Consider the following 72,089-nt stretch of genomic DNA (forward strand, 5'->3'; position numbering starts at 1 on the left):
GGAATAAATCCACCCATCTACAATACCCTATAATGACAAAGTGAAAACATGTTTTCAGATTTATTTTCAGATTTATTGAAAATGAAATACAGGAATACGTATATACACTGCTCAAAAAAATAAAGGGAACACTAAAATAACACATCCTTGATCTGAATGAATGAAATATTTTCTTTTTAAATACTTTTTTCTTTACATAGTTGAATTTGCTGACAACAAAATCACTCAAAAATGATCAATGGAAATCAAATTTATCAACCCATGGAGGTCTGGATTTGGAGTCACACTAAATTAAAGTGGAAAACCACACTACAGGCTGATCCAATTTTGATGTAATGTCCTTAAAACAAGTCAAAAAGAGGCTCAGTAGCGTGTGTGGCCTCCACGTGCCTGTATGACCTCCCTACAATGCCTGGGCATGCTCCTGATGAGGTGGCGGATGGTCTCCTGAGGGATCTCCTCCCAGACCTGGACTAAAGCATCTGCCAACTCCTGGACAGTCTGTGGTGTAACGTGGTGGATGGAGCGAGACATGATGTCCCAGATGTGCTTAATTGGATTCAGGTCTGGGGAACGGGCGGGCCAGTCCATAGCATCAATGCCTTCCTCTTGCAGGAACTGCTGACACACTCCAGCCACATGAGGTCTAGCATTGTCTTGCATTAGGAGGAACCCAGGGCCAACCGCACCAGCATATGGTCTCACAAGGGGTCTGAGGATCTCATCTCGGTAACTAATGGCAGTCAGGCTACCTCTGGCGAGCACATGGAGGGCTGTGCGGCCCCCCAAAGAAATGCCACCCCACACCATGACTGACCCACCGCCAAACCGGTCATGCTGGAGGATGTTGCAGGCAGCAGAACGTTCTCTACGGCGTCGCCAGACTGTCACGTCTGTCACATGTGCTCAGTGTGAACCTGCTTTCATCTATGAAGAGCACAGGGCGCCAGTGGCAAATTTTCCAATCTTGGTGTTCTCTGGCAAATGCCAAACGTCCTGCACAGTGTTGGGCTGTAAGCACAACCCCCACCTGTGGATGTCGAGCCCTCATACCACCCTCATGGAGTCTGTTTCTGACCGTTTGAGCAGACACATGCACATTTGTGGCCTGCTGGAGGTCATTTTGCAAGGCTCTGGCAGTGCTCCTCCTACTCCTCCTTGCACAAAGGCGGAGGTAGCGGTCCTGCTGCTGGGTTGTTGCCCTCCTACGGCCTCCTCCATGTCTACTGGCCTGTCTCCTGGTAGCGCCTCCATGCTCTGGACACTACGCTGACAGACACAGCAAACCTTCTTGCCACAGCTCGCATTGATGTCCCATCCTGGATGAGCTGCACTACCTGAGCCACTTGTGTGGGTTGTAGACTCCGTCTCATGCTACCACTAGGGTAAAAGCACCGCATTCAAAAGTGACCAAAACATCAGCCAGGAAGCATAGGAACTGAGAAGTGGCCTGTGGTTATCACCTGCAGAACCACTCCTTTATTGGGGGTGTCTTGCTAATTGCCTATAATTTCCACCTGTTGTCTATTCCATTTGCACAACAGCATGTGAAATGTATTGTCAATCAGTGTTGCTTCCTAAGTGGACAGTTTGATTTCACAGAAGTGTGATTGACTTGGAGTTACATTGTGTTGTTTAAGTGTTCCCTTTATTTTTTGAGCAGTGTATTTAAGCATTCACTCCCCTGAATCAATACATGTTAGAAACACCTTTGGCAGCGATTAAAGCTGTGAGTCTTTCTGGGTAAGTCTATAAGAGCTTTGAACACCTGGATTGTACAATATTTGAACATTTTCTTTTGAAATTCTTCAAGCTCTGTCAAGTTGGTTGTTGATCATTGCTAGACAGCCATTTTCAAGTCTTGCCATACATTTTCAAGACGATTTAAGTCAAAACTGTAAGTTGGCCCCTCAGCAACATTCTATGTAATCTTGGTTATTAACTCTGGTGTATTTTCGGACTTGTGTTTTAGGTTATTGTCCTGCTGAAAGGTGAATTCATATCCCAGTTTATGTTGGAAAGCAGACTGAACCAGATCTTCCTCCAGGATTTTGGCTGTGCTTAGCTCTATTACGTTTCTTTTTAACCTAAAAAACTCCCTAGTATACCGGGCTCCTCAGTGGTGCAGTGGTCTAAGGCACTGCATCTCAGTGCAAGAAATGGTGCCATAGGGCAACACACAATTGGCCCAGTGTTGTCTGGGGTAGACTGTCATTGTAAATAAGACTTTGTTCTTAACTGACTTGCCTAGTCAAATAAATATACCCCAAACATGATGAAGCCACCACCATGCTTGAAAATATAAAGAGTGGTACTCATAGTGATGTGTTGCATTTACTGCAAATGTCACACTTTGTATTCAGGACATAATGTTCATTTTTTCTTCAACATTTAAAAATCATGTTGAAAAACTATTATTGCACACAGAGTGAGTACATGCAACTTATTATGTGACTTGTTAAGCACATTTTTACTCCTGAACTTATTTAGGCTTCTAACTATGGATTGATCTCAGTATAAATATTGCCCTTACATCCCACTGTAGAGGTCACAGTGCTAGTGACAGAAGAGTACACGATATTTTTACTAGTTTATTACCACAGACTGTAGCTTTAATGTGGAAAGACAGTATTTGCATACGTACAGCTTGGCATATGAGTAATACAAAAATAGAAGAAGCAAGTGTAGAGAAAAATAACATGTTTGCTCGCTGTTAGCTTCTCACATATGTGGTCACTAACCCGTGTTAACACAAGCCATCATTAGGAAGATATGGTTTTACATCAGTGACTGCCTGATGCAGATTACCTCGATTAAAAGGTTGTTTGTGTGTCACTGAAAGCACAGTGAGTGGACAAGTATGTTGAAGGTTACCTTTTGCACAGGGTGCCAATAACAGTCATGCAAATGTTTTGGATCATAAAAGCTTGTTAGTTCAGAGCCACAGTAAATATATGTTTATTTATCAGAGAACTTTGGCTGTTCGAATCTACTTCATCTAGGATTGCGAACTCGGAGCAAGCTCGTTATGGGACAAATCATGAAAAGCATTTAACACTATTAACATTTCCATGATTCATTTCAGTCAGGTCGACCTCCTGTAAAATCCCCTGTGCCCGGATTCATAAAACATCTCAGAGAAGGAGTGTTCTGTAATGTCTGCTTCCAACTCACACCCTCAAACACTTAGATCCCCTTGACGCAGCTCACTCTCCAGATCCCAATCACCTAAATTCGAATCACCTGTTCACACACCTGTATGTCACTATTACACACTATTTAGTTCACTTTTTGCACACAATCAATGTGAGATATTGTTTGTTTTGTGACACACATCTTTCAGAGCTCTGGTTTTCCCGTGATTTACTCCTCTCGTGTATGATTGTTTTTGCCTGCCTCACCAACGACGCCTTTTGCCTATTCCTTGCCTGTACTTTAGCCTATCGAATGTCCTGTTAACTACCGATTGCCTGATCTTCCGGACTATGTTGCTAGCCTTTTCCCTGCCTATACTGTTGCCCTTTTGGAACTCCTGTGTTTGACCTTCTACCTGCCCCTGGACACAGTTACCTGCCACCTCCTGTGGTCCTTTATAATAAACACCTGCTGCGCCCTGCGCTTGAAACCAGCTGTCTGTCTCCCCCCGTGTTCATTACAACAATATCAAATAAAACTGTATTTTAAGTGCTTTTAAAATAGCAACACGCTTAAAACAATAAAATGCAAAACAGCAAGGCAATTTTTTTAACTAGGTACGTCAGTTAAGAACAAATTCTTATTTACAATGACAGCCTTCCCCCACCAAACCTGGATGATGCTGGGCCAATTGTGCATCGCCCTATGTGACTCCCAATCATGGCCAGATGTGATACAGCATGGATTCAAACCAGGGACTGTAGTGACGCCTCTTGCACTGAGATGCTGTGCCACTTATACCCTGTGCCACTCGGGAGCCCCTAAAATAAAAGATTTGGCAATAAAAGACATCAAAGAACATCAAACACAAAGGCGTCATTGATTAAAGGCCAAGCTAAAAAAGGCTGGTTGACAAATGGGATTTTAACACCTAAAGCAGTTTGACAGTACAATGCAAAGTTCAATATAAAAACAGATAATAAAACAAACAAAGTATGATACACATTATAAAATAAGCATAAATAATGAACAATCATTTTTTTTTACCTATACAATTTAATTAAGAAAACAATAGCTTTGCTCTCAATTTCCAAATGCTCAGCCCCTTGATTTCACAGTTTCACCTGCAAGTATCCTAATGCCTAAAAATCAGCCCTGCTTGAAACTGGTGCTACCACAGTTAGTCTCTGTAGTCCTGGCAAACTGCACTTTATAGCGGCAATGTGCACGACTCTTCATAATTCTCTGAACTAGAATAAACTGTGCCTCTGATACAGATTCCAATGCCTTTCCCCAAACCTCAAGAGGGGGCTTGAAATGAAATTGATTCCTAGAGCTGTCCGCCCGGCCAAACTGAGCAATCGGAGGCTTGGCCAGGGAGGTTGAACAAGAACCCGATGGTCACTCTGACAGAGCTCCAGAGTTCCTCTGTGGGGATGGGATAACCTTACAGAATTACAACAATCTCTGCAGCACTCCAACAATCAGGTATTTTTAAGGTAAAGTGGCCAGACTAAAACCACTCCTCAGTAAAAGGCACATGACCGCCCGCTTGGAGTTTGTCAAAAGGCACCTAAAGGAATCTCAGACCATGAGAAACAAGATTCTCTGGTCTGATGAAACCAGGATTGAGTTATTTGGCCTGAATGCCAAGAGTCACGTCTGGAGGTAACCTGGCACCATCCCTACGTTGAAGCATTGTGCTGGCAGCATCATACTTTGGGGATGTGTTTCAGCGGCAGGGACTGGGGCACTAGTCAGGATCGAGGAAAAGATGAACGGAGCAAAGTACAGAGAGATGCTTGGTGAAAGCCTGCTTCAGAGCACTCAGGATCCCAGACTGATGCGAAGGCTCACCTTTCAACAAGACAACGACCTGAAGCACACAGCCAAGACAATGCAGAAGTGGTTTCGGTGACCAGTCTCTGAACATCCTTGAGTGGCCTAACCAGAGCCCGGACTTGAACCTGATCGAACATCTCTGGAGATACCTGAAAATACTGTAGCTGTGCAGCTACGCTCCCCATCCAATCGGACAGAGTTTGAGAGGATCTGCAGAGAAGAATGGGAGAAATTCCACAAATATAGGTGTGCCAAGCTTGTAGCATCATACCCAAGAAGACTTGAGGCTGTAATTGTTACCAAAGGTGCTTCAATAAGTACTGAGTTAAAGGTCTGACTAATTATGTAAATGTATTATTTCAGTTTTCTTTTTATTTGCCAAAAAAATGTCAAACCTGTTTTTGCTTTGTCATTATGGTGTATTGTGTGAAGATTAATGAGGGGAAAAAACTATTTAAGCAATTTTAGAATAAGGCTGTAAAGTTATTTTTGAATACTTTCCAAATACACTGTATATAAACATTTAAGTATAATTTTTAGAGACTACTAATGTTACTGTCCCCACTACAACAACAAAATATTTAAATACATATAATTTTGTGTTGAAACATTTAATTCAAATATTGGTCCTGTGTGGTTCACATGCTAGAGCATGGTGCTTTTAACACAAATGTTTTGGCTTTGATTTCCATGGAGGACCAATATGAAAATGTATCTACTCAAGTTGCTCTGGAGAAGAGCATCTGCTAAATGACTAAAATGTAAAATGTCTGTCAAATTTGATTCATTCCTTTGGAGGACTGTTCCTACTGGGAAGTGCCAATACAGCCGAGTGGTGATTTAAAAGACTCAATGGCCAATACATAGCATCATCAACCCAGGGTTTATATACATTATTGGTTGCAACCTGTGTGAGTGTGACCTGCCTGGATCTTGGTTGTTGAACAGATAAAAAGATGGTGGTGAAATCCCAAGTAGGCTACATGAAAGTAAAAAACAAAACACTGACAAAAATGTTTCTGATAGCATGACATTGAAAATTCACAGGGACCCCCGTGCTTCACTGTTGGGATGGTGTTCTTCAGCTTGCAAGCACCCCCCTTTTCCCTCCCTCATTATGGCCAAACAGTTCTATTTTTGTTTCATCAGACTAGAGGACATTTCTCCAAAAAGTACGATCTTTGTCACCATGTGCAGTTGCAAACCGTAGTCTGGCTTTTTTTATGGCAGTTTTGGAGCAGTGGCTTCTTCCTTGCTGAGCGGCCTTTCAGGTTATGTCGATATAGGACTCATTTTACTGTGGATATAGATACTTTTTTACCTGTTTCCTCCAGCATCTTCACAAGGTCCTTTGCTGTTGTTCTGGGATTGATTTGCACTTTTTGCACCAAAGTACATTCATCTCAAGTAGACAGAACGAGTCTCTTTCTTGAGCGGCATGACGGCTGCATGGTCCCATGGTGTTTATACTTGCGTACTATTGTCTGTAGAGATGAACGTGGTATCTTCAGGTGTTTCGAAATTGCTCCCAAGGATGAACCAGAAATCAGGTCTACAATTTTTTTCGGAGGTGTTGGCTGATTTCTTTTGATTTTCCCATGATGTCAAGCAAAGAGGCACTGAGTTTGAAGGCAGGCCTTGAAATACATCTACAGGTACACCTCCAATTGACTCAAATGATGTCAATTAGCCTATCAGAAGCTTCTGAAGCCATGACATAATTTTCTGGAATTTTCCAAGCTGTTTAAAGGCACAGTCAACTTAGTGTATGTAAACTTCTGACCCACTGGAATTGTGATACAGTGAGATAAGTAAAATAATCTGTCTGTAAACAATTGTTGGAAAAAATAATTTTGTGTCATGCACAAAGTAGATGTCCTAACCGACTTGCCAAAACTATAGTTTGTAACAAGACATTTGTGGAGTTGTTGAAAAGCAAGTTTTAATGACTAAAACCGAAGTGTATGTAAACTTCCCACTTCATCTGAAAGAACGTTTTCTTAATTAACTTCTTGGTGACAAGAGTAGCTTGGATGAATAAGGTGTCCACAGTAAACTACCTGCTACTCGGTCCCAGATGCTAGTATATGCATATTATTAGTAGTCTTGGATAGAAAACACTCTGATGTTTCTAAAACTGTTTGAATGATGTCCGTGAGTATAACAGAACTCATATGGCAGGTGAAAACCTGAGAAAAATCCAACCAGGAAGGGGGAAATCTGAGATTTGTAGTTTCTCAACTCTTTGCCATTCCTATATACAGTGTAAATGGAGTCATATTGCACTTCCTAAGGCTTCCACTAGATGTCAACATTCTTTAGAATGTTGTTTCATGCTTCTACTGTGAAGTGGGGGCGAATGAGAGCTGTTTGAGCCAGGTGTCTGGCAGAGTGCCACAGGATCTGAGGTGCGGTCACGAGAGAGTTAGCTCTCATTCCATTGTTTTTCTACAGACATAGGAATTCTCCGGTTGGAACATTATTGAACATTTATAATAAAAACATCCTAAAAGATTGATTCTATACTTAGTTTGACAAGTTCCTACGGGCTGTAATATACATTTTTGAACTTTTCGCCCGAAGTTCGGCTGGACCTGAACGCGCGTTTGTATTTTATTACCAAACCTTCTAACAAAAGAAGCTATTTGGACATAAATGATGGACATTATCGAACAAATCAAACGTTTATCGTGGAACTGGGATTCCTGGGAGTGCATTCTGATGAAGATCATCAAAGGTAAGTGAATATTTATAATGCTATTTCTGACTAGTGTTGACTGCGCAACATGGCGGATATTTATTTTGGCTGCTTTGTTGTCTGAACGCTGTACTCAGATTATTGCAAGGTTTGCTTTTTCCGTAAAGTTAAAAAAAAATCTGACACAGCGGTTGCATTAACTTCTTGATGCAGCCATCCCGTTAGCGGGATCATTTTCGTCAACATCCGCTGAATTGCAGAATATTTAATTTTCATGAAATCACAAGTGCAATATAGCAAACACATCTTAGCTTGTTGTTAATCCACCTTAACTTCTTGTGTCGCGCAAACCCGTATCCGGGAGCGTAATCATAGCCTCAAGCTCATTACCATAACGCAACGTTCACTATTCATGAAAATCCAAAAAGTTTTGTTCATCACGTTTGGCTAAGAAAAAAACCAGAAAATTCAGTCATTACAACGCCAAACTTTTTTCCAAATTAACCCCATAATATCGACAGAAACATGGCAAACGTTGTTTAGAATCAATCCTCAAGGTGTTTTCACATATCTATTCGATGATAAATCATTTGTGGCAGTTGGGTTTCTCCTCGGAAGCAAACAGAAAAATACATGCAGCTGGAGATTACGCAATAATTGCGACAGAGGACACCAAGTGACCACCTGGTATATGTAGTGTAAAATGGTCAATCTTCCAATGATATGCCTACAAATACGTCACAATGCTGTCGACACTATGGGGAAACGACAGAAAGTCTAAACTCATTCGTGACCCATACACAGCCATATAAGGACTCATTGAAACACAGCGCCTTCAAAATCTGGGGGTACTTCCTGTTTGAAATTTCATCTTGGTTTCGCCTGTAGCATCAGTTCTGTGGCACTCACAGACAATATCTTTGCAGATTTGGAAACGTCAGTGTTTTCTTTCCAAAGCTGTCAATTATATGCATAGTCAAGCATCTTTTCGTGACAAAATATATTGTTTAAAACGGGAACGTTTTTTTATCCTCTCTTTGGTTGGAAAAATGGTTCTGTTTTTCTGTGAGGTGGTGGTGATCTAACATAATCGTTTGTGCTGCTTTCGCTGTAAAGCATTTTTGAAATCAGACACTGGGGCTGGATTAACGAGAACTTTGTCTTTAAAATGGTGTAAAATACTTGTATGCTTGAGGAATTTTAATATGAGATTCTTGTTGTTTTGAATTTGGCGCCCTGCACTGTCACTGGCTGTTGGCGAGGTGGGACGCTACCGTCCCACATATTCCAGAGAGGTTAAACCTCCTCACCTTATTAACAATTTCTTAGTTATAGTGCTTTTCACCTTTCTAAATCCAGTTTTGAAAAAACGCAAAATTACCTACAATCCTTGATTAAAGGATCATTGTCCCTATATGGAGGATCAGAACCCCATTTCTCAGTTTTAAAAACCTAATTCTGACATTTAGTCAAATCATATAACATTTTATTGGTCACATACACATATTTAGCATATGTTATTGCGGGTGTAGCGAAAGTGTCACGTCTGCTCCTACTCCTTTCCTCCAGCATACGAGGTCGCCAGAGTACTAAGCACTGGTCCTGGGATTCATCATTACGCACACCCGTGAATCATTATGATTCACAACTGGACTCCATTACCTTCATAATTTCCTCACATGTATTTGTCACTCTCCCATGTTCACTCACAAGTTGGTATTGTTCTTGTGTATTGGCGTATTGCCTTATGTTAGTATCATTTTCTTGCCTTATTAAAATGTTTCACCTGCTTCCGACTCACCACCCATCATTACAGAATACCAACTCAAAATATGAAAGCAGAAAGGACAACCAGACTTCTCCCAGACAATCAATGAACAAGGTGGCAATCTTCGTCAACACTGTGATCTGCTGGCTCAACTGGGGACGGCCATGGAAGATGTTCTCCTCATTCTACGATGTCTAAACAGCGGAGGTTATTCTAGAGCCAGTGTACCCAATGAGTCAGCACACCAGTCCATTCAGCAACCCGCTCAGGTCTGCGATGCCCGTCTATCCCTCCTGGAGAAATATGACGGGACACCAGCCAAATGCCTTGGCTTTCTCCTTCAGTGCTCCCTCTATTTCACACATCAGCTGGGAACTCTCACCACCGAGAGGACTAATGTTGCCATGGTTATTTCTGCTGATTGGGCGAGCATTGGAATGGGCTATTGCCATCGGAGAGAGAAGAGGAGCTCGAGTCTTATGAGGGGTTCATGGCTTTGTTTTAAATGTATTTTCGATCATCCCGTGGAGGGCAGAGAGGGAGGTGAGTGTCTGCTTCAGCTCCAGCAGGAGAATCAGACGGCTGCTGAGTATGCGCTTACCTTCCGGACAGTGGCAGCTTTCAGTGGATGGAATGAGCCGGTGCTCATCACGTTATTTAGAAGAGGTCTACGCGAGGAGGTCCAGATGGAACTGGCCTGCCGAGATGACAACCTCACCCTGGATGCACTCATTGCGATGGCCATCCATCTGGATAACCTCCTCCGGGAGCATCGGCATCTTCATCGTTTCTCTCTCTCTTTCGGGCCAGTGTTCGGGATCAGAGCCTGAACCCATGGAGGTAGGGGTCACACGCCTTTCCGCGGTGGAACGATGCAGACGGATACAGCTGGGGCTCTGTCTGCACTGTGGCCAGGGAGGGCACAAGCGCCAGCGGTGTCCGTTACTTCAGAATCTGGGATCTTCTAGAGCAGAGGGGTGGTCATGTGATGTTACATCCCCTAGACCAGGAGTGAGTATTCCATCTACTGCTCTGCCTGTTAGACTCTTTTTAGGATCATCACTCTGGCTGTCTGTCCCTCATGCCCTTTGTCTACAGCTTTAGTGGATTCCGGCACCGCGGGGAACTTTATGGATCAGATCCTTGCCTACTCTCTCAATATTACTACCTACCTGCTCTCCTCTCCTTTTCTGGTTCAAGGTCTCGACTGTCATCCTCTAGGATCCGGAACCATCACACACATCACCCAACCACTCACCGTCATCGTGGAGGACAACATCCCCTTCATCAGTGCACCAGTTCACAAGATCATCCTCGGCCTACCTTGGCTTCAGCGCCACAACCCTACCATCTTATGGTCGAGGATGAGAATCACCAACTGGTCACCTGAATACCGGAAGACCTGCTTTCCTGTCCCCTGTGGTTCCATGTCGGTTGAGAGTCCTGTGGTTGCCCTCCAGCCCAACGTCCCGGAGGAATATCAGGATCTAAGGGAGGTATTCTCCAAGACCCGTGCTACCCGTCTCCCTCATCACCCCTGGGACTGTGCCATTGACCTGTTTTCCGGTGCTACACCTCCGTGCAGACGCATCTACCATCTGTCGGTGGCTGAGACCCAGGCCATGGAGGAGTACATTCAAGAGACGCCCCAACAGGGTTTTGTCTGCAGGTCCACATTCCCTGCGTCGGCTGGTTTCTTCTTCGTGGCCAATAAGGAGGCAGGATTACGCCCTTGTGTCGATTACCATGGACTCAATGACATCACCACAAAGTATCGGTACCCTCTCCCGCTTGTGCCATCAGCCATCGAGCAGCTCTAAGGGGTCCGGTTCCTCACCAAACTGAGTGCCTACAATCTCATTTACATCCAGGAGGCGGATGAGTGCAAGATGATGTTCAGCATCATGTCTAATCACTACGAATACTTGGTTATTCCCTTTGGCATAGCCAATGCTCCATCAGTGTTCCAGGCATTCGTCAACAAAGTGTTCAGGGACATGCTCGGATGTCAGGTGATTGTGTACATCGATGAAACCTGGATATTCTCGACCAACCTGGAAGATGACATAACTCACGTTTGTGAAGTCCTGGAACGCCTCTTGGCTAACCATCTGTTTGTCAAGGTGGAGAAGTGCCAATTCCACCAGAGGGCTGTCTCCTTCTTGGGCTTCCAAATCAGCCCGCATGGAGTGAGAATGGAGGACAAGAAGGTAAATGCGGTAAGGTCATGGCCAGTCCCAACCATCATCAAGGGGTTACAACGTTTTTTGGGGTTTGCCAACTTTTACCACCGCTTTATCAGGAACTTCCGCGCTGTCGCTGCCTCTCTCACTTCCCTCCTCAAGGGTGGGCCTCGTAGGTTGGTTTGGTCTCCAGCAGCCGACGAGGCCTCCTCAAGGGGCATTTCACCTCCGACCTCTTGCTAAAACACCCAGATCCCACTCTACCTTTTGTGGATTAGGTAGACGCATTGGTGGTGGTGGTAGGAGCGGTTGTCACAAAGATGGGGATGCACTAAAATTGTATCCTTGCGCTTTCTTCTCCAAGAAACTGTCCCCTGCAGATAGGAATTACGTCTGCGATCAGGAGCTCTTGGCGGTGAAGTTGGAATGAGTGGAGACACTGGCTGGACGGTGCCAAGGAACCATTCGTCACCCTCACCGACCATCGGAACCTTGAGTACATACGGCCAGTGAGGAGATTGAATCCGCGCCAAGCCAGGTGGCCCCTCTTCACCAGGTTCGACTTCACACGGATCTATCGGCCAGGTTCTAAGAACATGGCCTATGCCCTGTCCCGTATCTATGATTCTGGAGAGGCTCCTATCCAGAAGGCAACCATAATCCCGAGTCGTGGGTCCAGTGGTTTGGGACGTAGATGTGGACATCTGCCAGGCTCTGGAGAGGTAGTCCACACCCCGGAATTGTCCTCCCGCACGCATCTACATTCCCACAAGGATAAGGGATTGGCTACTGACCTGGGCACACACAGCTGTTGTCACTGGACATCCAGGTAATTCTCGCACCATCCATTCCATCACTGAAAAATACTGGTGGCCCGCCTTGGTGCAGGATGTTATGCGGTATGTCAACTCGTGTTCTGTGTATGCTCAAACCAATGGTTTGATGAGGTGACATGCAGGTTACAATTACCCAGTCACTACCGTATCTCACTCCTTTCTCAGGCCGGTGGTTCCTGGTCCCCTAGCTAATGCTGTCCCCCATGACGCCCACCCCCCCTCCCCCCTCAGACGTCGAGGGGAGCCCAAAGTAAGCTGTCAGATCCCTACTGGACTCCGGACGTCGTAGGGGTCGGCTCCAGTATGTGGGGGACTCGGCGGGGTATGGCCCAGAGGACTGGTGTTGGGTTCCGGTGGAGGACAATCTGGACCCCAACATCATCTGTGATTTCCACCTTTGCCCGGACTGACCCGCTCCTCGGGGTTGTCCCCCTGGTCAGCGTTGTCCTATGACTGAAGCCGCACGTCAGGGGGGGGTGCTGTCATGGCTGCTCCTGCTCCTCGCGTATGACGTCGCCAGAGTACTAACCACCGGTCCTGGGATTCATCATTATGCACAACTGTGAATCATGATTCACACGTGGACTCCATTACCTTCATATTTCCTCCCCTTAATGTCACTCTCCCATGTTCACTCACCATTTGGTATTGTTCTTGTGTATCGGTGTACTGCCTTATGTTAGTGTCATGTTCTTGGTTTTACACCTGCTTCCGACTCACCGCCCCATCATTACAGAAATGCTTGTGTTCCTAGCTCCAACAGTACAGTAGTATCTAACAATACGCACATCTAAAGGTAAAATAATGGAATTAAGAAATAAAAATATTAGGATGAGCAATGTCTGCGTGGCATTGACTAAAATATAATACAGTATATGACATGAGTAAAGCAGTATGTAAACATGTATTAAAGTAACTAATGTTGCATTATTAATGTGACCAGTGATTCCATGTCTATTATATAGGGCAGCAGGGTTGAGTAACGGGGTGGTAGCCGGCTAGTTCCCTTACCATGAGACCACAAAATGTGTTCCAGACTGTAGACATTTATTGGCCTGCTAGTTGTACCCGTTTAGTTTGTCAGACAGTGAAAAGGATAGATATGGTAATGTATAATTGCTATGTATACATAAAATACAAAGCGCCTCCTGTTACATTCCTGATCATGTCTCTGGAACACGATCATAGTGAAAACTGGTTAGTTGGTGCTCTGACAGTATCTGTGTTTCTGATGTCAAAGAAGCAGACTCCATTTAGAAACCACTCGGGTGACTCATGGTCTGGATGGACTGAATCTGATTAGGGAGAAAAGCAGTTGATTGGAGAGGTCTGGTTTCCACAGGAGATTATGATTATGATCCACACACACATTAATTGGTCACCAGATCTGAACAGAAAAGATTCAACCCTTGTCCTGTCAACCCTGTTAACCATTCTAGCTGTGTGCCTACCTGCCTATCAGGTCTGCATTCATTGATCCAGATACAGTAACCTCAACATTAGCACACTAACACACTATAACAAGTCTCTGACGCATCACCAAGCCCACACAGACTCTCTAACCCACAAAAAAAAAAAAAATTGCATATATCAAGGTGCCAGATTACATTTAAACCAACTACTTTTCTGCATATCTAAGCATTCCTCTTGAGCTGTCTGTATCTTCCTGACTGATGGTTCTTAACAAAATAAATCTGTGTAAAAGTTTGAAAGGAATGTGAGTCTTATTCAGTACATTTAGTAATTGCTTGTTTTTCTAAAGTCTAGCGACCTTGCCAGCAGGCATGCTAGCTAAGATAGTTAGACAAGCTACTGTAAATGGATTGATAGCCTGAAATGGCTTGGTAGCTACAGTAGTTATGAGGTTGAGAGAGGGACCTACAGTTGGCTAGCTAAAGTCAATTTCATAAAATTACTAGGTGGCTAGTATTACAGGGAAACAACAAAACACGTTTGTTTTATTTATTAATCAATAAGTAATCAATAGGCTACATAGCTGGGTCAAATTAATTTACAAACATACCTCCTGTGAGTCCTGCCCATCACCGACAGCTGAAATCAAATCATACACTGTCACTCTACACTCTCTCTCCTCCACCATTGACGATACTATCTGTACGCACTACTAGAGTATCTAGCATCCTGCCTAGCATATCTTTGCTCCGTGGTGCACCTTGGAAGGAATCACTTACTAGGGAGAATGGGGCAGGGGGCTACTCTTTGCCTGGTCCAGTCAGTGGGCCCTTTCCGCAAAATACTTTTTATAAATAATTATGATAAAACGTGGGCTTAAAAACTAAGTTTAGTAAATAATTTAACATCTGAAAAAATAAAAACATGGGGATGACATCTCTGGTACCGAACTCTTCCTCTCATTGGAAAAGAACAAAAACTGACAATTTCAATGCTGGAGAATATATTTGTCTTAAATCATTAGGATAATTTCACCATTGCTGGTGATGTTTGTTTTTAGTGGATGGGTGGGGTGTTTATATGTGTTTGTGATATTCGTTAGTGGATGCATCAATAATGAGGATGTGTGACAGAGTAGCAGAGTGCTTTGTGGGGCTTTGGATGCATGGATAATCTCTATAACCTGTTTTATCTCTTATGTTTCCTCTCTCTCCTTCTGCTCCTCTGTTCTCTTCCTCTGTTCTCTTTCTCTCTTCTCTCTATCCCCCTGATTCCTCTCCTCTCTGTGTCTTTGCAGCTGCAGAAAGGACAGGAGCCATGCAGGCCTGGTCATTAAGGAGTAATGTTACTAATGTCATCACACTCAGTCCCCTAGGCTGTAGCCCTGCATCTCTGGAGCTCTGGAGTCCTGCAGCTCTGGATCCCTGCTCTGGGAGGAGAGGAACTGCAGTTCCATTGAAACATCTCATACTGATTGTGTTTCAGATGACTATTTTTAGATTATAATAAAGTTTACACAATTTGATTGGGAAGCATTTGTGCGTCTGTATATGTATATGATTGTTTTTTGTTGTGTTTTGTGTGGACAGGCGGAAGTGTAGTTCTTGCCAATATGGATCTGAACAAACCGGTATGAAGTTCAAATGTACTGTTTGTTCTGTCTTTCATCTGTCACAAATTATTTATTTTTACTGTCAGTGTTTAAACTAAAACTTTTTTTCTGAGCATTCATGAGAAAGTTCTAGAGTCACAGCGTTATCTGGTATTAATGGCCTTCATGTGCATGTTTGTGTGTGTTACAGCCTATGTCTGTGACAGGGACAGAATATTCCAGGAGCCAAGGGAGTAAGAATCTGGGTAATTCCACAGTAACAGAGACTCAGAAGTTTAACAAACCATACTCTATGCAAAATTATTTTTTATTTCCACTGAGAACAATTTACAGAAACACATTTACTGGAAGAACTGTGCGGATGCAAAGTTTGGTAACAGAATTCCAGCTATGACATGACACCTTGACATGACACCTTATTGAACTACAGTAAGTGTAGTGGATTTACATCCGGTAACAGAATTATGGTAACAGAATTATATCATGGGTCTCTGATCTGTACTATACAGAAATGCATAATTATTGATATTAATATTATTCTCTTAATTGTGATGTAGAATAATATCCATACATCACATACAAATGGACTATTACTCAAATGAGCTCCGCTCCCAAACAAGACAATATTTGGTTGGTCCGGACCAGGATTTCCATTAGGAAAATGTGGCTCCTTACATTGTGACTGGGAAGACTTAAACTTACCGGCCATTTGAGAAATTTACCAGACCCATATGCATTGGGTGCATAACCATTAGGGTTGTCACGACTTCCGCCGAAGTCGGTCCCTCTCCTTGTTCGGGTGGCTTTCGGCGGTCGACGTCACCGGCCTTCTAGCCATCGCCGGTCCACCTTTCTTTTCCATTTGTTATGTCTTACACACCTGGTTTCAATTCCCCAATTACATGTTCATAATTTAACCCTCTGTTTTCCACATGGTTTTTGTGCGTAATTGTTTTATGTATGTTCGGCCCGTTATTGTGGGCTCGGTATTGCCGACATGTTATTGGAATATTTGTGTAAAGTTACTTGTGTTACTCATCTCTGCTGTCCTGCGCCTGACTCCTCTGCACCAGCTACACCCAGACCATTACAAGGGTGTTCACCTAAGGTGATCAGAATGACAGAAAGCTATGGTAATGCATCTTAACAGGACATGCAACTCATGTAATGAAGCAGCCAATAAAACGAAATGCCATTTGTGGGAAAACACCATTCTAAATAGCGGTCTCATATGTGACAGAGATGGAAAGAGGGGGATTCTAAAGATGCAACTAGAATGGGTTGCTACTGTAATTTGACTAGGCTTGTGCCTTTGGCTTCTGGAAAATGAAAGAAAGTTGTTATAAAAACCAATGGAACAGGAGAGAAATGTCATAGTGGTAGGTCCAATAAGGAAGTAAATGGAAATCAATTTGCCAAAATTATATAATTACTTCCGTCTATAGCAAAATAAAATAATTCAAAATTCTTCACTAGAAAGCATGACTTAGCCACTGAGGAATCCAGGATCATTAGCTTCTTTAAAATGTTTTGCTGTGGATTGTTTCAAATCACAAGCTCGTAGGTCTATGCCTATTTGGGAAGCCCGCAATTTGGGCAGCGTGTGTGCCAATAGGTCTAGTGGATTATTGATGTAACATGTACATTAATAATCGGGAAGCAATTACAGGGAGTGAATTTAATAAATAAACCAACATAGACAAAACAAGAAACACGAGTAGTGTACAGACATGAAACAGAAACAATAACGCCTGAGGAAAGAACCAAAGGGAGTGACAGATATAGGGGAGATCATCAGGAAGGTGATGGAGTCCAGGTGAGTCTCATGAGGTGTAGGTGCACATTACGATGGTGACAGATGTAATAATGAGTCAACTGGCGACAACGAGCGCCAGAGAGGAGGAGCGGGAGTAGACGTGACAATTGAGCACTGGCTGTCAGTGGAGATCATCTATCTATATGTGTGAAAATAATGTGTTTTGAGTATAATTTAAAATGTTGAGACAAGAAGAAGGGGAGGGGTATGTGGCAAAGATATAGGTGAGTCTATCTCCAGAATGGCTCAGCTGTATCCTGCCAATTCTTGTGCATTCATCGTATTATTGTGGGAATTGTTTGCCCTTTGATTTTTTTAAATCAATTCCCCATTTCATATGTCACCAGTAGTAAATGTGCCGTTAATTTGGTCCCTTTCTATTAATGCATGCAGTAACTACAGTAATTTACCGTTCTCATTCTCGGGGTGGAAACGTTGTTCACCACCTGCTACACTTGTGAGAAACAAGTTTTGATTTATTTCATAACCATCATGAAATTTGTCCATTTTTACATTGGTGTTTTGTTTAGAGTGCTCCATGTTCCTCTTTCCTGATAATGTTGAGCGAGTGCGTGTACTTGAGCATGCGTAGTAGCACCTGGACTGCTGCGCAGAAATGTAGGAAAGTGTTTTTTAACATCCATTGTGAATGATATGTTAAACTATCGTTCCTCACAGTAAACTATTTGAAAAATATTTCTAAAAATCTCTCCCTCAATAATCTTCAATCCTCAGTGTTGTTGTGACTTTGGCTATGGCTATTCAAGATCATTTATTGATTAATTACTCAAATAATGAATTCATCTAATTTATTTATCCTATCGAAATGAATAATGTAGGGTCACCATTAAGGGTTTTGATATAAAGAGGCCCATTGAATTAACTAGCAATAGTTATCATTAACCGCTATACCATTAATACATACTGTATATCATCAGTAGTCTCAATCAAGTCATTTTCCTCTATTTTCATTCTGAAAGGTTGTCGAGGTCTCAGACTTCAAGAATCCAATCACTCATTTAAGAACTTCAATGCAACAAAGGTTTCATCGGCAGATATGACAACAGGACTTTGAAGAGTTCAAAATTCTTATTTGTGGAAACAGGAGGAGTGAAGCAAAGGCTACATCAGTACGCTTTTACAGCCGTGAAACTCTAGGCTCATCCAGTGGCTAGGCTATCCATTCACATCAGAATGTAGACAATGCAATGACAGTATTAATCATGATATGTAACAAGGACAAACATCCTTACAATAATAAGTTACTGCCACCACTATTACACAGAAACAGTATCACATAAATGGGAAATTCAATGCAACAAGGTATTTACTTGAATCTGAGTGTAGTCTGGTTCAGTTGAGTTTTCGTGATGAAGGTGTAAAGTTCGTCACTACAGGTAGACCAAGGCACAGCTTGATTTTGGTTCATCATACTTTATTTAAATGTGAACCAGCAAACAAAAAAATAAACAACGAACGAAAAGCTTCGTCATGCAAAATACATGCAACCAAACAAAGACAAGATCCCACAACAGAAGGTGGGAAAAAGGGCTGCCTAAGTATGATCCCTAATCAGAGACAACGATAGACAGCTGCCTCTGATTGGGAACCATACTAGGCCAACAAAGAAAAAGAAAACATAGATATACAAAAACTAGAGTACCTACCCTAATCACACCCTGACCTAACCAAAATATAGAGAATAAACAGGGATATCTAAGGTCAGGGTGTGACGGACAGAGTGGTAGACAGAGAAAGGTCTAGGGTTCCAGGCCCAGGCGTTGGAGCTTATGGTTGAAGGAATCAACTCCCTCGCATAGGGTCGTCGTTCTTTCTCGGTTCAGTTCTCAATTTGTTCAGTCCAAAGAGACAAAGCCTGTTAAGGCACAGGGTGCAATATAATGCTGGTTCGGGTCCCCTTTTGGGAGCGATAAAACTCAGCAGTTCGTTGTGACTGAGCAGAGATTCTCAAGTGATTCTTCTGTTTGAGTAGGATGGTGCAAGTCAACATTGTGTAGGTTTCTCACAGAGACATTTTGGTTTCCAAGGAGATAGATCACTCTCTCCATTGGCCTGGCCTCACCCGCTGTAACTGATCTCATTGTTTGGAGTACGAGTCTCACGAGTCTCAATATTGGGCAAGCCAATATTGGGACAAAACCTGAAATTGTCTCACAAGTGTTCGTAGAATGTTAAAATGTGTTTTGAAAAAGGAAATATGTAGTCTGTAGAGTGCAAATATGACTATTATGACATCCATACATTTTATGTTACAGTGAAAGACCTATTACTCTTTTAATAACATGGAAAAAGAGAAGAAAAGTAACACAATGCATACTCACGTTACAGTGCCTTTGGAAAGTATTAAGACCCCTTGACTTTTTCCACATTTTGTTACACTACAGCCTTATTCTAAAGTTGATTAAATAACAAAACAGCCTCAGTAATCTACACACAACACCCAATAATGACCAAGAAAAAACAGGTTTAGAATTTTTTGCAAATGTATTAAAATAAAAAAAATTGAAATACCTTATTTACATAAGTATTCAGACCCTTTGCTATGAGACTCGAAATTGTGCTCAGGTAAATCCTGTTTCCATTGATCATCCTTGAGATGTTTCAACAACTTGATTTAGAGTTCACCTGTGGTAAATTCAATTGATTGGACATGATTTGGAAAGGCACACACCTGTGTATATCAGGTCCCACAGTTGACAGTGCATGTCAGAGCAAAAACCAAGCCATGAGGTCGAAGGAATTATCCGTAGAGCTCCGAGACAGGATTGTGTTGAGGTACAGATCTGGGGAAGGGTACCCAAAACTGTTTGCAGCATTGAAGTTCCCCCAAGAACACAGTGACCTCCATCATTGTTAAATGGAAGAAGTTTGGAACCGCCAAGACTTATCCTAGAGCTGGCCGCCCGGCCAAACTGAGCAATCGGGGGAGAAGGGCCTTGGTCAGAGAGGTGACCAAGAACCCGATGGTCACACTGACAGAGCTCCAAAGTTCCTCTGTGGAGATGGGAGAACCTTCAAGAAGGACACCGATCTCTGCAGCACTCCACCAATCAGGCCTTAATGGTAGAGTGGCATCATGCTGTGGCTGTGTTTTTCAGTGGCAGAGACTGGGAGACTAGTCAGGATCAAGGCAAAGATGAACAGAGAAAAGTACAGAGAGATCCTTGATGAAAACCTGCTCCAGAGCGCTAAGGACCTCAGACTGGGGGCGAAGGTTCACCTTCAAAAAGAACAACGGCCCGAAGCACACAGCCAAGACAATGCAAGAGTGGCTTCAGGACAAGTCTCTGAATGTCCTTAAGTGGCCCAGCTAGAGCCCGGACTTGAACCCGATCAAATAACTCTCACCTGAAAATAGCTGTGCAGCAACGCTCCCCATCCAACCTGACAGGGTTTGAGAGAATCTGCAGAGAATAATGGGAGAAACTGCCCAAATACAGGTGTGCCAAGCTTGTAGTGACTGTAACTGCTGCCAAAGCTGCTGAGTAAAGGGTCTGAATACTTATGTAAATGTGATACCTGCTTTTAATTTTTTTTTATAAACTAGCAAATATTTCCAAAAAAGCTGTTTTTGCTTTGTCATTATGGGGTATTGTGTGTAGTTTTTTTTGTTGAATCTTATCTTAGAATAAGGCTGTAACCTAACAAAGTGTGACTCACCACCTGGATTTGGTCTTACAGTATGTAGCAACATTTTAACTTCTGTTTTTTGCATTGGATAAAAGTATAGACTACAAAATAGTTTATCATACACTGCATTTGCGGAAACAATGGGAAAGTAATTCTGATATGAAAGTTGATCAACTTGTAAACTCACTTTTGAGAAAACCGTCTTTCAAAGTTTTGGTCCTACTATTGGAGAACCCTTATTTGTCTTTACCCATTCAGCATTGATCACACCCTCTTAAGCCTTAGCCCCACCCATCTCTTTAAGGTTTGATCCGTGCATTCTGTACTAACTTGCCCGCTACTTCCAGACATCTAAGAGAGAGAGAACAGCCCACTGAACATTACTCATCCTAGCAGAGCTAGTTAGGCTGTTACAGTATGTTATCCAGAGCGTTGGTGACTGCAACTGTGCTGTCAGATTGTCCTTTTCGTAAATGCAGAGCGTTTCGTGTTCAGAGCGCACTCTGGACAAAAAGTAGGGTTGCTCCTGAAAGCTTTGACCTCACAGCGACAGTCAAGCACCCAAGCTAACTGGCTACCATGGCTAGCTACTTCTATTCACATAATGAGAGAACACCACACGGACTCTTTTACTCCCCCTAGCAGTGTTATCCACAGCATCGGTGACTGTAACACTGCTGCTGGGAACATTTGAATTAATCTTTGTTGCCGACGTTTACTGACACCGGACGTATGGGTGTTGAGCGTTCAAAATTGCATCAGTTATTCTGCGCTCTGGCACACTAAAACGAGAATATTTTGTTAAGAAATGTAGCTAGATAGCTAGCTAGGTAAACAATGAATCCACAATGCATGACATAACATTAGTTAGCGAGCCAGCCAGCTAACGTTAGCTAACAGTACACTTGAAATTAAACCACTTTCTGTCAAAATTAGAAATGTGTAATATCTGAAAATGTAGCTAGCAAGACTATTTTACCAGTATACATCATGGTTGGATGCATACACTTTACCTTGACATTAGGTTTATGCAGTTTTACTACACAATACATTTAAAAAAAGCCAAGTTTGACACGATTACCTTGGCATACTGACCAGCTCCAATAGACAGACGCCTGCTACATGGCAGACAAATCCAAACTCATCTCTTGGCTTGTCCAGCCCACTCATAATCTCAGACAATCATGGCTAGCGGGAAGGTTGCCCTCTTTTTCAGTGGCTAAACCAACTGGGCTCGTAATTTAACAATTTTATTTGTATTTACAGATGGCATACAAGTTTGATATTAAGGTACATGAAGTTCACATGTCCGAGAAGGCATTTCTGCCAAAAAAACACATTTTGCTAAAAAACAGCTCTCCTGTGAATTCGTGACTTGCGACATGCGCCTAGTTTCCTGAATCGGATCACGTGTGAATAAAGTCAAGTTTAGAATCCTTTCCGAAAGCACTGTATATAAACATCTTGAGTCCAACAGTTCCAATACAGTGAAGAAAACGTATTTTAATTGAATTTTAGCCCTCTTAGCTCCATTTTATCTTCCTTACATAGAGTGGGAGGAGAAATTTGGCTCTGGCGCCCTAAGATCTCTAATAACCCAACGGTCTTATCACATGTGAGTTGTAAAAGACGTCCTGTTCTTTGTCTCTTGTCCCCCTCAGTCCATTTAGAGTCGTAAAGGGAGCAGTTGATTTGTCTTGTGATAGGCTTGAAAGGGGGTTGTCAAATACAGAAAGGTAAACTCTTGGCCTGGAATCTGGTACATAAAAAAACCCTGTTCTCCACCGCAACAGTGTGAAAGAGCACTGGAAGTTATAGGCCTACTGCTGCATTGGCCTATAAGCTAGATGTTCCATGCACTCATTTCTTTAGCCACCAATGGATCACGGTGTATCAACGTGTCCATATGTCAGACACTGGTGATCTCGCATTAGTTTACTTTTAACTTTTAGTTTTTTATCATTTTAATTCAGATTTTAGGATTAATCACATGACAATGATTTTGAGAAATGAAAACATTATCATAGAAATAAAACTGTTCCATGAAAATGAGCATATGAAAACCATAACTGGCACGCAGAATGGTAGAAATGGTAGGATAATTGTAAGCTTCCCCAAACTTGAAACTCACGCGCCATCTATGAAGTTTTTATAAATAAATTGCCTCCATTTTTCCATGGTTGGATTTTGCCTATAGGCTACTTTGAAGCAAGGTAAGACATGCCTCATAATAATATGTTTCAAACTATTAAGCATGTTTTCAAAATGCACACTGCCACCAGCTCACATTGTTAAGTGGTGGGTAATGCGCAGATAGCCTGTTGCCTGAACTTGAATGGTGAATGGGAGGCATGCTTCAATTATAAGTTGAAAAATAGAAATAGTAGCTATTTTCAATCATGCACCAAAACAGAGGGGATTGCATTTAGAATTGTTACGCAATGAATGGGCTTATAAACTCACGTTTTACTCCACCAGGAGCACTGTACTCCATCAGGAGCACAGTGTTCAGTACAACAAGAGAAATAAAATAGTTATCAGCTGAACATAACCATATGCCAGCAGAAGGGAGGGCAGTAGCAGGTGACAACTATGTAGCCAATTGAATTAGAATAGATCTGTTCCAGGATTTTTTAGTAATTCCTTTACTGATTTACTTTACTATTTTTCATATTAAGCAGATGGTCGATCCAGAGCGCCTTTTCACCCCGGGGACTCAGGCTTTGAACCAGCAAACTTTCGGTTACAGACACAATGCTCTTAACTGTTAGGCTACCTGCCTGCCCGTATTTCATAAACAAACTTGATATCAATAAAAACACTAACTAATTGGTAGAGCTACCTTAACTTGTTACTTTACTTCAGGATTTTTGTGTTTTGATGTATTTCTTATACCTTTTAAGATTTTTTTCTGGTAGATGTTGTCTAAGATCCATTTTCCATCTGTTTGACCAAAAGTCAAAGCCTTTGCTTATTCCAAATTTGTGGGATGGAAAATTGTAAAAATGTATATTTCCCTTAATGTCTAAAAATATAGACTCTTAGCTTTAATTTGACACCCATTTTGACATGCTCCTTTAAATTTCACGTTGGTGCTCATGGAAATGCCCAGCTCACAATGGTTTCAGAAAAACTCTTCAGTCCGTAAGCCTTTTAATACTATTACATGGAGGTTTATGGCCACTATCCATCAATGGGATCTAAACTTAGAGAACTTAGGGAGTACTATTTAGTTTTCTTTCCCCAAGTCTTGATGGCGATATTCCATGACAGATGAGCAAATTCACCTGAGAAGCTTCCTCACTGAATGCTGTAGGATGAGACAGCTTGTGCTTCTACGGACTAAGAGACGAGGAGCAGTTGAAGTGAAAAGTTCATATGAGGAGAGAAGGTGAAGCCCTTTTTTATAAAAGCAACCTTGATGTTTCTGTAATCCTAGCTTTCATCGTAATCCTCCATCTCTTCATGCTGACAGAAGAATTGAGGTGTTATCTGACCATCTCCACAGTGTGTGGGGTTTTATCTCCAGCCCAGTGTTGTGTGTACTCTCATGGTATATTATTGGACACATGGTTGGGGACGATATGGTTCATGGAGTGGTAATGGTGTTGATTGGCCAGAGAGTAAAAAGAGATGTAGGATATTTTTTAACATTATGAAGTCATGTTGTCTGTCTGGTCTGGCTTTTAACAGTATTGGTTCATAAAATGTATATTATAAAGATTTACCAGGATGACTGATAATCTTTATCCTGTTCCAATGACACAGCCCTCCCACTGGACACAGATGTCAGTTTAACATCATGTTTCGATTTTAATTTGGTTGAGTTGTCGACCAACATGAATTCAATGTGAAATCAACAACAAATGTCACCATGTTATTGAATTTAGGTTAAAAGTTGTGTGAAAACAATTGGAAATAACCGTATGTTGATGACTTTTTGCAAATCCAATTTGTTTTCCACGTTGATTCAACGTCATCACAGACTTTTTGGGAATTGAAATGAAGTGGAAACAACATTGGTTCATCCAGTTTTTGCCCATTTGGGTTGTATAAATCTCAACACATATGACAGAACCTGCTAGTGTGTGAAGTGAACGCATGTAAAAGGGAAGATAGAAAACCAACGAGACGTTTTGTCAGGTTCACAGATGACCACAAGGGGACATCACAACCCTCCGTGTGATTCTAAGAACACATGACAGAAATAAGGAGTGTGAAGCCTACATTTTAGGCTGTGACACTGTTTGTGCATCAGCTTCCTCTTTGTTTTCCACTCGCTACTCTGACGTTTTCATTCACTCGCGGGAAAATGATGCTCTCCTCCTGGGTACAATGTACGCACTATGTTAATTCGAAGAAAAACAACTTCTCTCTTCATGTGAGTAGTCGTGAGTCTGGAGGTTAGCTAACTCTGTCTCAGGAAGCTGTGTGTTTATTAATATACAATATCATAGCGGGTGTGTATTTTAGATGGGATTTATCATCATCTCCCCTCTGTCTTAAATTGATTATTAATTTTGTGTACTGTATGTAGGGGAGAGTTGTGAGTTGAGGCATTTTTTCCATTCAGCATTACTCCCGCAAGGGAAATATAGTATTTTTTCTAACAAAGATATTTACATATATTTCAAGATGTTGTGTATCCCTGGAAATAATCAGAATTCATGTAAATTGAGCCGCAGGACTGCATATGTTAAACCGACACGCATTTCTGTGCTGATTGAAAAATTACCACTACTTTTATCTTCATTTTTCAAGCACAATTCAACACAATCACAATTGATTTTTTTGTATTTTTATTATTTTAAGCATTAACACAGCCTTAACACCTAACAAACACTGTATTTAAAAAAAAACACTTTTAATATAGGCCAGGCCCTGTTTTTGACCTTGTATCCCAGTGATAATCCCTTGCATTATGCCTTGGAAAAAAACACTTCAATTTGCCATTGGCTCAACCATTGGCTCAATGTACCCCATGACTACTGGCTCAACTTAACCCAAGGCAAATATTTTGTCTATAGCCCAAACAGCTACAAGGATGCACTTTCATGCTAGGTTTAGGACCTCATATTCAAGCTTATAAAGACCCCCAACTGATTTATAGAACAATCCTAAAATGATCTACTTTGGTTTAGATACAAGAATCATGATACCTCTAACACAGTAAATTAATATGACTTGGTGAAAATCCGTTTTTTGGACCAAACTTGCTTACCACTTTTCCCATGTGGTTTCTTCCTTCACAAACTCCATAAAATGATGAACTCTTTTTAAATATATGGTCAACATTTTTACATTTTCATTTTATTAATTTAGCACACACTCTTATCCAGTGTGACTTACAGTTTGTGCATTCATAGCTACTGTAGGTGGGACAACCACATATCACAGTCACAGTAAGTCAATGTTTTAAATAAAGTAGCTGTAAGTGAAGTCAGAGCTAGTAAAGGGGGGAAAAAGTCAAGTGCGAGTGTTAGTTCACAAAATTGTTATTTATGGGAGGACTTTATGGTTTCCTAGAAACAAGGATGGCTCAACTTACCCCTTTGGCTCAACTTACCCCACTCTCCCTTATGTATCTGTGTAATATTGATCCCTTATGTTGAGAGATTTCTTTAGTAAACGATAAACTTGTGATCACAAAAAGAGTAAAAAACACATGGGTATTGCATAATAAAACAGATAGTCAGATGTTTTCTCTTTTATGAGAGTTAAAATACATGGTTCTCTCCTGGATACTCTTCAATCGGTCCTCTCTTGGCCACAACTCCCATTCAGTCCAGTGGGGTAGTCAACTTAATCAACACAAATACTACTAAATACTGGTAGATATTTACAGAGAAAAATAACTACATCTTCAGGAATTTAATGTGTTGATGTCTTTTATGTGGTTGACCACAAATAATACATGTGTCAGATATTAGCTCCATAAGTCATCGGTCCATAAGTGTTTTCACTGAAGGCACAACATCTCGAGCAATAGCAGTAGATTGGCCAATCTATGCAACCAGATACACTTATCAATGCCACATCAGAAACATGTTGTGTTGTGTTAGTATTGGGAAATTCCACAGTAAGAGAATACAACGATGCAACTATCGTTGTATTAGGACGATTGTTTAACAATTTCCACTGAAAACATTTCAAAAACACTGAAACGTTTCAAAAACACATTTGCTTGAAGAACACTGCAGATGCAACGTTTAGTAAAAGAAGGATGGCACAAACAGGACAAACCGTTATTCTGTTACCAAACTTTGCATCTGCTGTTCTTCAAGTAAATGAGTCAGTGGAAATGGTTCAAAGTAGTCCTTGAACATAGAGTTGTATGGTTGAACTTTGCAGTCATTGTTTTTGTTTGGCATACGTTTTAAAGTGAAAAGTCTCAGCATCATTCTGTCAAAGTGGAATTGCCTTATCGTTAATAAACTCTATTAGTGTACCGTGCCAAGTGATTGCAAAGTATGTGATCGAACATTTTAGCTTCAAGTGACATTTTCTATTGGACAATCAATGCATTACAATGACCATATTGTCAACTCCTGACCTGCAGTGTTGCAGTAAGTTGAATTGTGTGTATTGGGCAACAATATGGACTTGTATAGGTACTGAGTTGCTGTGTAATAATACTCCAATGTTGTGGCTATGACAGCTGCACCCTTAAAATATATAAAAACATGCAAGTGCAGAATAGAAACACAATGTAAGGTATTTATATCATTGCTACACTAGACTGAGATAGCGTACTACAAGAGCCTTTTCATACCGATACACCTCTACTTTTCAGACCATGAAAGGTGTGAAGACTAGTTATGATAGTGAATGGTGAGTGATAAACAGAAATGCTCAAAGCTGTATAGAAATACTTGATAAGATTAGTTCATTCATAATGGAGTGCATATATTTATATTTTGTTATGCTAGAAAAGTCACAAAACTTTATGATGTTGATGTATTGGGTATGTGTCCTTTACTCATCTCCTATGCTTCATTGCTATCTTTAGGTGAAATTACTGATTTTCAATTAGTTCACCCCCCCCACCAAAAAAAAAAAATATTTGGAGAAAATACTGAGTTCTATTCTTTTATGAGATCCACTCTTACTCGGTATTCCCATCTTATCAACGTACAATACAGTGGTCCGTAAGCCACTCAACAAACTGCCTACCACTTGTCCCAAGGATTGCATGAGAGCATGGTTGGGGACACATTCTCACAGCTTCTCAAGGCACCTGGTTTCTACTGTATGTCTTTTCTTCTTAGACTGTTTACTACTTGGCTGTGGGAACACTAGAGTGTCCGGTTCCAAGAAGTCCCTCACCCTTTCTCCCCCATTTAGAACACTGGATGGGTACTGGATGTGTCACTAAGAGTCTCAAGGCAGAGGTCATATTCTCCTCCCCAGAAACTCTGAAAGCCAATGGTATTTTATTCCAGAGAAAGTTGTTGTACAGATATGGTCTGTCTATCTGTCTGTCTATGATCTTTTTATTTAGACTATTTATTTACACTTTTTATTTAGACTATGGGACAAAATCATTAAAGATTACTTTGTCTGCAATAATTATGACCATTGGTTTATCTTTCTAAGAAATGGTGATGTTCAAATGTATTTGTTTAAATCACTGTTTAATTGATTGGTGGTTTGTTTGTCTCTCAGTTGGAGTAAACATTTTACAAATAATGTCATATTGTCATATTGTGTTTCCACACTCTTTACTTTTTTAATTGACTTGTAAAATGTTGATTGGTTACAGCTATATAAGACAAATATAGTAGTAATTAGTCATTTGAAATATGGAGTCAATGTGGTTTAGAATGAGGTCTATATATCTTTATGTTTGTCCTTAGTTATCAAACCTGCAGTCTTGCTTAAGTCAGTTCCATCAAATAATTTTAAAGGCCTAATTCCACTTCAAATGATAACCAATTGGTTTGGAATTTACCCTTACTTTGCAATCATCTTCTTAATTAACCAGCTCCTGGTACTTCTCGGATCTCAGGAAGCGGCCGAAGGAGTCCTTCTCCATCAGAGCATAAATTCTCTTCTGGGCCAGGTCAAAGGTTGTGGAGGAAAGGTCAACCAGATTCCTCAGGGTCACATCCTTGGTGTAATGATCAATGTTCACCTTAAGGGAGGAAAAGTGAGAAGTATGGGAGGGAGGAGAGAGTCAGACAGTCAGAGACAGAGAGAGAGACAGAGAGAGACGGAGACAGGAAGGATAAGGTAAGTCTGGGCTTCCACAACAAATACAACAATAGTACACATTTGCTTGCCACGTTTTCTGTCACCTCTCTGGGTCCCTCGGTCTGGATGAAGTCCTCATAGATCTTTCTGGCTTTCACAGTCATCTTCATGGGAGACTTGGTCTTTTTGAAGTTCTCACAGGCCACCCAGAACTCAATGTTCTCCTCACTGAACTCAGAGCGCAGGAAGCCACGGAACATGGCCAGGCCATCTGGGAGATGGAGAGATAGAGGAGATGGGAAAATTAAATGATCAGAGAGAGAGTGAGTGGGGGAAGAGGGAAAAAGAGCAGAGAGCAAAGAGCAAAGAGAGAGAAAGTAGAGACAGAGTGAAATAGAGAGACAGTGAGTTGTTCCCATATTTTAACACAGAGGGCATTTGGCCAATCCTCCAACATCTCCCCTGAGTCCTGAATTCCAGAGACATGCTGCCACTGTGCCTCTGTTATGATAGGATGATGATAAGCTCCAATGGCTGAGTGTTTACAATATCAGAGTTGGGGGTTGGATTCTTACATGGCCCGCTAATCCTCAATATGTGTTGCTGAAGTGAAAACACAATGGGCCTGACTGTATATACAGTATACTGATCAAACATATAAGACAACATGTAAAGTGTTGGTCTCATGTTTCATAAGGTATAATAAAAGATCCCAGAAATGTTCCATTAGCACAGAAAGCTTATTTCTCTCAAATGTTGTTTACAAATGTGAATAAATCCCTGTTAGTGAGCATTTCACCTTTGCCATTTCTCCTGACAGGTGTGGCATATCAAGAAGCTGATTAAACCACATGATCATACATATGTGTACCTTGTGCTGGGGACAATTAAAGGACACTTTAAGATGTGCAGTTTGTCACACAACACAATGCCACAGATGTTTCAAGTTTTGATGGAGCGTGCATTTGGCATGCTGACTGCAGGAATGTCCACCAGAGCTGTTGCCAGAGAATTTAATGTTCATTTCTCTACCATGTAACCACGCCAGCCCAGGACCTCCACATCCGGCTTCTTCACCTGCGGGGTTGTCTGAGACCAGCCACCTGGACGGCTGATGAAAGTGAGGAGTACTTCTGTCCATTATAAAGCTCTTTTTGTAGGGAAAACCTCCTTGGCCTATGCCCTCCCAGGCCCACCTATGGCTGCGCCCTTGCCCAGTCATGTGAAATTCATAAATTAGGGCCTAATACATTGTTTTCAATTAACTGATTTCCTTATATGAACTGTGACTCAGTACATTTGTTGAAATTGTTGCATGTTGCTTTTATATTTTTGTTTAGTATAAATAAATAACCAGAACCCTGATCCAGCAACTTCCCTTGACTCAAAAAAACACCTGACCTCTTTTTGGAAAAATCTCTTTGCTTTCATCTATCCAGGGACTCTACTATAGTGGGATTGCAGAGAGCTGAAGCGCATAGAGTGTAAAAATCATCTGTCCTCGGTTGCAACACTCACTACCGAGTTCCAAAATGCCTCTGGAAGCAATGTCAGCACAATAACTGTTCATTGGGAGCTTAATGAAATGGCGAAGCAGCCTCATACAAGCCTAAGATCACCATGCGCAATGCCAAGCGCCAGCTGGTGTGGTGTAAAGCAAGCTGCCATTGGACTCTGGAGCAGTGGAAATGTGTTCTGAGGAGTGATGAATCACGATTCACCATCTGGCAGTCCGACGGATGAATCTGGGTTTGGCGGATGCCAGGTGAACGCTACCTACTTGAATGCATAGTGCAAACTGTAAAGTTTGGTGGATGAGGAATAATGGTCTGGGGCTGTTTTTCATGGTTTGGTCTAGGCCCCATAGTTCCAGTTAAGAGAATCTTAACGTTACAGCATACAATGACATTCTAGACGATTTTGTGCTTTCAACTTTGTAGCAACATTTTGGGGAAGGCCCTTTCCTGTTTCGGCATGACAATGCCCCTGTGCACAAAGCGAGGTCTATACAGAAATGTTGTGTTGAGATCGTGTGGAAGAACTTGACTGGTCAGCACAGAGCTCTGACCTCAACCCCATCAAACACATTTGGGAGGATTTGGAACACAGACTGAAAGCCAGGCCTAATCGCCCAACCTCAGTGCCCGTCCTCACTAATGCTCTTGTGGCTGAATGGAAGCAAGTCTCCGCAGCAATGTTCCAACATCTAGTGGCAAGCCTTCCCAGAAGAAAGGACATTATTATAGCAGGAAAGGGGGGACCAACTCCCCATTACTTCCCATGATTTTGGTTGTGTTCAACGAGCAGGTGTCCATATACTTTTGGTCAAGTAGTGTATCTGTATTCAATAGACGGTTCTGATTGAAAAGTGTTTTTTTTTTGCAGCGTGGAGCAGTTCCCAGGAAAACATTTAATGCAATTGTTAGATGCTACCACACCCACCTCCAAATCAAAATACTGCTGTAGATGTCAATGTTTGCTCGCACATGCTCCGTTTTACTTCCTGTCTGGCAGCATGGTGCCTGTATTGCGACGCTGATTAGCTAGGACAAACAGGTGTGAAACACAGGCGAGCGCAGAAAATGAGAACACAATATGAAATTCATGTTTGGTTTTGATTTGGAGGAGGGTGGTAGCATCTAAAATTTGGATTTAATATGAAACAGCAAATGTGTTTTCAAGGCTTACTTACTTAATACAGACTTTAGGTTCACAGATGGATTATAAAATGTTAGTTCTCCCAGGAGATCTCTCTGCATAACGATAATGAATACCATCAGACTTAATGTTAATTCTAGTCGGTCTGCTCAGTATTTCGTGTAAAGTATCATATGATTGAGTTAAGAAACATATGGTTTTCTAGAAGACCTCATGGCTTTTCACAAGGACTTATTTGGTGTGTGTGTGTGTGTGTATTTCTGGGCGTACTTACAGCTGTTGGTCAGCACATGGTCCAGGGACTCACGCCACTGAGCAGCCTCTTCAGGAACGGGCCTGTTCAACACACAAACACAATATAACAGTTAAACAACACACACCTTACCCTTGATTAAACAGTTTGTGACCCACAGCCTATTAATACAGCACCCTGTAAGGTCATTGAGGTTTAGAGGTCCTCGATTGTTCTCCCCCTAATACACACACACACACACACACACACACACACACACACACACACACACACACACACACACACACACACACACACACACACACACACACACACACACACACACACACACACACACACACACACACACACACACACACCCTGCAGCAAAACCTACATCAAAGCCATCCATAACAAAGTAATCAGATCAAAGTTGTGTACATACAAAACGTGGTGACCACGTCGTTATCTAATTTAATAACCATATTTTATTGGCTCCTGCCAAACCCCTCTCAATAATCATAAGCTGTGAAATACAGTTTGACAGAACAAACCCTACATCATTTGAAGTCACGTGAAGTCATATGGGTGTGATATTTATGCCCAGGTTGTGAAGTCCCGCCCCCTCATAAATCACAAGATTTTGCCGCTAAGCATTTTGGAAACTAAGCATTGCCAAACTGTCCAGACCCACATCACCAGCCCCTCCCCACCAATACACACAATCACACAAACCTCCCTCCTGACTAACCCATCACCACTTCAAACATTTTCACTGGTTAAGAAAATTGGACAATGTGTATTACCCAGACATGGAACACCCATCCTAACTAACCCATCATACCAACCCCCACGTGTCACCATAGTCCCCAATACAATACCCCCTTTACCAACACAATAGTCTCTTTCACCCCACCAACACCTTTCACAACATATCTGCACACAGACACTAGGACCCCTTCTAACATCCACAATACTATAATCAGAACAGTGGGGTGTGATGTTTACATACAACACGTGGTAAAAAAACTAAAAAACACAAGGGTGTCATATTCATCTCCACTTTGTGAAGCCCTGGCCACCCAGAACAATGGGGTTGATATTTACATACAACACGTGGGTGTGATATTAACATCCTGGTGTGAAGTCACACCTGGGTGTGATTTTTAAATCATAGGCGGAAGCCCCCCCCCCCCATAAATCAACGAGATGAGGATTAAAGTTTCACAGAAGCCACCCTACAATAACTACTAACACATATAGTACAAGCAAACACACAGCCAGAGATGTTAAGCTATTGATGGTAGCTCAGCATGGTGATAATAGTTTCCCATCAGCATGATACCTGCCATTGCATCAACTAGTGCAAGAGAGAGCCCTGCAGCATCTAACCATAATTGATGGCTGTACTACTGAGCTAGTAGGGAAAATAGTCATTATGTAAGAGGTTCCACAAGTAAGTGGATGATCTCTCTCGTTCTCATTATATTTTATCCAGAGTGAATTACAGGTGCAATTAGGGTTAAGTGCCTTGCTCAAGGGAACATCAAAAGATTTTTCACCTTGTAGCTGGTTTGAATCCCTGAGCTGACGTTTCAGTTACTGGTATATGGCCGAATACAAACAGTGTAGTCATTCCCTCCGCCAGGCAATCAAACAAGCGAAACGTCAATATAGAGACAAAGTGGAGTCGCAATTCAACGGCTCGCACACAAGACGTATGTGGCAGGGTCTACAAACAATCACGTACTAAAAAATGAAAACCAGCCATGTTACAGACACCGACGTCTAAACACCTTGTTTGCCTGCTTTGAGGATAATACAGTGCCACCAAAGTGGTCCGCTACCAAGGACTGTGGGCTCTCCTTCTCCGTGGCTGACGTGAGTAAGACATTTAAACATGTTAACCCTTGCCGCGTCCTCAGAGCACGCGCAGACCAGTTGGCTGGTGTGTTTAGGAACATATTCAATCTCTCCCTATCTCAGTCTGCTGTCCCCACATGCTTCAGGATGGCCACCATTGTTCTTGTACCCAAGAAGGCAAAGTTAACTGAACTAAATGACTATCGCCCTGTAGCACTCACTTCTATCATCATGAAGTGCATTGAGAGACTAAACAAGGATCATATCACCTGCACCTTACCTGTCACCCTAGACCCACTGCAATTTGCATACTGCCCCAATAAGTCCACAGACGATGCAATCGCCATCACACTGCACACTGCCCTATTCCATCTGGACAAGAGGAATACCTATGGAAGAAAGCTGTTCATTGACTACAGCTCAGCAGTCAAAACCATAGTACTCTCCAAGCTCATCTTAAGCTTGAGGCCCTGGGTCTCAACCCAACCCCATGCAATTGGGACCTGGACTTAGGAGGAACTATTGGATATAAGAGCAACGTCAACTCACCATCATTACGATCAGGAATACGACTTTCCCGAAGCAGATCCTCTGTTTTGCCCACCACCCAGGACAATGGATTGGATCCCAGCCGGCAAACCAAAACAAAGACGCCGTAAAAGGGGCAGACGAAGCGATCTTCTGGTCAGGCTCCGGAGACGGGCATATCACGCACCGCTTCCGAGCATACTACTCGCCAATGTCCAGTCTCTTGACAACAAGGTAGATGAAATCTGAGCACGGGTAGCATTCCAGAGAGACATAAGAGACTGTAACGTTCTTTGCTTCACAGAAACATGGCTCACGCTATCGGAGTCGGTACAGCCAGCTGCTTTCTTCACGCATCGCACCGACAGAAATAAGCATCTTTCTGATAAGAAGAAGGACGGGGAGGGGGGTATGCCTTATGATTAACGAGACGTGGTGTGATCATAACATCATACAGGAACTCAAGTTCTTCTGTTCACCTGACTTGGTATTCCTCACAATCAAATGTTGACCGCATTATCTACCAAGATAATTCTCTTCGATTATAATCACAACCACATTTATTCCCCCCCAAGCAGACACATCGATGGCCCTGAACGAACTTCATTTGACTATGTAAATTGGAAACACATATCCTGAGGCTGCATTCATTGTAGCTGGGTATTTTAACAAGGCTAATCTGAAAACAAGACTCCCTAATTTCTATCAGCATATTGATTGTGCAACCAGGGCTTGTAAAACCCTGGATCATTGTTATTCTAACTTCCGCGATGCATATAAGGCCCTACCCCGCCCTTCTTTCGGAAAAGCTGATCACGACTCCATTTTGTTGCTTCCAGCCTATAGACAGAAACTAAAACAGGAATCTCCCACGCTCAGGTCTGTTCAACGCTGGTCCGACCAATCTGATTCCACACTTCAAGATTGCTTCGATCACGTGGACTTGGATATGTTCCGTATTGCGTCAAACAACAACATGACGAATACACTGATTCGGTGAGCAAGTTTATTAGCAAGTGCATCGGCGATGTCGTACCCACAGCAACTATTAAAACATTTCCAAACCAGCAGCATTCGTGCAAAACTGAAAGCACAAACCACTGCTTTTAATCATAGCAAGGTGACCGGAAACATGACTGAATACAAACAGTGTAGCTATTCCCTCCACAAGGCAATCAAACAAGCTAAGCGTCAGTATAGAGACAAAGTAGAGTCGCAATTCAACGGCTCAGACACAAGAGGTATGTGGCAGGGTCTACAGTCAATCACGGATAACTAAAAGAAAACCAGCCCCGTCGCGGACCAGGATGTCTTGCTCCCAGACAGACTACAGCTCAGCATTTAACACCATTGTACCCTCGAAACTTGTCATCAAGCTCAAGATCCTGGGTCTCGACCCCGCCCTGTGCAACTGGGTACTTCCTGACTGGCCGCCCCCAGGTGGTGACGGTAGGTAACAACATCTCCACCCCGCTGATCCTCAACACTGGGGCCCCACAAGGGTGCGTTCTGAGCCCTCTCCTGTACTCCCTGTTCACCCACGACTGCATGGCCATGCACGCTTCCAACTCAATCATCAAGTTTGCAGACGACACTACAGTGGTAGGCTTGATTCCCAACAAGGACGAGACGGCCTAAATGGAGGAGGTGAGGGCCCTCGTAGTGTGGTGTCAGGATAATAACCTCACACTCAACGTCAACAAAACAAAGAAGATGATCGTGGATTTCAGGAAACAGCAGAGGGAGCACCCCCCTATCCACATCGACGGGACAGTAGTGGAGAGGGTAGTATGTTTTAAGTTCCTCAGCGTACACATCACGGACAAACTGAATTGGTCCACCGACACAGACAGCGTGGTGAAGAAGGCGCAGCAGCGCCTCTTCAACCTCAGGAGGCTGAAGAAATTTGGCTTGTCACCAAAAGCACTCACAAACTTTTACAGATGCGCAATCGAGAGCATCCTGTCGGGCTGTATCACCGCCTGGTACGGCAACTGCTCCGCCCAAAACCGTACGACTCTCCAGAGGGTAGTAAGGTCTGCACAACGCATCACCGGGGGCAAACTACCTGCCCTCCAGGACACCTACACCACCCAATGTCACAGGAAGGCCATAAAGATCATCAAGGACAACAACCACCCGAGCAACTGCCTGTTCACCCCGCTATCATCCAGAAGGCGAGGTCAGTACAGGCGCATCAAAGCAGGGACCGAGAGACTGAAAAACAGCTTCTATCTCAAGGCCATCAGACTGTTAAACAGCCACCACTAACATTGAGCGGCTGCTGCCAACATACTGACTCAACTCCAGCCACTTTAATATTGTAAAAGTTGATGAAAAATGTATCACTAGCCACTTTAAACAATGCCACTTCATATAATGTTTACATACCCTACATTACTCATCTCATATGTATATACTGTTCCTGATACCATCTACTGCATCTTGCCTACGCCGTTCTGTACCATCACTCATTCATATATTTTTATGTACATATTCTTCATTCCTTTACACTTGTGTGTATAAGGTAGTTGTTGTGAAATTGTTAGGTTAGATTAGTCGTTGGTTATTACTGCATTGTCGGAACTAGAACCACAAGCATTTCGCTACTCTCGCATTAACATCTGCTAACCATGTGTATGTGACAAATACAATTTTATTTTATTTGACGCGCCGCCTCCGGTGGTGAAGGTAGGATACAACATCTCCACTTTGCTGATCCTCAACACTCCACAACGGTGCGTGCTCAGCCCCCTCCTGTACTTCTTGTTTACCCATGACTGCACACCTCCAACTCGATCATCAAGTTTGCAGATGACACAACAGTAGTAGGCTTGATCACCAACAACGATGAGACAGCCTATAGGGAGGAGGTGAGGGCACTCAGAGTGTGGTGTCAGAATAGCAAACTCTCACTCAACATCAACAAAACAAAGGAGATGATCGTGGACTTCAGGAAACAGCAGGGGGAGTACCCTCCTATCGAAGGACAGCAGTGGAGAAGGTGGAAAGTTTTAAGTTCCTCGGCGTACACATCACTGCCAAACTGAAATGGTCAACCCACACAGACAGTGTAGTGAAGGAGGCTGAAGAAATTTGGCTTGGCACCTAAAACCCTCACAAAATTGTACAGATGCACAATTGACAGCATCTTGTCCGGCTGTACCACCACCTGGTATTGCAATTGCACTGTCCGCAACTGCAGGGTTCTCCAAAGGGTGGTGCGGTCTGCACAACGCCCCACCGGAGGCAAAATACCTGCCCTCTAGGACACCTGCAATGCCCGATGTCCCAGGAAGGCCAAAAAGATCATCAACGACAACAACCAACCGAGGCACTGCCTGTTCACCCAGCTACCATCCAGAAGGCGAGGTCAGTACAGGTGCATTAAAGCTGGGAACGAGAGACTGAAAAATAGCTTCCATCTCAAGGCCATCAGACCGTTAAACAGCCATCACTAACACAGAGAGGCTGCTGCTTACATACAGACGTCAAATCATTGGCCACTCTAATGAATGGATCACTAGTCACTTTATTAATGGCACTTTAATAATGATATTTACATACAGTGCCTTGAAAAAGTATTCATCCCCTTTGTATTTTTCTATTTTGTTGCATTACAAACTGTAAATTAAATAGATTTTTATTTGGATTTCATATGATGGACACACACAAAATAGTCCAAATTGGTGAAATGAAACAAATAACTTGTTTCAAAAAATAAATAAGAATTAAAAACAGAAAAGTGGTGCGTGCATAGGTATTCACCCACAATTACCTTCAGAAGTCACATTGACCAATGTCAATTGACAAGGTTGGCAGCAGAGAAGTTTCTATATGTTTCCTTCCTTTGAGGAGCACAGAGATGTAACTGATGCACTCTGTAGCCATGCTGTTCTAAGGTGTTTGCGGGAGTGTGTGTGGGAGTGTGTGCGAGAGAGTATGTGTTCATGTTTGTGTATGTGAGGGCTGTCTGAGGGAAGGAGAAAGTTACACTACTCACTTCTGAAGCTTCTCTGGCTTCTTCTCTGGTTTCTCGGGGTAGGGGATAATCAGGTCAATGCCATTCTCAGGCTTCTGGAGGAGAACCCCCAACTTAGACTTGAACTCTTTAGCCCTGAGAAAGAAAACATAAGGAAGGGCATTAAGGATGATGCTGTAATTTTTTTAATGACACACATTCAGGAAATTGCCCTTGCTAGAAGCATGTGTTTCAGACATAAGGACGTGGATGGCTGCAAACTTTCTACTTTTAAACTCGGACAAAACAGAGATGCTTGTTCTAGGTCCCAAGAAACAAAGAGATCTTCTGTTGAATCTGACAATTAATCTTAATGGTTGTACAGTCGTCTCAAATAAAACTGTGAAGGACCTCGGCGTTACTCTGGACCCTGATCTCTCTTTTGAAGAACATATCAAGACCATTTCAAGGACAGCTTTTTTCCATCTACGTAACATTGCAAAAATCAGAAACTTTCTGTCCAAAAATGATACAGAAAAATTAATCCATGCTTTTGTCACTTCTAGGTTAGACTACTGCAATGCTCTACTTTCCGGCTACCTGGATAAAGCACTAAATAAACTTCAGTTAGTGCTAAATACGGCTGCTAGAATCCTGACTAGAACCAAAAAAAATTATCATATTACTCCAGTGCTAGCCTCTCTAGACTGGCTTCCTGTCAAAGCAAGGGCTGATTTCAAGGTTTTACTGCTAACCTACAAAGCATTACATGGGCTTGCTCCTACCTATCTCTCTGATTTGGTCCTGCCGTACATACCTACACGTACGCTACGGTCACAAGACGCAGGCCTCCTAATTGTCCCTAGAATTTCTAAGCAAACAGCTGGAGGCAGGGCTTTCTCCTATAGAGCTCAATTTTTTTGAACGGTCTGCCTACCCATGTCAGAGACGCAAACTCGGTCTCAACCTAGGGCTAGGGTCAGTTTGTTATATCTGGAGTACTTCTCCTGTCCTATTCGGTGTCCTGTGTGAATCTAAGTGTGCGTTCTCTAATTCTCTCCTTCTCTCTTTCTTTCTCTCTCTCGGAGGACCTGAGCCCTAGGACCATGCCCCAGGACTACCTGACATGATGACTCCTTGCTGTCCCCAGTCCACCTGGCCGTGCTGCTGCTCCAGTTTCAACTGACCTGAGCCCTAGGACCATGCCCCAGGACTACCTGACATGACGACTCCTTGCTGTCCCCAGTCCACCTGACCGTGCTGCTGCTCCAGTTTCAACTGTTCTGCCTTATTATTATTCGACCATGCTGGTCATTTATGAACATTTGAACATCTTGGCCATGTTCTGTTATAATCTCCACCCGGCACAGCCAGAAGAGGACTGGCCACCCCACATAGCCTGGTTCCTCTCTAGGTTTCTTCCTAGGTTTTGGCCTTTCTAGGGAGTTTTTCCTAGCCACCGTGCTTCTACACCTGCATTGCTTGCTGTTTGGGGTTTTAGGCTGGGTTTCTGTACAGCACTTTGAGATATCAGCTGATGTACGAAGGGCTATATAAATACATTTGATTTGATTTGAGTTAGAACAGTATAACGACCATAGTAATGGCTTTGGCTAACGCAGATTGTAGTCAGGAAAACCAAGTGAGCACAGATAGCTATAACCAATCAGTGAAGTTCGTGAAGTTGAAAAGCAATCAGCAACAGAGCAGAAGACCTACAGTACACTGTAAGACTTTTCTGTCATTTCAACAGTAAAACACTGTAAGATGCACAGTATACCGTAAATGTGTTCTACAGCATAGATTGCACTGCATTATGGGTAAAATGCTGAATAATACTATTATTAACTGTAATTAGGGAGCCTCCTGTAAAAATTACTCTAGTAAAAATTTACTTGTAGATTACTTGTAGTTTTTCATGTTGTTTGTCTGTAATATTTGTAATGACTTGGTGCTGCCTATCTTGGGCAGGACGCTCTTGAAAAAGAGATTTTAAATCTCAATGAGTCCTTCCTGGTTAAATAAAGTTATATAAAATAAAATTGCTAGCCAATGTTGAATTACTGCATGTTTCCTTAGCTAGCCTAGCTAGATAGCTGGCAAATGTTTGCTAGCTACCTACCTCAAGTTGACAAAAGCCATTTTGGTCATGTATCTTAAATCCAGGATTTTTGATCAACTGGTAGCTGTTGTCTAATTGCTTTGAGTGATGAGCAGTTTTCAGCGAATGCATATTGGAAAAACAGCCAATGAGTTCTATTGCTATATTTGCCAATTATTTATGAACATCCTTTATCAAAAAATACTGCTCCGAGTAATAGTTTGATTTAATAAATTAATATACATAACTCAATATATAAGTTATAAATCATGTATGCATGATACTGGTATGTATCAATCCTCCCTTTTGCCAGAAACAGGGCAGTGCGGTATATCATACTGATTTCTCTTAGCTTTTTTGGTCTAATCTGCTTCTTAATAAGTTAATCACCAGAGGATGACAAAGAGCACAAACTATACCTCTTTTTTGCTTTTAAGTTTGGCAAAATCTTCCTTTCTTGCAGGTGGAAGAAATAGCTGAGTCTGGACTGCAGTAGTGGAATACAGTCAGCAAGATGCTAACATTAAGCCATTAAGATCTTATCAGATCATGGAACAATACCTTTATCTCTGCAACTGGAACCTTTCAACTTTTTAGACAGTTGAAAGATTTTGGAAGAGTATTTAATCAAGTTTCCATTTATCGTACATGTTTTGCAAAAAGTAGAAAAATTATTTAATGAAGAACTATATTCACAATTAACTTCATTACCATACAGCATATGTCAATGACTTCAGCATGAAAAATTAACTATGAATAAAGAAATCTGATTTTAATTAGAGACCAAACATTTTCCGACTAAGAAATCAGCCTCAGAAACTTATCTCTGGGGTTATTTCAGGCAAGCTACAGTAGGAGAGATTACCCTTTCAGAGAGCAGAAGAGCATATTGCTTTTGGTATCTCACCTTTCCAGACATGATTGGGGTAATGCAGCTAATCCTCTACACATTTTCTGTTTTTCTTTTGATGTGTTGTTGAGTGAGTCCACCACCGTAAGATTCCCTTTTTCTTTTTGACTTTGTCTTTCAGCACTCTTGAGGAGTTTATATACATAGTGCCTATTGGCTCAGTGCCAAGAGCATAAGCCAATGAAATGGAGGCCTGCAACTGCAGGAAGAAAAGTCAGGGTCAGCTGGATGAGAAGTGGTCTGGTAGAACTGGGATGGCTGGAAGTAGAGGTTAGTCCCTAACCACAAATCTGGGACCAGATGCTTAAATTTACGAACGTAAAAAAAAGTTGCACTGAACTGAACCATTGATCAGGTGGTGAAGAGAAATGTGTCAAGTAATTAAGCAGGCTTTTAACAGCCTATTAACACTCAAATCAAGATTACTTTCGATTATCTTTCTCAATTAGCAAAACATGGAAGTGAATTCAACTTGAGGTATAGACGGCAAGTAGGGGGTCCTAGTACTGGCATGAACTCTAGCGGAGCTGGAAAAACATGTTTCAGATAAACATTATCTATGTGAGCAATGCATGCATGGCTCTTTCAACCATCACACAAAGCAAACATCATTAGCTATAAATAGGAAAGGTTCAGTCACAGATATCCTGTCTACAGCTGTTGAGGGAAAAAAAATGAAAGACCAAACCTGGTAATTTATATGGTAGTTGGAGCCATTCATGTTTATCCAAAAAGACCAACACTTATCTCCTTACAAGAGAGATCCGGACCTCATGTTAAAAGTTGCTATTAAAGTAGTTTCATGTTGAATTGTTTTCCACATTGTGTTGATTAGTCAGAGTGACAAATGTATCTGACCATGCTGTAATCAAGAATGGTGAACAACGATTGCATTTCCCCATTGACGAGTAATGGTATGCATAGACATAGAGTGCACACCCACGCTCTCCAACTTTCTTTGGCACTAGCAAGTCTCAGTAGACTGAGGTTTGGACTTGAACCCTGAACAATGGGATGTGAAGTTACCATTCCTTTATAGCTGATAACATTGGGTACTAATGTACAGTAACACGAAAAAGACTGGCTCACATACCCATGCCAACTCAAGCTGATTGTCATGTGAAAGTTCACCACACTGGTAAAGAATGTAGCTACACCAACAACACTAAATAAGGTCTACTCGCTAATGGTGGTACAGAGTAATACTTGCTGTATATCAATCATTATAAAGCCAAATCATAACAATGATAACAGTGGGACTTCTCAAAAACGTGCTTGTCTGAGAGTTGAGGTATATCCCATTTATCTTGGATAGATTGTGAAACAAGCCTGCATTTAATAAACGGTGTATATTCTCAGTGATGTAATCATTCATCTAAAAACACTGGACTGATGAAGCTAATGCAATGTAACTTGTGACAACATCTCACACAATTACAGTTGAAGTCAGAAGTTTACATACACCTTAGCCAAATTCATTTAAATTCAGTTTTTCATAATTCCTGACATTTATTCCTTAGAAAAAATTCCCTGTTTTATGTCAGTTAGGATCACCACTTTATTTTAAGAATGTGAAATGTCAGAATAATAGTAGAGAGAATGAGTTATTTCAGCTTTTATTTCTTTCATCACTTTCCCAGTGGGTCAGATGTTTACATACACTCAATTGGTATTTGGTAGCATTGCATTAAAATAGTTTAAAACCTTTTTGGGATAGGTAGCATCATTTTCACTTTTGGATAAATAGCGTGCCCAGAGTGAAATGCCTCCTACTCTGTCCCAGATGCTAATATATGCATATTATTATTAGTATTGGATAGAAAACACTCTGAAGTTTCTAAAACTGTTTGAATGAACAGAATTCATATGGCAGGCGAAAGCTGAGAAAATTCCAACCAGGAAGTGGGACATCTGAGGTTTGTAGTTTTTCAAAGCTTGGCCTACCGAGTGCACATTGAGATATGGATGAGGTTGCACTTCCTAGGGCTTCCACTAGATGTCAACCGTATTTTGAAACTTGAATGAGGATTCTACTCTAAAGGAGGGGCTCATGAGACCTGTTTGAGTCAGTGGTCTGGCAGAGAGCCTTGGTCTCATGACGCGCGCTCCCAACAGAGTTACCTCTCGTTCCAGTGCCTTTCTGAAGACAAAGGAATTCTCCGGTTGGAACATTATTGATGTTTTATGTTAAAAACATCCTAACGATTGATTCCATACGTCATTTGACATGTTTCTAAAGGACTAACGGAACTTTGAGGTTTTACTCTGGATGAAATGCTCACGCCTCATGAAGATGGATTACTGGGCTGAACACGCTAACAACAAGTGGCTATTTGGACATAAATGATGGAACTGTATGGAACAAATCAGTCATTTATTGCCGAACTGGGATTCCTGGGAGTGCCTTCTGATGAAGATCATCAAAGGTATGTGAATATTTATGGTGTTGTTTCTAACTTTGTTGATTCCAAAATGGCGGCTATTCCTCTGGCTGTTTTGGGTTCTTAGCGCCGTTCTCAGATTATGCCTTTTCCGTAATAAAAAAAAAAAATCTGACACAGCGGTTGCATTAAGGAGAAGTCTATCTTTAATTCGGTGAATAACACTAGTATCTTTTCTCATTATTTATTATGAGTATTTCTGCAAAATCACCGGATGTTTTGGAAGATTTTTGCATATAAATCACATTATCGAACAAAACATACATGTATTGTGTAACATGATGTCCTATGAGTGTCATCTGATGAAGATCATCAAAGGTTAGTGATTCATTTGATCTATATTTCTGCTTTTTGTGACTCCTATCTGTGGCTGGAAAAATGGCTGCATGTTTTTTTCGACTTGCCGGTGATCTAACATAATCTTATGTTGTGCTTTAGCTGTAAAGCATTTTTGAAATCGGACATGGTGGGTAGATTAAGATGTTTATCTTTCATTTGCTGTATTGGACTTGTTAATGTGTGAAAGTTACATATTTCTAAAAAATGTTTTTGAATTTCGCGCACTGCCTTTTCAGCGGAATGTTGTCGAGGTGTTCTGCTAGCTAGAAAGGTTAACTTGGGTCAAACATTTCTGGTAGCCTTCCAGAAGCTTCCCACAATAAATTGTAAGAATTTTGTCCCATTCCTCCTGACAGAGCTGGTGTAACTGAGTCAGGTGTGTATGCCTCATTGTTCACAAATGTTCTATAGGACTGAGGTCAGGGCTTTGTGATGGCCACTCCAATACCTTGACTTTGTTGTCCTTAAGCCATTTTGCCACAACTTTGGAAGTATGCTTGGGGTCATTGTCCATTTGGAAGACCCATTTGCGACCAAGCTTTAACGTTGCTTGTCACGCCCTGACCTTAGTTATCTTTGTTTTCTTTATTATTTGGTTAGGTCAGGGTGTGACAATGGTGGTTTGTGTAGTTTTGTATTGTCTAGGGGTTTTGTATGTTTATGGATTTGATGTAGTCTAGGTGTTTATATGTCTATGGTTGCCTAGATTGAGAACCAATCAGAGGCAGCTGTTTATCATTGTCTCTGATTGGGGACCATATTTAGGTAGCCATAGTCCTTGGATAGAATAACAACCCACAAACTATGTTTAGTTGCCTGTTCTGCACTAGCCATATTGCTTCACGGTTCGTTTTGTTTAATTAAAGAGAGAACACTGAACCGAACTAAAGAGTTATGTTCGCTTACCACGCTGCGCCTTGGTCTCCTCTTTATGACGACGTGACATTGCTTCAATATATCCACATCGTTTTCTATCCTCATGATGCCATCTATTTTGTGAAGTGCACCAGTCCTTTGGCTTGCAAGCCTCCCCCTTTTTCATCCAAAAATAACGATGGTCATTATGGTCAAACAGTTCTATTTTTGTTTCATCAGACCAGAGGACATTTCTCCAAAAAGTATGATCTTTGTCCCCATGTGCAGTTGCAAACTGTAGTCTTGCTTTTTTTTATAGCAGTTTTGGAACAGTGGCTTCTTCCTTTGCTTAGCGGCCTTTCAGGTTATGTCAAAATAGGACTTGTTTTACTGTGGATATGGATACTTTTGTAAATGTTTCCTCCAGCATCTTCACAAGGTCCTTTGCTGTTTTTCTGGGATTGATTTGCACTTTCCGCACCAAAGTACGTTCATCTCTAGGAGACAGAATGCGTCTCCTTCCTGAGCGCGATGACGGCTGGTGGTCCCATGGTGTTTATACTTGCATACTATTGTTTGTACAGATGAACGTGGTACCTTCAGGTGTTTGGAAATTGCTCCCAAGGTTGAACCAGACTTGGAGGTCTAGAACTGTTTTTGGCTGATTTCTTTTGAATTTCCCATGATGTCCAGCCTGAGTTTGAAGGTAGGCCTTGAAATACATCGACAGGTACACCTCCAATTGACTCAAATGATGTCAATTAGCCTATCATAAGTTTCTAAAGCCATGACATAATTTTCTGGAATTTTCCAAGCAGGTTTAAAGGCACAGTCAACTTAGTGTATGTAAATTTCTGACCCACTGGAATTGTGATACAGTGAGTTATAAGTGAAATAATCTGTCTGTAAACAATTGTTGGACAAATAACTTGTGTCATGCACAAAGTAGATGTCCTAACCGACTTGCCAAAACTATAGTTTGTTAACAAGACATTTGTGAAGTGGTTGAAAAACACGTTTTAATGACTCCGACCTAAGTGTATGTTAACTTCAACTGTACCATGACTGGCATAAGCATGATTGGTTGGATCATGGTGCTGGCATTTGACAGGTTTAGTTGCCAATATTCAGTATACTGTAGTTGTAGTCAATATATGGAATCATGTAGTAACCAATTTTTTTTGAACAAATCAAATGTATTTGAGATTCTTCAAAGTAGCCACCCTTTGCCTTGATGACAGCTTTGCACACTATTGGCATTCTCTCAACAACATAGAAAATAGTAAAACACAAAGAAAAACCTTGAATGAGTAGGTGTGTCAACACTTTTGACTGGTACTGTATCTTAACTTCTAGTTGCATTGACATTTTTTCAATAATTCAGTAAATCAGTACCATTTACGTACCATGACATTTATGATCTGTATGTGTAAAGTACACTAAAAAGGAACAATGCTCTCAAATCTCCTAATGTGAGGAGTCCTCTCAGAAGAACATTACATTTCGTAAAGAAAGTTCCGGAACAAAATGGTGAACAAGCATGGAAAACTGCAATTACACACATGACACTCATAAAAATGTTCCATTACATTCAGTCTGATCCTTCTACTGTGTGAAGAAGATATACAGTATTTAAATACACTTAATTTGTCTGTTTGCCGGAAACTAAAGAGGATCTCTGAATAGAATCCAAGCCAGGAACTACACTCTTAGAAAAAAAAGGTGCTGACCCCATAGGAGAACCCTTTTTGGAATCCTTGTTGGTTCGAAATAGAACCAATTTGGGTTCCATGTAGAACCTTTTTGGAACCTTTTTTTGTGTAGAACAATCTCATTCTCTGGGTGATGGAACGTGATTTACAGCCATACTATACAGACTAGGCTGCTTGACAGGGATGGATATTTGGAAAGCACAGGTCGCAATTGTAAATGAGAACTTGTTCTCAACTTGCCTACCTGGTTAAATAAAGGTGAAATAAAAATAAAAGCACACAGAAAACAGAGGCCTGTACACTGGATAGGAGGAAGAAGGTGCCCGTTCCTGTCCCAGACAAACCAAGATCAGAACTTTAATGCAGGCAAACTTAAATCCGTTTGACCTAATCTTTATCAGCATGTCACATGTGCAACCAGAGGAAAAAGAACTCTAGACCACTTTTACTACACACGCACAAAATGTATACAAAGCTCTCCCTCGCCTTCCATTTGGCAAATCTGACCATAAATCTATCCTCCTGATTTGTGATTACCAACAAAAACTATAGCAGGAAGTACCAGTGACTCGCTCAATACAGAAGTAGTCAGATGACGTGTATGCTACACTATAGGACTGTTTTGCTAGAACAGACTGGAATATGTTCCGGGATTCATCCAATGGCATTGAGGAGAATACCACTTCAGTCACCAGCTTCATCAATAAGTGCATCGACGACATTGTCCCCACAGTGACAGTACGTGCATATCCCAACCAGAATCCATGGATTAGAGGCAACATCCGCATCAAGCTAAAGGCCAGAGCTGCCGCTTTCAAGGAGCGGGACACTAATCTGGTCACTTATAAGAAATCCCGCTATGACTTCAGATGAACCATCAAACAGGCAAAGCGTCAATACAGGATTATTGAAATCTAATACACCGGCTCTGACGTTCATCGGATGTGGCAGGGCTTGCACAAGGCCTGCCCAGTGATGCGAGCCTACCAGAAAAGCTAAATCCCTGTGCCCAAGAAAGTGAAGGTAACCTGCTTAAATGACTACCGCCCCGTAGCACTCACGTCGGTAGCCATGAAGTGCATTGAAAGGAAACCCTAGATCCACTCCAATTCGCATACGGCCCCAACAAATCCACAGATGATGCAATCTCAAACACACTCCACATTGCCCTTTCCCACCTGGACAAAATAAACACCTATGTGATAATGCTATTCATTGACTACAGCTCATCGTTCAACACCATTGTGCCCACAAAGCTTATCACTAAGCTAAGGACCCTGGGACTAAACACCTCCCTCTGCAACTGGATCCTGGACTACAGGAAAAGGCGGGCCGAACAGGCCCTCATTAACATCAATGGAGCAGGTCGAGAGATTCAAGTTCCTTGGTTTCCTCATCACCAACAAACTATCATGGTCCAAACACACCTAGAAAGTCATGAAAAGGGCACAACAATGCCTTTTCCCCCTCAGGAGTCTGAAAAGATTTGGCATGGGTCCCCAGATCCTCAAAAAGTTCTACAGCTGCACCATCGAGAGCATCCTGACCAGTTGCATCAGCGTCTGGTATGGCAACTGCTCCAGTCACCCAAGTCATAGACTGTTTTCTTTGCTACCGCTCGGCAAGTGGTACCGGAGCACCAAGTCTAGGACCAAAAGGCTCCTTAATAACAGCTTCTACCCCCAAGCCATATAACTGTTGAACAATTAATCAAAATTGCCATCGGACTATTACATTGACCACCCCCCCATTTGTTTAGTACACTGCTGGTACTTGTTATTTATTATCTATGCATTGTCACTTCACCCCTACCTGCATGTACAAATTACCTCGACTAACCTGTATCCCCACCACCTGTAAATAGCCTCATTATTGTTATTTTATTGTGTTACTTTTTATTACATTTTTACTTTAGTTTAAATGAAGATGAAGATTCAATAACTTTAGTATCAGCAGTGGATCTAAACATTGGTTACATCATGTGAATGAGGTCATCATATGTTTTATTACAGCTTTACTGATTGTAGTTTGGTTGAAATGTGACTTTAAATCTTGGTCCAATCGCAATCACACAACCAAGAGCAGGCAGAACATCTGCGTGTATATTTATAGAACTATATAACTATTTAGAAAATCACCTCACTTCCCAGAGCTCTGAAGAAAGAACAAGTTGCCCAGCTATAATTGCTCTAAAGCGAGACCCTTTTCCCTTTTTTTTGCATAACCCATGAGGTGCCGTTTGGAAAGAGTCTGACTTTACGGAAATGGCAGTTAAAGACAGTTACACTGATTTTAGCTTACCAATCGCCAAATGCCTATTTTGACCCCCCAATCACCACCTCGTCAAAGTAATTTACTACATATAGTCCAGTTTGTAACAATCTCTATGAAATGAGCTTTGAAATGATGGATATATGTCCATTTAAAAGTGGTTATAATTCATGCCATTTTGATGACAGTAGTATGATACATTAAATATACGTAATCATCAAGTTGTAGATGGACCAAAATACCAAGAAATCTCAAAATATATAAGATGCAAAAATGTAATTTTAGCCTGTTGTGCCTGGCCTTTAAAAATATATCAACTTTATTAGGTCTTATGGGTTTCCCCAAAATGTAAAACAACAGGACTTCTGTACCAGAGTGTTTGGCCAAACAGGAAGGCGATTTTAATCTCACGTTGACATTTCTCCAAAAATAACACAGAACACCAATTCTTATGTAATCTCAGTGCTTTGTTATGACTCATTGGTTTACTTCGTGTGGCTCTTAGACTGGCCCTCTAACGTTTCACTTCCTACTGATCAAAGGTCAACTATAGGAGGGGCTGATAAAGCAGAGTAAGATGAAGTCGCCCCAGAACAAGCGTCATCATGGAGACTATAGTAATGAAACCCAATGGATTGCCAAGACTGTTATCTCCAATACCATATCCACACTTCTAAACTGTTTCAAACTGGACTGGACTGGACCCAGGACACGGGATAGACAGAATAGGCCTCGATGGATTCTTATGAAGTTGTCCTGTTTCTCCAGAATGCTATCACAGGCCAGAAGAGAGTGGAAATTAAATGTATTTTCCCACAGCACCACTAATTGCTTACATAAAGGAGGTTTATTTGCAAAGGCTTTTCTGGAGAACTTGCCTGCTTTAAGTGGAAGAAAATAATTGCAGAAATGATTTGCTTTTGAATTACAATGCCTATTTCTCTTTTCCATTATGCAACTACAGCCGGAGCTATATACAAGCCAGGGTATAAATATATATATTAGTTATCATTCCTCTCCTTAGAGAAATAAATGAATCCTCATTGAGAGAAATTAGTTTCCACCACACATAAAATGAAATCACCAGTCTAAAGAATTATAAGTGGGTCTATTATAAAAGCCTTTCTATTATAGTATTTTATAGATGCCATTAGGCACTGATTGATTTGTACCTTTGATCAATTTGTCAGTAAGGTTTATATCAACATTGTTCCGTAGATATAATGTGTGTTCAGTACCAGTCAAAAGTTTGGACACACATACTCATTCAAGGATTTTCTTAATTTTTACTATTTTCTACAATAATAGTGAAGAGAGCAAAATTATGAAATAGCACATATGGAATAATGTAGTAACCAAAAAAGTGTTAAACAAATCTAAATATATTTTATATTTGATTCTTCAAAGTAACCACCCTTTGCCTTGATGACAGCTTTGCACACTCTTAACCAGCTTCATGAATGCACTTCAATTAACAGGTGTGCCTTCTTAAAAGTTAATTTGTGGAATTTCTTTCCCTCTTAATGCCCTTTTTAATTTTATTTTTTTTATCCGTTATGTTACCAGGTACGTTGACTGAGAACACATTCTCATTTACAGCCATGACCTGGGGAATAGTTACAGGGAAGAGGAGGGGGATGAATGAGCCAATTGTAAACTAGAGATTATTAGGTGACTGTAATGGTTTTAGGGCCAGATTGGGAATTTAGCCAGAACATTGGGGTTAACACCCCTACTCTTACAACAAGTGCCATGGGATCTTTAATGACCTCAGAGAGACCTTTAACATCCCATCCGAAAGACAGTACCCTACACAGGGCAGTGTCCCCAATCACTGCCCTGGGGCATTGGTATATTTTTTTAGGCCAGAGGAAAGAGTGCATCCTAATGGCCCTCCAACATCACTTCCAGCAGGATCTGGTCTCCCATCCAAGGACTAACCAGGACCAACCCTGCTTAGCTTCAGAAGCAAGCCAGCAGTGGTATAGAAGGTGGTATGCTGCTTTGAGACAATCAGTTGGGTTGTGACAAGGTAGGGGTGGTATACAGAAGATAGCCCTATTTGGTAAAAGACCAAGTCCATATTATGGCAAGAACAGCTCAAATAAGCAGAGAGAAATGACAGTCCGTCATTACTTTAAGACATGAAGGTCAGTCAATGGGGGAAAATTTCAAAAACGATGAAAGTTTCTTAAAGTGCAGTTGCAAAAACCATCAAGCGCCATCACGAAACTGGCTCATGAAGATCGCCACAGGAAAGGAAGACTCAGAGTTACCTCTGCTGCAGAGGATACGTTCATTGGAGTTACCAGCCTCAGAAATTTCAGCCCTAATAAATGCTTCACAGAGTTCAAGTAACAGACACATCTCAACATCAACCGTTCAGAGAAGACTCTCTCTCTCGCTCCCCCACCCTGCTGTTTTTTTGCAGATGCGTTAGATTACGACTGTTCAGAGTTATGATATGATAAGCGGTTATGATTTAATAAATTGACTGTTTTAAGGATGCGATAGGTAAGAACCTTCTAGAGTTTCACTCGGGAAATGGTAACTCTTTAAACAACCGCTCTCCTGGTGCCCCAAATTCCTAATGAGTAAATTGTTACATGATTAATTTAATCGGGTAACAATTAAACATGGTTAGTTGATTCGATAACAGTCATCAGGTTAATGAAAGTAAAGTCACAACACTGTGTATCCTAAAAAAAATGAGCAAACCAAACATGACCCTGAGTCAATTATGGAAAATAGCTCAGTCTGAGGTGACCACTTTTGTGGTCTTGGAGATGGAAAGGTGAATGGAAGGCTGAGTGATGCTTGTGTAACAGCCACTCAGTGAAAATTATAAATTCCCTGTAGACTTATGGACCTCATTGTAATCTATAGTGTTCGGCTGCCTGACTGGGAGAAGAAGGAAGGAGTTCACACAGAGGAACACATCTAACAGATATTTAACTAAATAAACTGTGTGCCAGAATTTTGGCACATTACTAGACCATATTGCAAAATACTATTTTCACACTTTGGGCTGCGAGACCTGAAAACACTTCAGGTACTGTAGTCTCTCGTTATCAGCCCTATTATAGAGATGTACAGTACTGTAGCTAGCGAAGACAGAAAGCCTTATTTTCCTCTCCACATACATATGGCCTTCTTTTTGTTTACCAAGATCTCTTGTGTAGCATTCCCTGGATCAATACGTTTTTGGTACTGATTAGTCCAGACAGTTCTATTTCTAAGTTCTAAATGAGTTTAAGTTCAAACATGGAGCGACACGGTAAAAACTTTGAGATTGATGTTGAATAGGTGAACAACAACACATAACCTGCCGCTGGTTTTGTGCAATCTCCCATATAGCATCTGTATGTTTCTGACTTAATATTCATCACTGTGTTCCTCATCAAGGGTGTGTCCTCGTTTCAGAGAAGGAACAGAATGCACTGAGGGGAGCGCATAATTGATTTCACAAGCTGGTACAGAGTTGCAAGGAGGGGATGAATAGATGGATAGCAGAGAACATGAAAGTGGAGGCTCAGTCAGAGTGTTAGTTGATCTTAGAGAGGAGTTGCCAAGTCAAAGCTTTGCTGAGGTCACAGCAGTCCAGGCTCCTGCTGCTCTTAATCTAACACTGAGCCAGGGGATTGAGATAGGGTTATCTAACAGGTTCAAGTTAATATAGGAATTTGTATACATTTGTAAAAATATTTTTGTATTAATAAATACAAAGGTTCTTGATTTGACTGTTGTAGAAGGTTCTTGCGTCTCAGATTGTATGAGTGGGCGTGTATGGAACATACTGTATCTGTGACAAACAAGCATGGGGTAAGACGTCATAAAAGCATATTTGAGGATGTTTTTGTGCCTGATGATGAGTTGAATGACCTAACAGAGATATAACGTATAAGTTGGTCTCTCTGGGTATCTCTGTGATCCACAGAGGATAAAGCATCTAAACCCCATGGAGACCAAGGTCAGGGGATAGCACAGTTTTCCCTTTTCGCTAGGGACACGCAACAAGACATTTCCCACGCTTTGAGTGTAACATGCCTCTCTCTTTTTCTCCCTTCCTAGTTGAGGTTAGATTTTGTAACCAAATTGAATCTACATTAAACCTCAGTAGTTTTTAATTGGCCTTTCTCTAACAGACAGGCTGTACTGAGAGTGAGCATCTATCCTATACGCACTCAACTGACAGTTCAACCAAGGCTACAGAGGATGAGGACAACCTTAGTTTTGTCTGAAAACAAGGCTTATTCATTTACTGGCTCTCAAGCTGAAGTAGTCCTGTTTTTTCTTTCTACCTGGTACTGTAATTCTCAACGAACCACACATTACCACGTAAGTAATAATGTAATTTACACGTATGGTTCCTTCAGGACAATGGAATTAAATAAACACATACAAATTTTGTCGGTAGTGAAATATGTTGATTTAATTCCATTGTCCTCCAAGTGTTGAATCTTCCCTCTACTTTGGTGTGAAATGGACAATGGACACTTCGAGGAGAAGGGGAGACAAATAATTGGGTTTAAGAAGGCTTCTGTTTTATTTAAAAGCCTAGCATGCCCACTGGTGGTTCCCTCACATAACTACCCCTTAAGTCTGCACACCCAGTACAGTAGCTTGCGAAAGTATTCACCCCCTTGGCATTTTTCCTATTTTGTTGCCTTACAACCTGGAATGAAAATGTATTTTTGGGGGGTTTGAATAATTTAATTTACACAAAATGCCTACCACGTTGAAGATCCAAATATCTTTTATTGTGAAACAAACAAAAAATAAGACAAAAAAAACAGAACTTGAGAGTGCATAACTATTCATCCCCAAAGTCAATACTTTGTAGAGCCACCTTTTGCAGCAATTACAGCTGCAAGTCTCTTTGGGTACGTCTCTATTAACTTGGTACATCTAGCCACTGGGATTAACAGCTCAAGCTCCTTCAAGTTGGATGGGTTCCGCTGGTGTACAGCAATCTTTAAGTCATACCAGACATTCTCAATTGGATTGAGATCTGGGCTTTGACTAGGCTATTCCAATACATTTAAATGTTTTCCGTTAAACCTCTTACAGCTACCCCCCTACTTTTTGCAATTTCTGCCTGAAGACATACCCAAATCTAACTGCCTGTAGCTCAGGCTCAGAACCAAGGATATGCGTATTCTTGATTTCATTTGAAAGAAAACACTCTCAAGTTTGTGTAAATGTGAATTGAATGTAGGAGAATATAACACAATAGATCTGGTTTAGATAATACAATGAAAAAACATACATTTTTCATTTTCATTGTTGTATCATCATCTTTAAAATGAACAAGACAAAACAAACATTCAGATAGGATGATGGGGACAATTTAAGTGAAAAACATAAGAGGGCAACAGTACTTGTGCACAATATTGTGCTGCTGATGCCAGGTGCCATAGCAGTCTCTTTCTGCTGTAAAGCAGAGGGTCACCAAGCATGTGGTGCAGGTGATGGGGGATTTAATTTTGCAAAGAACACAGCGACGCCTCCATGCTGTGCCCTTTTGGGCCTGAGGCACATCCATGCCTGCAGAAATACATTTGGGCAGATTAACACCACTTGTGGCAGGAGCTGGATGAACCAGCTTCAGCGGGGGATGGACACCTTTGCACTGGGGGCTCCCATTCGGAGTCAGTGTCACTGTGAAAGAAAATATTCAGTTAGAATAGTTTCACATATGAGCCCTGTCTCAACAGGTATAATATATATATATATATATATATATATATATATATACATTATATATATATATAGAGAGAGAGAGTACAGGGAACATAAGGTTGAATATATTATTATAGACCTGCTAGATCTACTGTCTCATTTATATTATGACAGACCAGCTAGATCTACTGTCTTTATTATATTACAACAGACCAGCTGTATCTACTGTCTCCATTTCACTTTGGCCATTGTTGTGGGCCTGCCCTCCCCTCAACAGCCTCAAATAGGCTATTTCATGTGGGGGTGGGGTGGGGCGGCAGACACGTATCTCATATTTCATTACATTACATTTTTATATATTGCTACTAAAATAAAAAAAAATCACAAATAATATTTTATATTATTAATTTCAAACAACGGAATTAGCATGAGAAGAACTTACCAGTCCAAAATGATGTTCTCTCCGTTCAAAAAATATTCCTCCATTTGGGAAACACTAAATGAATCGTCCTCCAACAATCTCTGTCTCACTTTCCCGATCAATTTCTTCTAAAATTGTGTGTACATCTGTATATCTAGACTTAGATTTAGCTTTCCCTGACTTAGTCGCCATACTGATTGATATATATACAGCTGAAGATGCGCTTTACCAAAACAACGCTGTGCGTAACATGCGTTGCTCCTTCCGGTATGAAACTTCAATGGCGAATGACCCTCTTTACGCCGGAGTTTACTACGTGGATTGGTCTTCCAACACATAAACATTACATATTGTCGTTTACCTCAGCTCATTGGCTATCTACCCAGCTAGATTTCAAGACGATCAGTGGTCACTGGGTTAAAATACACAGCGGTCATATCATTGGTGCACAATGATGTCATTACTTGTTGTCTTCAAATTGGTTTCTTTCAGTCAATACGTCCCACGAAATGACCCATTAAGTTTGGCTGTGTTTTCAAACAAACCAGTTGATTGCAATGAAACCAAACATGACTGGAAAAGTCACGTTTAGTGTGTGTATTTATATCGAATGTGTAGTCGAAAATGGAATGAGACGGAATTCACGACACAAGCGGTTCACAAAATGTTTCGTGTTAGGCTATAAAAATTGATTTTATCAAACAAAATACCATTCATTGTGTAACAATGAGCATTGGGATTGCAAACAGAGGAAGATCGTCAAAGGTAAACTATTTATTTTATTGCAATTTGTGATTTTGTTACGCCTGTGCTGGTTGAAATAGTTTTTTGGGGGGGGCTCTATCCTCATAATCGCATCATATTCTTTCGCAATACATCCTTTTTTAAATCTGACAACGCAGTTGGATTAGCAAGATTCTAGGCTTTCGAAACATGTGAGACACTTGTATTTTCATGAATGTTTGATATTACTTTTTATGTAGCGATCGCCGTATGTTGTCGAAATTTCATCCCGCTAACGGGATCGGGGCTCAGAGAGGTTAAACCACTCAAGTGTTGCTTTAGCAGTATGATTAGGGTCATTGTCCTGCTTGAAGGTGAACCTCCGTCCCAGTCTCAAATCTCTGGAAGACTGAAACAGGTTTCCATCAAGAATTTCCCTGTATTTAGCGCCATCCATCATTCCTTCAATTCTGACCAGTTTCCCAGTCCCTGCCAATGAAAAACATCCCCACAGCATGATGTTGCCACCACCATGCTTCACTGTGGGGATGGTGTTCTCAGGGTGATGAGAGGTTTTGGGTTTGCGCCAGACATAGCATTTCCCTTGATGGCCAAAAAGCACAGTTTTAGTCCCATCTGACCAGAGCACCTTCTTCCATGTGTTTGGGGAGTCTCCCACATGCCATTTGGCGAACACCAAACATGTTTGCTTATTGTTTTCTTTAAGCAATGGATTTTTTCTGGCCACTCTTCCGTAAAGCCCAGCTTTGTGGAGTGTACGGTGTAAAGTGGTCCTATGGACAGCTACTCCCATCTCCGCTGTGCAGTTTTGCAGCTACTTCAGGGTTATCTCTGGTCTCTTTGTTGCCTCTCTGATTAATGCCCTCCTTACCTGGTCTGTGAGTTTTGGTCAGCGGACCTCTCTTGGCAGGTTTGTTGTAGTGCCATATTCTTTCCATTTTTTAATAATAGATTTAATGGTGCTCCGTGGAATGTTCAAAGTTTCTGATATTTTTTTAGAACCCAATCCTGATCTGTTCTTCTCCACAACTTTGTCCCTGACCTGTTTGGAGAGCTCCTTCATGGTCTTCATGGTGCCGCTTGCTTGGTGGTGCCCCTTGCTTAGTGGTGATGCAGACTCAGGGGGCTTTCAGAACAAGTGTATGTATACTGAGATCATGTGACAGATCATGTGACACTTAGACTGCACACTGGTGGACTTTATTTAACTAATTATGTGACTTCTGAAGGTAATTGGTTGCACCAAACCTTATTTAAGGGCTTCATAGCAACGGGGTGAATACATATGCACACACTAGTTTTCCGTTGTAATTCGTATATTTTTTTGCTAATTTCACACCAATTTGGACTATTTTGTGTATGTCCTTTACATGAAATCCAAATAAAAATCATTTTAAATTACAGGTTGTAATGCAACAAAATAGAAAAAAATGCCAAGGGGGATGAATTATTTTGCAAGACACTGTACATGTCTAGGAGGAAGGTTGGCGACTCCAGCCCTTGAGTCGGTGAAAGGACATGCTGTATCAGTTAATCCCCAAATGGTGGCAGTACTCTCCTATAAATGTTCTCCCAGTGGTCAGCCTTATGCAGTTTCTAGGAGGTTTTATAGCTTAGCTGCTGACGTGTTAGCAATATGATGTTTGTCATTGAGAAATCACATGTACAAAAGTGGAGGCTGGTGGGAGAAGCTATAGAACAGGCTCATTGTAGTGGCTAGAATGGAATAAATGGAATGGAGTCAAACATGTGGCTTCCCTATGTTTGATGTGTTTGATACCGTTCGATTTATTCCTTTCCAGCCATGACAATGAGCCCGTCCTCCTATTGCTCATCACACCAGCCTCCACTGATGTACAGAAGGTAGCCTATGATGTATATCAACTTAAAGTATATTTTTCTCAATACATTTGTTGTTACACGATGAAGCTATAGAGAATTACAATGGTGCAAGGTAAAATGTATTTAAACCCCACACTGTAAATATCTATGAACTTGATAAATTGTACCTTTCTGTTCTTGTTTCTACAATTTCGATTTTTATAAAGACAGCAGGTGATGAATTCCAGAGTATTTTAGCATTTTTCTTTCATGAAATTACTGAGAGAACTTCAGGCAGCCGTGTCAGGAAGTTGATGACGCAGAGGTCTGCACCACTCTCTCTCTCCACTATCATGCAGATAAATACCATGCAGACAGATGAAGTGTGCTTTGCGTAACAGTCCACCTCCTCCTCCACAGCTTCCTGTATGAGATGGTGGACAGGATAAGGTAATAGGGAAGAGAAAGAAAAGAAAAGCGGTGTTTCAGGGTTGTTAGAGAAAAATATCATAATCGTGTTGTGTTCTCTCCAAACACATAATAGCATTACAAGGTATTTAAATGGTGTAATATGAGTGGAAATGTCCATTGACATATTCATTTCAGTATCAGAGTCAACACATTTAGCAAGTGTATATGTTATGCCTCTCTTTTGCTGAGCTAAAAGTGAACCACAGTTGCTTGGTGATTCAGCTATCCAAAACCAGGGCAAACCATCTCACCTGGAATGTGCTACTCCAGTATACTATTTCCAACAAGTTTTGAGTACCTATTTAACTGGGGACACTCCACATTCATCCCTCACCACCTGTTAGCACTACAAACTAGTATGCTCTGACTCATCTGCACACATAAGGGCCAGATACAAAGTAAGCTATCTCACTACAGATTGACATTTTTGGAAACTTTGCACAGGTGCAAAAATGCTCTTAGGTCTCTTCCCGACCCAGGTTTCAAGCTTCATTTTTTTATTTGTTGCATTTGCCTTCAAGGTCAAACAACCGTTATCTCTGGTTTGCAAGCTTGCTTTCCCAGTCAGAACATTGCCTGGTGCTCCACTAAAGGGAATTTTCAACAATGAGTTGATGCTGAAGCGGCTTCATCAAAATAGTCCTGAGTACCCCTCTTCAGAGTCCCAACTGCACTGAACAGTTCTCGGCAAACAGCATATGCTTACAAAACCAGCTTTATCGACACTCATCGGCTGAGATGAATGGACATTTTGTTCCCAAGAAGATCAGATGTAACTGAGATCAAATTCAGCAGCTCTGAGTTCCACCTGCACTAGATCCACTCCTCACGGATAACATTTAAATAACAAAAATGGTATCAGTGACTAGGACACGTATCATTAAGATATTGGCTGAATAAAAGAAAACTTAAAATTTCCATTGTCAAAATCCGATAACTATCCTTATCACATTAGCAGTAGGTACTTTGCAATACTGTGTAGGCTACCAACATAGTCATTACATTGCACTTACTTGTACCGAGTAATTGAGCGATTCCATGCCAGCAAATACCGAAAATATGTTTTTGTATCTCAGATCGTCTGGCAGTTCTCACTTAGAAATTTAATTGGGATGAAGTATGTTTGAAATGCTTTTTACATTTGCAACACAAATCATTTTTGAGAAAATCATGATGATAGTGGCCATTTTAGGCAATGTTTTAGACCTATACATGTCTTCCCCCCATGAACCAGACAATTCCCTTATGTCATTATACTACTAATAGGCGTATCACTACATTATGAAATACAATGACACATTAATTCATTCAACATTAAAACTATGAATATTTCAAAAGTACCCTTATTCATGTTGTTAATTTTTATACATACATAAGTACTTACAATTTCCAGAGTGAGCTCTCTGCTACTTTTAAAATGATGATACATTTTATGAGCACCACCAACACAGTCAATGGGAAAATTGATTCAAAGGGAGCTCCCTCTGCTGGTGATTTGCTGAATATTAAATTATATTGGAGGGCTGTGATTGGCTAAGGACCTATAATGTACATTTCTATGTATAAAATCGATAATTGATTGAGAAGTGCAGGGAGCTCACTCTGGCAGTTTGATGTGCTTTAAGAGTATATTGTTCCAAACAATATGTCTAAAAATAACTAAATAACTACTAACTAAAATAAATAAATAACTAAATAACTAAATACTTTTGAGATATTAATAATTCATTTTTTAAATGTTGAATGTTTATCCATAATGTAGCAATACTCCATATTTTAGAGCACACTATAAGGACTATATTGACACCAAGATGTTGTCTGTACCATGTATGGTTCACCGGTGATAGGGTCTTACAGGAGGCATGATTAGCTCTAAAAAGGGCTTAATTGGCCACTTTCATCATGATTTTATTTTGTGATCCATGTAAAAAGCCTGTTAAACGTCGTTCCTTCCAATTACGTTTTTATGTGAGGATTGCTATAACAATCTAAACAAGTACCCAAATTATTTTTGGCTATGCTGACATGTAATAGCGATAATACTGTGGCCTCAACATTAACTAAGTTATAAAAACGGTTTTACATAATCTCAGCAGGAGTATTAAACCAATGTGGATATGTTAGATGGCTGGTGTGGTTGTAGCAGCCCTGTCACAACGCTAGCTTGATTTATGTCCTTTATTGTCAAAGATCGATGACTTGTCCAAACAATTATGACTAACAAGGCTTTATGACTCTCTATTACGTAGATGCTCTCACACTATCTCCCTTTTATTTCCTGTTTCCAAGAACTAACTTCCATTTCACACCAAGTGAAACGAAAGCTCACATAGTCAACACAATGCACATACAACGCACAATGAGACAAAAGCATTGTCCGTTAGCTGACAAGAACATTTAGTGTTCCTGATGCTTTGTAATAGAGGCCGAACAGTTGCCTTGGTGACCCAATCAGTGTATGGCGTGATACCTGCTAGTTCATCTCACTGTAGAGTGGGCTTAATAAAAATAATCACAGGCTCATAGTAATCATAGTAATGATAGAGTATGAGTAAACATGTTCTATCATCATCCGGAGAGAGGAAGCAGTGTTATTAAATGAAGTCGGATATCCTATCGCATTGAGATGGATGCTGCCTGGCTTCTTAAGGATAGGCTCTGTTTAGTATCCGAGGATAAAAAGTTTAAAATCAATGGATAATTCTGTGTATGCTTCATATTAATCATGCAGTGAGAATGTTAGTATTTTTTTTAAACAGTGTTGTACTACACTGTCAAAATCATGTATCTCGACTTTGCTATTCATTTACCTCATCAATATTGGGTGTCTGCAAATCTTCTCAAACTCTGACCGTCACTGACTCATATCACCCATTTGCGTATGGAAGTGGTATAATCAAAAGTAAGACACAGACACAGTGTCAATATTCAAATATTCGTTTTTTATTCAAATAACTTAGCATATTCTTTCTGTCATGTAAAAACAACAACAGTATCAGACAACAGTATAAATGTATTGCAGTTTTTTCTTCCTCTCCTTGTCTTGTTAAATACATAATTTAACACAGAGACAACAGAACCGAGTAGAAATTAATAAATAGTATAAATACTAATTTGCATGTAGAAAACATTCAGAGTTCGGGAGTAACTGATTACATGCGATCAATTACATGTAATCTGATTACAAAAAACAAACTACAACTGTAATCAGTTACAGTACGATACCAGCAAAAATATTCTAATCAGATTACAGGTACTTTGTAAGAACTCGATGATTACTTCACACATTACTTTTAAATTCAGCAAGGATGTTTGAGGAAAAAAGACATTTACACCTTTCTGTTTTCTCAATGACAATCAATTCAGCATTGAAAAAAAGGCTCAAGTTTAATTGTTCCACCTTAGTGAGTCTGACCACAAGTCAGAGACCACTATGACGACACACCAAATGCGTTTGATGGATCCTTTTTATCTTCTTCTAAAGCCTCTTAAGGGGAAAGTCATCTAAATGTATTCCAAAAGTTACTTTAGTGATTACAATTTTGGACAAGTAACTGTAATGGATTACATTTACAAAGTAACATACCCAGCCTTAAACATGTCTAGTTACGAACACAGTTAGACATTGATGCAATAGAATGAGACACTATATCAGTGTACCTTTAATTGTTAAATTCCAACTCATTGTCAATGCATAATTTGCACATTCACTAATGATAGTCCACATCATGTGGGGATATTGCCATCTCAGTTCTTGTCCCAACTTCTGTCCATATGGGGTATCACCCCGTCTGTCTTTTCTCTTTCTCTCCTCCAGAGCTCTATGGTGATTGACAGTCTTCATCTTTCAAAATAGCTGGCATCAGAATTTACCCATCTCTTGTCCGTTCATGACGAGACATCTGTCCATCTCCATCTGTAGACATTCCCATCTTAAGGCTTCACGACTGGTCAACGTTCAACGGCGATAAGTTCCTTTTCTGTTCAAACTTTAGATGACCACACTAGGTCCACTGCTACTAGTTCACGCCTTCTTGGATGTGGATGTGCACTTGGCACAGAGCTGGCTGATATGGTCTTTGTAAGCTGGGGAACGGAGGAAGCGAGGGTAGCAGTCCTTTGCCATGAGAAGATAGATCCTGTGCTGGGCCATGTCGAAACAGGACGTAGATGGATCTTTCAGGTTGGCCCTGGTGATGTCACGAGTCTCGTGGTCAATGTTCACCTGGAGATAGAGAATGGAGAGAGAGAGTTTAGTCAGCTGTTGCAGTCTGAATGAAGATGTGTTATTTTTTATTTATAGTTGTAAATTATAGTTGTAATAAAGATGACTGAAATTGGGATGCCATAAAAATGTCATTGGTGAGGGAGAATAAAGCAGGCTTTTGAGGGATGCATACCTCTCGGGGGGCGTCGGTGCAGATGAACTCATCATAGATTCTCTGGGCTTTGGCGGCCAGCTTGGCAGCAGACTTAGTGCTCCTGAAGTCCTCACAGGCAAAGTAGAACGCAATGTTTTCCTCACTAAACTCTGACACCAGGAAATCTGTGAAGGCTATCAGTCCATCTGATGAAGAGAGAGAGAAAGTGAGAGAGAGATTGATATTGGTACAGTTCAATAACAATGATGCTATGTAGTAGGCCATCCTAGAATCTGTGTCCTTGCATTACCTACTGTGTGGGTATGTGTGTGTACATTAGTGTGTGTGTACATGTGTGTGTGTCTCTACATGTGTGTACAAGTGTATGCATTTGTCTGTATCTTGTGGAATAACCCCCAGAACTGTGCCAGCATGTGTATTCTACAGCAGCGGCTGTGTTATGTTGTGAGGATCAAATCTCTTATCTTCGTAATTAGCAAGCTCCCAGTAATACTCTATAAGCACCTGGGGCTAAAATGGAACAATATATTTATATATATATATATATATATATATATATATATATATATATATATATATATATATATATATATATATATAACATTTTTAAATGGGACAAAATATCCTACTCTAACCTAAGTGCAGAAATAAAGGTTTATTTTCGTCGCATCTCTGCAGAACTAATTGTGTGTGTGTGTATATGTGTGTGTGCAGTGAAGAGTAAGGTTTACTTACGTTTATTGGACAGCAGCTTTTCGAAAGACTCTTTCCACCTCATGCATTCTTCCAGAGTAGGTCTAGTTTTGCCTATTTTGCAGCTTGATAGACTCCAGTTTGATTTTTGCAGAAAGTTGACCATTCTTGATTTCAGTTCCTTGGCCCTAAGAAGAGAGAATAATATCATAGGTAAGATAAATAATGCACAAGTCCTTGAATTGAGTCCTTGTTCAGTACAATATTTTGATACTAACTAGTCATTAACAAATCGAGACATGTCTCATCGCTGCAAGGTCTAAATTTAGAATCCACTAAAACCGCCTTCACTTTCATCATCACAGAAGCTGGAAAGCCAAATAATAATCCCCTTTAATCCTTTAATCCAAATGCCAGAGACAGCGACAGTGAAGAGTTGTATGTACCTTTCTAGGCAGGTGGAAGACAGAGCTAGTCCTTTGCACATAGTTGATGTGGATGCAGAGAGCGGTACGTAGTGTAGGTAAGTAAATCCTTTGAGTTGAGGCGTGCAGTTGGACAGATATCAACAGAGTGTGTCTGCAGTGAGGGAGCAGAGAGCTTTTATCCTCCAGACTGAGGCTTGTCATCAGCCTACTCAGCCAATGACATGGCCTCGAGACTGTGTGTGTGTGTGTGTGTATGCGCACGCATGTGTGTGAGAGAGGGTGATACAGAGAGAGAGATGGGGAAGGAGCACGAAAAATAGGAAGAGAGGGAGGGTGTGAGAGAGAGAAAGAGAGAGGGAAATATAGGAGAGTGAGAGATGGAGGGTGAAGCTGGGAAATTACTTTTCAACATCCCTGATATCAAACAAGTCTTTTGTGTTGTTTGTTTGTTTCTGCTCTCTGAAAAGATGTTATTGTCTGATTGGACAAAATGAATCTCCCACTTACATGGGCCAGCGGGTGTTTGTGTGTGTGTGTGTGTCCATGTCGGTGTGTGTGTGCATGCATGGATGTGTTTGTATGCATATGTTTGTGCGTGTATGTGTGGCAGTGTTTACTAACCATAAGGAAGCGCGGATGCTCTTCCTTTGTCTGTTGTTAATGATCGCTGCTTGGACAACCACACACACACACACACACAGGAGACAACAGGGGAGATAAAATGAGAATACAGTAATAACCCCTGAACAAAGATGATCTCATACTGTAGATACAAGAAGTCCAGGGGCCTCATTTATCAATCATGCACAGGCACACATTTCTTACAGTAATAATCGATATTAAGTACAGTAATTTGTTCAATTAGAGGCATGTGTAAAAGTTTTATAAATCACACTTTTTCTATGCGTTTTAAATTGAATTTGTAAGTAGTATTTCAGAATAACTACGCAATATTGATAAATGAAGCTTGTTTCAGGGAAGGAAATGTGGTTTGATTATTTAGTCATGTTCAATGATCATTATAACATTTGATTGGATATACACACCTCCTTGATATTCCAGAAATGGAAAGGTTGATAGCATCTCCGGTAAATGACTGGAGATGCTATCACCTTTCCTTTTTTTTAGGAATATCAAGGATCTACAATGACTCAGATAAACAGCCCATTCCAGTGGCGCCACATATACTGTATATTTTAAAGTTTACTGGAACCAGGAACCACTTAAGATAAATAATATTGTACCTGCACCTCACATTCAGGAGAAAAAACAGGACAAATATTAATTTGGGTAGTACAATAAAAACAGATGCAATAACACAAACACACACTACAATGAAACAGAAACTCCCTTCACCACACCCATTGTTTTGAGCCCTTTTTCAATAAACTCTCTCTACACAACAGCTCTGCCTTCATAGTTGCATGTACAGCATATCATCATAATGTCATCAGAGACAGATGCATCATTTTTATTGCCCATCCTTCTTACATGACCCTAGAGAAAAAAACATCTGACTGTGCAGTACACAAACATAATGACTCAGAGCATGAATAAAGCGTAGTTGGCGATGATGAGGATGAATCAACCTGCATCATCAGTGTATGATTCATAGAATAGACCCTAGGGACCATTTGGGTTACCTAACGCTCCACACAGGGGCATCATACACCAATTATTTTAGAGGGGGCACGAATTACGCAGGATGTAGAAGGGGAAAGTTGGAGAATTTAGCATTTTTCAAACACTTGAAACAGCTTTTTCCTGCAATCTAGAACCATCATCATTTTGGCTAATTCTATGTAAACAAGATGTGCATTTTTCTGCATAGGTTATATAAGTAATAATGACCGAGAAGCCGGTGTTTGTTGGCTATATTGGCACGGGTGTTGTTAGGCCCGAGACGAAGTCGAGTGCTGGCAAACTGTGCCAATATATCCATGAAACACCGGATAATGATCACCAAATAATGATCGACATATTTTCATAAAACATTTTTTTAAATGTATTTGTACTAATTCATCCTTCCACAAGAAATAATCCCGACACAAATCTAGGGTTGCTAGAGACGAGACCTAGTCGATCGTTATTTTTGTTCTGTATCTATGGGCGCGACCCAGTCGTTCGTTCTAAATGTTCCATTGCCATATTGACTGGCAACGTTCTAATCCCTTGCCTGCTAGCTAGCCAACTATGGCTAATTTACTGTCACCTCAAAAAGTGCAGCCAGAATAACAAAGTAACTGCATTTGTTTAATCAGATTTCTAGGTAAGATGTATTTGGATACATCCATAGCAATGCGCTTATGATGCGTGACTTTGCCTGGCAGAAAACATGTGCTCTCTAGTCAGGACACTGTTCAGACAAAAGAAACACAATCCATGATGTTCATTTGAGCTGATTTTAACAAATTAAACCATACATTCCCTTTGTTATCCATGACAGCTGACTTCAGTGATAATGCCCGAGAAGCCAGTGTTTGTGTTACGATCGTCGTAAGAACATTCGGTCCAAAGCGCAGCGTGAAATCGGTTCAACATTTTTTATTATAAGTGAACCGCACAAAAAAACAATAAAGCATGAACAATACGTGAAGCTATGGAGTGCTCACAGGCAACTACACATAAACAAGATCCCACAAAACACAGTGGGGAAATGGCTGCCTAAATATGATTCCCAATCAGAGACAACGATAAACAGCTGCCTCTGATTGGGAACCATACCAGGCCAACATAGAAATAAAACAACCTAGATTACCCACCCTAGTCACACCCCGACCTAACCAACATGGAGAATAAAACGCTCTCTATGGTCAGGATGTGACAGTTTGTTGGATATATTGACACGGGTGTCTCCCTTGGGTCCAGCTGATTCTTTGTGGCCTTGTTATATGCGAGAGTGGTGTATCTGAAAGAAAGAATACATTGTTATAATATTGTTTTCGAGTAGCCTAATTATGAGTGCAACTTAGAAATAACACAAACAGGCTATGAACAACATACCTTAGACCATTCTCATCTGTTTTTACAAGGAATGAGTTGAACTCTAATTGTCTGTTCCCCTCTTTTCCTTTTCGACCCAGATGTAACTGGCGGACAAACCACCCTTTCTGGACCAGAACTCTTGGTGTACCGGGACTCAGATCCTGGGGGTTTTGGAGCTGGGCCACATCTTTATCGGTGATGGGAGGGTGGCTGTTTGTGATATCTTTTCCTTGCCTTCTTAGCTGTTTGAAATTGGCCAGAAATACATGACACAAAGTGGTAAATTCAGTATCCTTCATAAGGCACCAGCTGCGACCGATGGGTGGGTCATTTAGAAACTGGTTGAGCCCACTCCAGAGTCCCAGTACACATGCGGTACTGCTCCCCCTTCCCATTTCGTATATTTCCATAAAACTGTCGGAGAAGGATGTTAAACTCATCCTTAGTGACAGTTTTGAAGTCAACAACTTTTTTCTTCTCTTGCTAGCCAGCCCCCGAAGCAACACACAGCTCAGTTTGTATTCTAATATTGTTCTTGACTGTGTTATTTTTGTTGCGGCTTTTCTCTAGGTCATTCAATGCAGTATCCTCCAAATATACATGCCTGTGTATTATTGCCATCTCTTTTTCCATTTTAGTTTTCGCAGAAGAATCGATTTAGCCAGTCAACTGAAAAAAGTTCTGTATGTTGCTATGACAACCAGCTCAATTTGCTGTCAGTGTCCTTCGGACACATTCACTTTATATGGGACGGTGGAGATCCCAATTCAATATTGAAAAGGTTGGAGAGACAGACAGCAAGGTTTATACAAATCTCTGCTGTTGAAAATGAATGCAATTCTAAAATAAATGTGAGATAATGTCTAGATGCTTTTTTAGTGGAGATCAAGTTTATACATTTACTGGCAAGTTTATGAGACTGTGGATTGCGCAGTGAAATGGAACAGAGTAAATCATAGATTTAGCCTGTGGTAACTTGTGAAATAGACACCGGCTGGAATGCGTTTTTAACAAATCAGCATTTAGGATTAGAACCACCCGTTGAATAACTATTCATACCTCTTTACATGGTCAAAAGCCATTGAGGGTGTCACTCTGAATGCTGTAAATTACACATCTTAATGTACTACACTAACATGCCTAGGATATTACAGTACATCCAAATTACAATGGAGTACATGGGACCATAACACACAATCAATACAGGCACATGGCATCATAATTATTTTCTGCATATCTAAGCATCCCTCGAGCTGTCTATATCCTCCTGATTGGTGCTTCTTAAAAAAAAAATATATATATTTTTTTTCTCTACATGTCTGCTCAAATCTGGGTAAAAGATGGAAAGGAATGTGTTTTATTTAGTACGTTTAGTACCCCAGGAAACCCATGGCAGGAGGTAACTGTAAAAAGTTTATACTTTACCCCAGGATACCCATTACGGGTGGAAAATATACCAACAAGGTAGCTTTATTCACTTTGGAGGAATTTAACGAAACAAAGTTGCTATGTTCACGTGAAGGGAATTTAGCGAAAAGTTTCAGCCTATTTGCAGTGGACCTCCTTGTTATTGCAGTTCTCTTTTTTTTATTTGCGTGATGCACTTGCATTCAGTGGCATTAACAGTGGTTCCTCCTTCAAAAGTGACGTCATACTGCGGCACACCTTGCGGGCTGCTGCAGCATTTTTTTGGCACGTTATCTATTTGTCAGCCATTTTTCTGTTAATGCAAGTTATTGCTAGTTTGACCACCAGAGGTGATCTTTGAGAAGCATTTGATAGTCTTCCATATTGGCATTACCAGAGAATATAAAACCTTTTTGTAATAAGAAGGTATATAGGATTGATAGGAAGAAATTTGTCTTAATTAATTTTATTAATATTATGGTGTTTCTATTCAGAGAAAAAAACAAAACATCAGGGTTTCCATAAGGATGGGAATGGAAAATATTACGCTGTACCATGGGAGGAAGGAGTAGGCTGTTCTTGTAAATAATAATTTGTTCTTAACTGACTTGCCTAGTTAAATAAAGGTTACACTTAAGAGCATAACATTTCTGCACCCTAATTTTCTATTTCTAGTCTAACCAATACCCAAACGGAGATTAAGTGAAAATAAAAATCTTATTGATTTATTAAGACCAGTCCCCATGCTTGCCTCAGAGCAGCGCAAAACGGTGCTAAAATAGTTGTAGGCTTTTGCTTCTAACTTCAATATGCTCATTAAATAAATAAGACCTACACCATTTTTAACAGCACATTACTCAATACTAGTGAGACTCATTCACCTATGGTAGGCCTACAGTATATCGAAAAATATATTTTTTCAATGATGTGACTCTCTTCCAATAATTACATTTATACTCTATATTAATATCTAAGGGGCATTGTCCATTAGGATCGGTGAGAATATCTAAGGGGCTTTTATATAATTCTAAATTCATTAATAATAATAATCGCTTTGTTTAAAAATTAACAACATTTTGGAGATTTCATTTTCCTTTAACCTAGAGTATGCAAGAAAAAGGCAATTCTTGAACATGGGGTGAGACATTCTCACTCATTTGTAAATAAAGCCAGTTTGTTATTTAGATGTATTTATTTCTGAAGAAACCTAACCTGATTATTTAGCAGACATCACTCATTCAGTCAACACATATCTTAAGAATATCATGGAATATTTAAACATTTTTGTTTCTCCATGCCTGTCCAGAGCAGCGTGAAACAATGCTGAAATAGACATCCGCAGCGGGAAGGCCATGTATTCCGTGCCCACTCGTGGTATCTCTATTCGGGTACACATCCATGGAATAGCAGAACAGCATAATGGTCCGGGTGGCCCCTGCTGTGCCTGGTGAGCAGTTGGTCAAGTTCTGTTGTCAGAAGAGGAATGGAAATGTCAGGGTGAACCAAAGACCGGAGTTCCAGAGCTCACAGGTGTGCCTGGCATGGATTGTGACTCCATCTCGTTCCTCGGCCTTTTCAACGCGTGAGTGAGTCAATGAATATTAAAGCCATTGACTCACTGATGAATGAAGATGATGAGCGATCGGCAAAGGCAATCTGTAATCTGCGGGCATCACGGCACAACATTAACATCGCTCTAATCACAGTCAGAAGACAGTTGAAGAAACTTGTGTGGACTTATGGAAAGGCTTGGTTAGAATTTTTATATATATATATATATATATATATATATATATATATATATATATATATATATATATATATATATATATATATATATATATATATATATTTTTTTTTTATTATCAGAACATTAACCATGTTTTGTACTGTTCTGTAGTTTCAACCCAATGATCCGTCTGACAAACAAAGAACTTTGCGTCAAAGCCGGTGAGACATTCAATAACATCATCTTCACAGACGAATCAACCGTGGCCCTTGAACAATTTGATCAAAATTGCTACAGAAAAAAAGGAAGAAGATAAAGAAGATTAACGAACGCTTAAAGATGTTGATGAAGAAATGCTGTTTTGAGTTAGAAATGTATCACTTCAGAGTAGTTAAGTATCGAATACATTCCAAGATGAGGGGTTTTCACAACAGTAGCTGGGCTATTGACCAGCTAATAGGAAACAATTGCATGATGAGCTACATTCTTTACAACAATTTCACACATCATTTGTATCTACCTTTCCATTTACTTTTAGAGTTTGAGATTTACAAATGTGTGCTTTCATTATTAGTTACATTGTTTGTTTGAACGTGCAGACTTGTTTCTTTAAATTACTGTTTCATGTAGAATGCTACATTTTTGACCAGTTGCAATTGTAAGTAAGCCTAATAAAAAAATCCTACTTCTATTAGGCTGTTAAGCCTCATAGCCTACTTCAGCCAGTTAAGTTATTTTATATAGGTCTGGGGTCCAAGATATAGACTTCAATTAAGTCCTTTTGTTGTTTGTGAAGTCAAATTAAAATGAAGATCATTGTTGAAATGAATTGCTCGACTGGTGTAAGTTTTCTCCATCTGTTGGTGTGCAACATTTGCATAAAAAGTTAGCTATATTTTAAGCACCAGCCACTGTTCACCTACTATTGATTGCGCTGTGGTTGCCGCCAGTTGTTTAAAAAAAAAAATGAACCCTTATTTAACTAGGCAAGTCAGGTAAGAACAAATTCTTATTTACAATGATGGCCTACCCCGGCCTAACCCGGACGACGCTGGGCCAATTGTGCGCCGCCCTATGGCACTCCCAATCTCGGTCGGATGTGATACAACCTGAATTCAAACCAGGGACTGTAGTAAAGCCTCTTGAACCGAGATGCAGTGCCTAAGACTGCTGTGCCACTTGGGAGCCATGGCCAATATATATATATATATGTGTGTGTGTATATATATATATATATATATATATATATATATGTATATATAGATATATATGTATATATTTTTTTTTCCCAGAACATTAACCGCGTGTTGGAGATATGTGTGTAGGTAGATGTGGAAAGATAGATACAAATTACAAAGTTAGTTTCACACCTAGCTCAGCTATTAGACAATTCTATAGTAAAGGTTGAATTGTTCGGCTAATAGCCCAACCTTCTATGCTTGTGAAAAACTAATGATAATACTTTTCCCCTTTCCACGTTAAAGATTACAATAGATAAAGTGTTTTTAGCCACAATCAGCCCCAACCCCAATTAATACATTTGGGCACAGTCAATAGTGCGCTGGACTTTGGGCTATAATGTTGAGGGTTCAAAACCTGCTCCCTGCTTGTTTCATTGCATTATTATGCCTGTCTCAGAGCAAACAGCCTGGATTGTTATTCCCATCTCTTTCCTCGCAGTCATTCTCTGCCTGAGTGGCTCACTTGTGGGTGTGCTGGCAGGATGTACTGTTTTTTATTATGTGTATATGAATTACAAATCAGCCTTTACTGAAATCATGTTTTTAGTCTATTGCATTGTTACAATGTGTAATCATTGATGTCCCAGGAGCAGGAGTGGTAAACACTGTTGAAGTGTATAATTGTACTACATAATTCAAAGAAGGGAGTTTGATACACCTGGTATTGGATATGACTGAAGAAAAACTTGCAAAATAGCGATTTTCGTAAATGTACTTTTTGACAAAAGAATATGCACTATCGTTTGTCTCTACATTAACTAACATATTCCTCTCAATTGTAATTGTTTTGCTTGACTCGTTATGACGTTATAATTACTTAAATTTGCTTCCACCATAATGTTTTGTCAGCCATCTTTGCTGAAGAAAGTCACCAGCGACGGATGGCTCGCATCAAATTCGTCATTGGAACCACTCGATATGATTGGTCATATAAAAACCTTGGGACCCAAATGCTAAAAATGAGTGCTCTAACTCCCCTTGGAGGTGGTCTGGAGCAATGAAGCCGTGACACTGGGTACCTCTAAGTCCGCGGTGTAAGCTCACAACTTTTAAAGGAGGAACAACTG

General features: G+C 40.8%; 2 protein-coding genes across 2 annotated transcripts; both read right to left on the minus strand.

Annotated features, from left to right (window-relative positions):
- Positions 1-25,736: 25,736 nt before the first annotated feature.
- LOC110521694 (regulator of G-protein signaling 5) lies at positions 25,737-42,367 on the minus strand. Its single transcript, XM_021599472.2, has 5 exons — positions 41,398-42,367; positions 38,432-38,545; positions 32,080-32,141; positions 29,252-29,418; positions 25,737-29,088 (listed from the first exon to the last, which is right to left on the minus strand). The coding sequence occupies exons 1-5, from the start codon at positions 41,439-41,441 to the stop codon at positions 28,927-28,929; spliced, it is 549 nt and encodes a 182-aa protein (XP_021455147.2). The 5' UTR covers positions 41,442-42,367; the 3' UTR covers positions 25,737-28,926.
- Positions 42,368-61,085: 18,718 nt separating this feature from the next.
- On the minus strand, positions 61,086-63,812 carry LOC110521695 (regulator of G-protein signaling 16). The gene is made up of 4 exons (XM_021599474.2): positions 63,679-63,812; positions 63,275-63,420; positions 62,558-62,724; positions 61,086-62,382 (listed from the first exon to the last, which is right to left on the minus strand). Exons 1-4 carry the CDS (start codon positions 63,717-63,719, stop codon positions 62,182-62,184), a joined length of 555 nt encoding a protein of 184 aa, XP_021455149.2. The 5' UTR covers positions 63,720-63,812; the 3' UTR covers positions 61,086-62,181.
- Positions 63,813-72,089: the final 8,277 nt, after the last annotated feature.

The sequence above is a fragment of the Oncorhynchus mykiss genome, chromosome 30 (genome assembly GCF_013265735.2).
Source record: "Oncorhynchus mykiss isolate Arlee chromosome 30, USDA_OmykA_1.1, whole genome shotgun sequence".
In the NCBI taxonomy this organism is placed as follows: Eukaryota; Metazoa; Chordata; class Actinopteri; order Salmoniformes; family Salmonidae; genus Oncorhynchus; species Oncorhynchus mykiss.

Excerpts from the sequence above, each read along its gene's own strand:
- LOC110521695 (XM_021599474.2), bottom strand. The coding sequence starts at position 63,719 with ATGTGCAAAGGACTAGCTCTGTCTTCCACCTGCCTAGAAAG. Across the intron at positions 63,421-63,678 it reads TCTTCCACCTGCCTAGAAAG|GGCCAAGGAACTGAAATCAA; the intron begins GTACATACAACT and ends CTCTCTTCTTAG. Across the intron at positions 62,383-62,557 it reads GCACCGACGCCCCCCGAGAG|GTGAACATTGACCACGAGAC; the intron begins GTATGCATCCCT and ends CTCTATCTCCAG.
- LOC110521694 (XM_021599472.2), bottom strand. The coding sequence starts at position 41,441 with ATGTGTAGAGGATTAGCTGCATTACCCCAATCATGTCTGGAAAG. Across the intron at positions 29,419-32,079 it reads CCATGTGCTGACCAACAGCT|ATGGCCTGGCCATGTTCCGT; the intron begins GTAAGTACGCCC and ends TCCATCTCCCAG. Across the intron at positions 29,089-29,251 it reads AGACCGAGGGACCCAGAGAG|GTGAACATTGATCATTACAC; the intron begins GTGACAGAAAAC and ends TCCTCCCTTAAG.